The sequence below is a fragment of the Crinia signifera genome, chromosome 2 (genome assembly GCF_055691185.1).
Source record: "Crinia signifera chromosome 2, ASM5569118v1, whole genome shotgun sequence".
Lineage (NCBI taxonomy): Eukaryota > Metazoa > Chordata > Amphibia > Anura > Myobatrachidae > Crinia > Crinia signifera.
In genome coordinates, this window is record NC_139218.1 from 133,861,137 (window position 1) to 133,933,225 (window position 72,089).

General features: G+C 42.7%; 2 pseudogenes; one reads left to right on the forward strand and one right to left on the reverse strand.

The window, feature by feature from the left end:
* Positions 1–18,465: 18,465 nt before the first annotated feature.
* LOC146060797 (5S ribosomal RNA) lies at positions 18,466–18,582 on the reverse strand (annotated as a pseudogene).
* Positions 18,583–20,398: 1,816 nt separating this feature from the next.
* Positions 20,399–20,515, forward strand: LOC146060798 (5S ribosomal RNA; annotated as a pseudogene).
* Positions 20,516–72,089: the final 51,574 nt, after the last annotated feature.

Sequence of the window (72,089 nt, forward strand, 5' to 3'; positions counted from 1 at the left end):
CCTGCATTTTTCTTGATACGCATCTGAGACAACATGTCACCTCCCTTCCATCATATACACAGGATACGGCAGATGTCTTAAGAAAACTACATGACGTACGCCTAGAGGAAACAGAGATCCTAGTAAGCCTTGATGTTGAAGCCCTATATACATGCATTAGACACGATCTCGGCATTTCTGCAGTTAAATACTTCCTCCAGATGGAAGGCTTCGGTGACTTCCAGAATTTCCTTGTGGAATTAATGGATTTTGTACTCCACAAAAATTATTTTACCTTCAACAACCGCTTCTACATCCAGGGGAGAGGCACGGCGATGGGGGCGGCTTGTGCGCCCACATATGCTAACCTCTTCCTTGGGTGGTGGGAGCGGGAGTATGTCTTCCATGAGAACAATCACATGTATGAGAGCTCGATAACATTGTGGATGCGTTATATCGATGATGTCCTCATGATTTGGAATGGTACAGAAGAAAAGCTACAGAAATTCATTGATCACCTTAACAACAACAGCCTCAATCTCAGACTAACATCGGACCACAGCAACACTACCATAACCTTCCTGGATCTAAGGATATACAGAGGAGAGGAAAATATGATCAGCACTGAAATATACAGGAAGTCAACAGCAACTAACAGCCTACTGTTTAATACCAGCGCCCATTTCCCTCCCACCATCGCCAACATCCCCAAAGGGGAATTTTTAAGATTAAGGCGAAACTGTTCCAGTGAAGAAATATATAAAAACAATTGTGATGATCTTAGCCACAGACTCCAACAAAGAGGATACTCTAAAAGATCAATCAAAAAGGCACGAGAGATGGTGGCTAAGACAGACAGGTCAAAAATGCTTTTCAAAGAAAACGAACCTGCTCCAAAAAAAGAAGACTCGACCATACGATTTGTCGGCAATTTTTGCACTGAGTGGAGAGAGATAAAACGAATTATCCAAAAACATTGGCCAATCATTTTGAGTGACCCTGACTTAGCTCAAAAACTTAACCCCAAAGTCGACATGAGTTGGAGAAGAGCTCCAAGCCTAAAGGACCAACTTGTGCACAGTCACTACTCTGGCCCCAAAACCAAGAACACTTTCCCTTCCGGGAGTTATCCGTGTGGAGGGTGCAAGGCATGTGAATTCATAAAAAAGGTCACCACAATTAATGACAAATACGGACAACCCATTCCCCTCAAAGGCTATTTCAATTGTAAGAGCAAGAATATAATCTATTGTATCACGTGCGATTGCAATACACTATATGTTGGAATGACCAGCCGTATGTTGAAACAAAGAGCCCTTGAACACCTGGGGAATATACGCAATGCTCAAACGGACATCATCAAGTTAAAACAATTGACCACTGTGGCTAGACATTACCATCAAAAACATGGAGGCAAACCTGCTGGCTTTAAAATCTTTGGTCTCGAACAAGTCCATCTTGGCCTAAGAGGCGGAAACTTGAACCAAATACTTCTCCAGAAGGAGGGCAAGTGGATTTTCCGCTTAGGCTCACTAGCCCCATACGGCCTCAATGAAGATATAAAATATGGTGCTTTCCTCAAGTAAATGTCTCACTTATTTCACCCCTTACTTGAACACCTGATTTATAATATTACTGGTAGCCACCTATAAACACCTTTTCATTTTTTATCTATCAGAATTATCCCCATCACCTTTATTCGCCATCAGCACCATCACCTCACCTACCACATCCTCACAGTAACATACCACTGATATCACATTTTTCTCACCTGGCTCCATTATTTATCCAATAACCACACAATAAGGTCACTTTAAGACGAACACCCACACTTGATAGTCGATATTCAATTTAATCTCCCTTAATCCACAGTGGGTACACTCACTTAATATTCTCAATACCTTCACTTTATACACCTCTCATAAGATTCACATTTAATCACCCCAATAAACATTTTTGACACCTTTACACCCTGTTCTTAAATCAATAAACTCACTTTCAGGTATTAAATATAAACAAAATTAATTTAATTTAAAATAATACAGGTGTCGACACGCTGGTCGACATCTCAACAGGACATAGAGCCAACTTTTCAGGTCAATCTGCGTGATATCCAATATATCTGGTTGCTAAACCAACAAAAATCAGCTATAAATAATACAATGAAAATTAAAAGACAGGTATCGACATGCTGGTCGACACCTCAGTTTGGACATTGAGTCAAGTGTTCAGGATAATCTTCGTTTTGTTTTATATCATTTTCTTTGTTAAATTAACTGATCTCTACTTTTAAACACTATCAAAGTACAAAATACTGCTTACAGTAGCAAAATTACATCCAACTTAATAACTATCTAAGTTCAAACAGCTGATACGCTGTACACAATCATTTTAACATGAGGATTTAACCAGAAACAGTCAAACACCAATCATGGATGCTTTAGACTAAAGACTCCCGCTGATTGGGCAGTTGCATTGTCAATCAAACACACGAGGATGATGATTGGATCCATATTACAATAAGAGTAAGGGCACTTGCCCTCAAACAAAATGGCGCATACTGAAGAAGCCTAAAACGGCGAAAACACGTGTTCTAACGGACCCCAGCTACAGCAGCAGCAGCAATCCAGTGCCCACCAGCTCCCTGACCAGTTTTTGGAGACCCCAGCCCCTCACCACGGACCCCTGAGGTTCTCTATATCCAAACGCCAGGACCAGGCGTTCAAGGTACAGGTGTCCCCTGCCTGCACTTAGCGGCAGAGTGACACCCTTCTCTTTTCAACTAACACATCTAATCAGTGTTAAAACCTCCAGTACTTTTGCCTATTTGGTAGTTGGACATAAAATACAAGTACTGCCAGCATCTCTGGCCACAGCGCTGTGTTACAGTGACCTTTTTCGATCTGCAGTATAAGCACAATTTCAGTGCTAAAATATCCAGGACATTAAACCTATAACACCAATAACTGTTAAGCACCACTGATAATAAACGCTGGCTCATAGTGCTTGTTTCTCCTGCAGCAGCAGCTCCAAATGTAATAACTTTGTTTGCCAGGGGATAATATCGTTGAGTGGCTGACATACTCCATTACCTGAACACAGGTTAATAATATTTTTCTCACTGCCCAAATACTGGTGACCATTTAATTGTGACTATACCACCCAGATTGTGATTTAAGCCCTGTACAAAACCAAAAAATTTAACTCTTATATCCACTCTCATCTCTCCTCCTCACTCAATTCTCTTTCCCCCCCCCTTCTCCATCCCCAGCTCTTCCCCCTCCCCTTCCCCCCCCTCCTAATTCTTTCTTCTCTTTTCTCCTGAATTTTTTTGCTCTGTAATTTTACTTTTCCTTTATACACTTACCAATCCTTCCTTTTTTGTCCTTTTTTTCATTTATGACTATTTTCAAAGGTACACTCGGCTTCCAATAACGGCAAAATCTCTGTTGTCATGTACAGTTATCATTTGCCAAACACTGACCTCCGTGTGTTTTTCTGTGTAAACAATATGGTATGAATTTAGCTATAAATGCTCTAATTACAGTTAACCAGGCAATTGCTTAATGGGAATTTAGTCCTAATCATACCACCATACCTCACTGGAACTGCCCAAAAACTTCCCGAACTTGGAAGCAAAGCAGTGAAGGGCCAGTTCAGTATTTTGGTGGGAGACCCCTGAAGAATCACTGGTGTGGTATCTAAAAATTGGACAAGTATATTCCCCAGATAGATTGCACTGGATACGCCTGCTGTATGAGCAATATAAGCTACAAATACTAATAAACCCTGTTGCTGGGGCAACCGATATCCCTCCAAGGCAATTCCAGCCTTCCAATTGAGGGATACAAACCATTCAATTTCGCCTATAATCACATTGTGTATATATACCAATGATGATCAAGGAACTAATGCGCTGAATGGAGATTAATGTGTGAAAAATTTACTATCAGTATCACACTACATTTTATATAAATCTAACTATAGACTTTGTTCTAACTATTTTCTCTGTCCTTCCATTTCTTGTAACGACCCTTGTTACTTTATTTTATAAGGATCATAATAAAAGTTAAATTTTAAATTAATATCATATTTACATATAATAAGAGTGCGCCCACAAAGCTTTTTTCTTTCTTTGGTTCACTTCTATCAAGTGAATAAAAAAACCCTTCTTTCAGTTACAATACTGAATTTTGGGGCGCACCACCAATCAATGACTAGCAGAATTTACTATGGATAGTCCTTCATATTGGTTCTTTAATTAATACCTTAGCATATTTTTAAGTCTGTGCGGGTTCTACCACACCCCTCCTTATCATCATCACAATACACAGATAACTTTCTTCAAGACATTGTCAAAAACCTTCCATCTTACATCCGCGATACCACTGACATCCTTAACACACTACAACACACAACCTGGAGTGATGATTACTGGCTGGCAACCAGTGACTTCACATCACTATACACAATAATTAACCACAAACAAGGCCTCAACAGCACCAGACACTTTCTAGAAATAGCATCACAACTACCGCCAGAACACATAGACTTCATTATCAAATCCCTAGACTACATTTTATTACACAATTACTTCTGGTTTGATAACGCATTTTATCTACAGACCACGGGACCGCCATGGGATCAAAAGTGGCGCCCAGTTATGCAAACCTCTTTATGGGCAAGTGGGAGGAGGACCATATTTGGGGTGAGCATGACTGGAGCGCCAACCTGATCCTATGGCGGCGTTATATAGACGACATTATATTCATTTGGAGAGGCTCAGAAGATTCCATTAACCAATTCATACACCAACTGAACGTAAACAATAGAAATTTAAAATTCACCACGCACTTCAGCAAGACATCAGTTCAATTCCTAGATTTGGAGATATACATAGACCAGAACACAATACATACCAAAACATACAAAAAGAATGTAGATGTAAACAGTTACATTTTATACCACAGTGGACACTACAAACCCTGGCTCAGCAACATACCAAAAGGACAATTTCACAGGCTAAGACGTAACTGCTCCAAAACATCTGACTATGAAATACAATCAACAGAAATGCTACAACAATTCCTAGATAAAAACTATGACTCAGAACTAGTTACAAAAGCACAACAAGACATACTTAAAATGGAACGTAGTGAGACACTGACAGTAAAAGACAAAAACATAACCACAGACAATAATAAAATACTCTTCATCACCCAATACAACCAAGCAGCTGACCCCCTCAAAAAAATTCTAAACAGACATTGGCACATCCTGTGCCAAGACCCTGACCTCACCATGCACGTACAAAACAGACCGACAGTAGTTTTCAGAAAAGCCCCAGACCTGAAACAAAAAGTGACAAAAAATCATTTAAAACCCACATCCATCAAACAGACGACCCTGACCGACAGTAAGGGCTTCTTTTACTGTGGGAGATGCTCAGGGTGCAAGATATGCAAAGACTTGACCACCAAAAAACAGATGACCTGGCATTCCACAACAATAGACAGGACATTCGCACATAGGGAACATTTCACATGCAATACCACAGGTGTCATATACCTTTTGAGATGTCCCTGCAATCTAGAATATGTGGGGAGAACCGTCAGGTCTTTGAGTGCCAGACTATATGAGCATGTGAGGAATATAAAAAGAGGTTTTGATCAACATAGTGTGTCCTCACATTTCAAAGCCAAACATCACTGCAATCCCAAGGGATTGCAATTCACCATTATAGAAGCACCAAAGAAAAATTGGAGGGGAGGGGACTTTGCCCAACAACTTGACAGAAGGGAATTATTTTGGATTTTCCAACTACAGACATTAGCACCTAAAGGGCTTAACATAGACTTCAATCTGGGGACAGTCTCCAGATGATATATGGCATCACCCACAGGGTAATCACCATAACAGAACAGCATCCCCAAAGGGGAGAATGACCAACATAACAATATATGCACACAATGCATTGAGACTTTCGCTGCACAGAAAGAAAAAACTGACACAGAACTCCGTGCAATCAGCTGATTACACAACCACTCTGATTGACAGCCCCGAGAACCTATGGCCACCACCCACCAAGGGGGAGTGACCAACAACCCCTATAAATCAGGCTCACCAGCAACACCATGTATCCTTGAGAAAGGCCCCACAAGGGCAGAAACGCGTTGGATCGCACTACACAGCATCATCCTACAAGCCTCCAAGTCTCCTCCCATCCGGGAGTCGAGCCCACCCTGCTCCACCAACCAGCTCACACCTCCGATTACGCGATCCCCGCAGAACCCGGAAGTGCGGCTGTTTGCTGTAGAAGCGGCGTGGATCGACAGCCGGCGTCCTCCCCTGAAGCAGACGCCGGTACAGTCTCCAAGCCGTGGACAACGCCGAGGACCCTCCAGACGGGAGAAGACCAAGCGGGTATCAGGTACGTGCACGGTGCACCGCCGGAGGTGCTTGGGACGCCAGCCTTCGACGACACCCTGACACCTTCCTTGACCCAGGACTGTACTCCCCCCGTTGTGGACATCCAGCGTTTTCACTCCTGCAAATTTAGTCCGGGACTATCTGGGCACCGCCCAACCCAGTATCACCGCACTGTTCTTCCCCGACCCCCCTACTTGCCCCCACCCATCATCACCCCCCCTCCTCACCCAGACTGTGCATTTCCATACAGGTGACTGTGCCACCAGCACGCTGTGTCCTTTAGCCCTGCCCCGGCTATCAACAGCTGCTGCAACACAGATCACAACGGTGCAGTCATTTGTGTACTCCGCTCCAATAAATATTATTGCATTTTAACACTGGCTCACAGACTTGTCTGTTACAGCACGTTCACAGTACCCACATATCACACCATATCTACGTTAGTGCCTGAGCGCTGGTCACCAAGCATTAAATATTACATTTATTTTAGTAGCCTCAAGGTCTGCTACTGGATATCCCCCCTGTGAAAATCGTAAGATCATCTCGTCCATTTGTTTAGATGCTATCACGGTGTCGGATACAATCCGTCTTACCCGGAGTAATTGGGAATAAGGTAAGCTCCGTATCGTTGTTCGGGGATGACAACTACTGTATTCAAGCAAGTTATTTCTATCTGTCGGTTTGGAAAATAAACACGTAGAAATGACACCATTTTGCAATTTGATCAGTACATCTAAAAAATGTACCTCCCGATTACTATATGTGTACGTAAATTTAATCAGGCTATCACCCCCATTATGTTTCTCAATCAGAACAATCAGGTCCTCGGGAGGTCCCTCCCACAAAATAAGTAAATCGTCAATATAATGATTATAGTGAACGATTCTTCCTGCAATCGATGGTGTATCAAAAAATAAAGACTGTTCTAACTCAAACATAAACACATTGGCGTATGAGGGGGCTACCGCCGCCCCCATAGCCACACACATCAGTTGTAGGTAGAATCGCTCACCATATACAAAAAATTTTTTTGTCAGAATAAGGGACATCAATTCCAACACAAAATTAATGTCAGGTCCCTGATACAATGTATTGTCAGTCAGAAAGCGCCTCAGCGCAGCCAATCCCATGGAATGCTGGATGGATGTGTAAAGCGCACTGACATCGATGGTAAAAAGATGGATATTTTCATTAAATCTTGGCAGTCCGCCCAGTTGTTTCAGAAGTTGGGTAGTATCTAATAGATACCGTGGATGTCCACGGATACAGGGTTGTAGCAAACTGTCGACATAAATCGAAGATGGTTGCATCAGCGACCCCCTTGCAGCCACAATCGGTCTGCCCGGGGGGTCCACCAACGATTTATGTACTTTAGGTATACAATAAAATTTCGGTACCAATGGATATGCTGGAAAGAGTGCTTTACTGAGAGTTTCAGAAATAACATTACTGTTAACTGCCTGAGATAACACAATATTCAGCTCATTGGAAAATACCTTAGTAGGATCACAATTTAAATGGCAATAAGTGGACAAATCATTCAGATGTACCAATACTTGTATGTGGTATTTGTCTAGGTCCATAATCACCAGTGCTCCGCCCTTGTCGGCAGCGGCGGAACACTAGTGACCTGTCCAAAGACAAATCCTTTAACACTTTACGTTCTTGTTTACTAATATTCATATGCACCGGAAAGTCCGAGTCGACACAGGACCGCACCTCAAAGTCTGTAATGTTGGAGAACGTTAGTATACTTTCATTATGTAATTGAGGATCAAATGTAGATTTAGCCATGACTTTGCGCAGCTGGTAAGGAATCAAGTCTCTAATTGGTGTGTCAGTACTCAAAGTCTGCGACGGTGTCGATTGCGGCTTGTTAAAGAATTCCTTCAATCTTAAGGACCGGGATAGACGGTGGTGTTCAAGGGACCATTGTAGATCATTATGGCAGGTAGACGGTATAAATGAAAGTCCTTTAGACAGGGTAGAGTGTTCAGTAGTTGTCAGTACATGCGATGATAAATTCAATACTATGCTTTTATCGATTTTGGGGGTTTCTTCCCCCCTCTTCCTGAACTTCTGCCCGCCGCGGCGGGTGAACTGTCTGGATCTTCTGTGCGGGCTCTCGTATGTACCCCTAAAGGGATAGGGGCCTTACGGTTTCTGGATTTCACCTGGCTGTTATCACTGCTTGAGGAGCCAAAATCTGTAGAGCTCTGACCCTGCTCCACCACCTTCCGCCCCCCGTCGAAAAAAAGGTTGTTTGTCTTCTCTCTCTCGATATGGATTAGTCCAATAGTATACCGTATTGAGCTCATAGTCCTTGTCAACTTTTACTTTTTTATCCTTCTTAAACTTGATTAAATTACGTTTGTAGATTTGTATTTGTGCATTGAGTTTGTCCAGCCATTTAACAGATGTATCATTAACCAGGTTCGCTTTATGGATGGATTCAAATGTAACAATTTTTTCTTTGCATAACGTAACCTCTTTAGAGGAATGTTCAATATGCAAATAGAAGAAAGAAAGAAACTCTTTTTGGCTGGGGCACTGCTTTTTAATTTATAATCAAAAAAGTTTTAAAATATTTTATTTAGATCGGATAAAATTACATACACAACATATAACATGGACAAATATACAGTGTTGATCCTCTTTCGACTACTGCTTCAGAAATCTTACTGAAGCCTGTAGTGTATATTTTAAGAAAAATAACCGTGCTGGCGAATATATTTTATATTAATGGGAACAATAATTGGTAGTAATTTACCGCTTTAATAAGTAGAGATGTCCTTGCAGTAATAGGTAGTAGTTTCAGTAGGAAAAGATATAGATTTTGGGGCAGATTACCTGCTGTACTGCACCATATAAACTTACATTGGGTGCAGTATGAGTTTCATCTGCTAGCCAAAGTTCTATATAGTATGAAAATAGAATAAGAAAAAGAGAGTCTGTGCAGGACTAGCCACTTAACACTTACTAGTCCCTCTCATGTATAAATACAGAGGAGAGGGAGGTTCTGTATCTGGTCTCCGTGTCTCAGAATCCTGACAGCCCCAGTGAGTTACTGCTGTCGGCACTTTACCCTTGGATCACAGCCGATGAGTGGACTCAGAAACAATGAAAAAAATTGTGTGAGAGAGATTTAATCGATAAGAGAGTATTATAATGGTTAATATGGGCAATTGATGTCAGAATATCCTAAATTCTAGATTGGTTAGTGTGTGTATTAAGATAGCTCAATGAAATACAAAACAAAATCCCAATATATAGTCAAATGCTATAGTAAGCCATTAGAAAAACAAAAAAGATTTTGTTCACAAATTCAAGATTGGTTAGTGTGTATCAAACTGATCAACCAAGGTAGTACAATCTCCTGCTACAATGCCTATTGGTATTTAATTATTTTTCCATATCCTCCAATACCACTATAAATACACTAACAACCTGTATTGCTGATTCTATCATATTGGACCATCGGTCAATGGGCAGAAAAATGGTTATAAATAATAAATGTTATTTTAGATAGAGCATTTATTGCAATTAATTCTCAGTTTACACCTGAGTTCCTCTTATATCAGACTGGACCGTATGTCTATAGGTCCGAACGGGTGTTAAAACATACAAAGGCACTGTGCACTCAGATTTGGTGCAATCCAGAACATTTTTTTCAGATCGACAGGTGTGTATGCAGAATATAAGTTTATGCCGTATGATTTATTTTCTACACCTATAGATATAACGTTTTTTTACAGTCAATTATACGCTACACTCAGTTCCTCCTATATCAGACTGGACCGTCTGTCTATAGGTCCAACCAAGTGCAAAAACATATAATGGCAATGTGCACTCAGATCTGGTGCAATCCAAAAATCTCTAGATTGGCAGGTGTGTATGTGTTATGCAAATTTATGTCGTAAGATTTTCTTTTTTTCTTTTTTTCTTTTTATCTCACATAAGGCTCACAGGGATATACTTGTATATAGAGTATAGAAATAACAATACTGCTTTTTTATAAGTATAAAAAATCTCTTGGGTGCACTTAATAGCGCTGTGTGTTCAGATAGGTCAAATACCTAGAATCTGCAGCAGTATTGTATCACTATACAGATATATTAATTCTATCGCAAAGAAACATTATTAGATACAATTATACAATTTTTTAAAACAATGTTGCAGCAGAGAGCTTGGCATATGCTAGATAATTATTGAGCTTATAAAGCATGAAATCAGCACGTTTTTAAGAGATATTAGGTGATGGATGTGTTAGTACATTACCACTTCCCTCTAGATGCACGGGGTGGGCGGCAAGGATGTAGTGACGCCGGTTAGCTGAAGTACTTTGCCGGAGTTCAGTTCCTAGTTCTTAAAGTAATCTCCGCTATAGGTAAAATCCCCGTTTGTTAGACGTGCTGGATACGGAGTTTACAGGGAGGGAGCTCCGGTGTGCATGCTCTGTAGGAGCGCAGTAGCGGGCGGGTAGTGAGAGTCCTGAAATCCTGAGTAACGGTAGATTTTTAAAAGTCTGCAGGGATGATCATCTCCTGGGCTTGCACTGTGCGCACAGTGCTAGCCCTATTAGCCGACGATATCGTTTCGCCTGGTGGGCTTGTTCAATAATCAGCAACATCCAATCAAGGGAACATTTGTTGCCAATTGCCACCCATTTTCTGCAAAACTCTGCATCATACTTTCCAATAGTTAGGGAATTTCTTATACGTAAACCCCTAGGTATTTTTCTTTCACGGTGATACTCGCTCAGGGACAATGCATGAAAATAATAGTCAGTTTCACGTTTATGGAGTTTCATAAGGTCACGAAATACCTCCTCCAGCGGGGTAGCCTCCGCTTGTTGTGTGAGTTGTCCCTGTAGTCGAATGTTATCCGGTATAGCTGAAGGTTTCTATTACAGCCGAAGCACTTCAGGAATAGCCGGTAGTTGCTGTGTCCACACCTGGTGGGGTATCCATGTTGTAGCCTCAATCACCAATCAGTGAGCAGGTGGATCCCAATTCCTCAGACGTGAGCTAGTGCAGGACAATGGAGACGCTGATCCTTCGGAAAAACTGGGGGTGCCACCAGCAGGAATAATTACCAAACACGTTGGACAAATTCCTATATATACTTGGGAGGGCCAACTTCTGAAACAACTGGGTGGACTGCCAAGATTAAATGAAAATATCCATCTTTTTACCATCGATCGTCAGTGCGCTTTACACATCCATCCCGCATTCCATGGGATTGGCTGCGCTGAGGCGCTTTCTGACTGACAATACATTGTATCAGGGACCTGACATTAATTTTGTGTTGGAATTGATGTCCCTTTTTCTGACAAAAATTTTTTTTGTATATGGTGAGCGATTCTACCTACAACTGATGGGCGTGGCTATGGGGGCGGCGGTAGCCCCCTCATACGCCAATGTGTTTATGTTTGAGTTAGAACAGTCTTTATTTTTTGATACACCATCGATTGCGGGAAGAATCGTTCACTATAATCGTTATATCGACAATTTACTTATTTTGTGGGAGGGACCTCCCGAGGACCTGATTGCTCTGATTGAGAAACATAATGGGGGTGATAGCCCGATTAAATTACGTACACATATAGTAATGGGGAGGTACATTTTTTAGATGTACTGATCAAATTGCAAAATGGTGTCATTTCTACATGTTTATTTTCCAAACCGACAGATAGAAATAACTTGCTTGAATACAGTAGTTGTCATCCCCGAACAAAGATACGGAGCTTACCTTATTCCCAATTACTCCGGGTAAGACAGATTGTATCCGACCCCGTGATAGCATCTAAACAAATGGATGAGATGATCTTACGATTTTCACAGAGGGGATATCCAGTAGCAGACCTTGAGGCTACTAAAATAAATGTAATGGCATTGTCCCGGGATGACCTACTCAAAACTACTAGGAAGGAAGAAACGGTGGGGGAGCGGTTACCATGGGTTACTACATATAACCATCACAGCCCCATGACCACTAAAATTATTAAAAAACATTGGCCAGTAATCCAGGCAGACCCACAGTTAGGACTATCTCAAACCAGGGTATTACCTAGTTTTAAACAATCTAAAAGTATAAGGGATGTATTAGTCAAATCTGATGCATCAGGTTTCACACCATTAAGACAATCCACAAGAGTTGGATGCGTGAGATGTGTCTGTACAACATGCAGCTTCCTTATCCCTGGACCTTCCTTCAATCATCCCCATACTGGGGTCTCTATACCTATAAGACACCTACTTACCTGTAATACTCCTTTCACAGTGTTAAAGTCGAGTTACACACACTCCATTTTAGGATAGTATGGCCGCCATTTTGGTTCGCAGAGTTGCGCAAATAAAGTATACATACCCGAGTCTGTGTGACAAAGTGGACCAGAAGCGCAGCCATACTATTGCACATAAATTCATAATACCATACTTACACCAAATAAAATATAGTTAATTAAAGGTTTAGAGCACTACACATAGTTTAATCAGCATTACATACTTCTGTCTGTATAATGTTTGGTACCGTTATGTTCCGTTTTTCATGCGCAGTACTCCGGTCGTTGCGAAGTTTTCACAACTCACATGGTCCGATAATTACGGACAAAATCTATATTTCAAGGACTATTTCTGTTAAAATGTGTGTGACAAAAGAATCTAGATATAACCGGTTATTGTTGCTGTTTACGACCCCCGACGACGATGCCAACACACAAAGGACACTGAAGTACACCCCCCCCTGCACCAATCCTTATTGGGTGCAGTATTTTGCTACTTGATATTTGAACCTGTGACCAATGGAAACGGCCTTTGTTTGTAAACTATAAAGATAGCTATCCCTGAGCTGGCTGGGGCTCTCTCTTTTTTTTGGCACTACATCTCTCCCCTCATCCTGACCGGGCTAAGTTCAATTTGAACATAGCGAGCTCCGACCGGACTGCGTTGCGATATTTCTACAAGTATATGACGGTAAAATTTGTATTCCTGTTCTGTGTAATGTGGCTCGTTATAGTTGTATCTGTTTCTGTTCCTCTGTTAGTGTTTTAAAGTATACTTATTATTGTTAGATAATTGTATCACGTGTTACCCTGTATTTTCTTCTTTCTGTAATCCCCTTTTGTCCGCTAGGGACTAAATACACTATTTAAGGAGAATCTATCTCCTCACTTGTTATAACGTGGTCTCGTCTAATTATTCGCATCTAGCGATAAGGTGTATTACGGACCTTGTCCTTAAAGTGTATTCGCAGATTAGAGACTAAGTACTGCGAAGGGATCTCCTATTACTGCATTGATTCATCCGTGTACAATACACGATAAAGGTACGCTACGCTGCGCTACGTTTTGTTCGCATGTAGCTAGGAATAAAGGGTATGCAAGTTACGGAAAAAGTACGTAACCTACGCTTTTCACTTATTGTTCTTTGGTCATATAAATATCAGTATTGATAATTGGGGGCTGGCGTCCGAGCGTTTCATACTCTAGAACACTGTACCAAACGCGCGGCTTGAACCTATACCAGCAAAAGGGTGGAAGTGATTATTTAACCATTGCTGGATAGGCCAAGTCCGCGGTGGTGCAGGGTTCGAGAGGTGCTAGCGTTTGAACCCGAAGTACAATAAGTGAAATCCAAGGAAATATTAAGCGACGTGTTTTAAAGTATATTAAGTGTTTAGTAAGCTGTACTTCTGCCTGCCACAAGTAGTTTAACGGGGTATAGTGTCTTGAGTTGCTTGTTCATTACAGTATATGTGCCACGTGCGATAAGGTTCGCACACGTGAAGGCAAAGGCCTGTGTTTATTATAGTACATAGAGGCATAGGCGAATCTAGAATTATGGTAATGGGTGGTCCCAAATCCAGACACAAAAGGAGGGGACCTTTGCGCGGCGAAGCCGCGCTGCAAAAAGGGGCGTGGCCCCATGGGAAGGAGGCGTGGTATCACAAAAAGGGGTGTGTTGTTACACTTTAGACCATACACAGAAATGCCCATAACAAATTTTAGCAAACTCCGTAATACCCATTACACATAAAGCAACACGCCGTAATGCCACTTACACATAAGGCCACACACCATAATGCCCATTACACATTGTGCCACACATCATGATGCCCATTACATACTATATAACAAACCGTTATGCCCATTACATATTTGCCACATAAGTGCTGCTTACCTACGTGCTCATTGCTAGAGGGTTCTTGCTTGATGGCACCATAGTACCCATTACACATGATGCCGCACACCATAGTACCCATTACACATGATGCCGCGCACCATAGTACCCATTACACATGATGCTGCACACATAATGTCCCTTACACATGATGCTGCACACATAATGCCGCTTACACATGATGCTGCACACCGTAATGCCCCTTACATATTAAGCCACACATTATGCATAATGCCCCCACATACCGCCACTTGTAGCGTCCCTTAAGCAATGCCCCCAAAAGTGCCACTTACTGTAAATTTTTATATGAGCCTTCGCTGCTGCTGCAGGGAGAGATGGAGAGCGGTGCAGCTGCTTCTATGGGGAGAGGAGCAGAGCACAGCGCAGAGCACGCTCCCACTCCCCTCCTGGTGTCCCCTTGGTGTCCGAGTGGACATTTGAAATATTTTGCACGCTGTTGCTGTGCCTGACGTCGGGGGAGCACGCCGGGCGCCGGCACCACATGATTAAGGGGGGGGGGGGGCTGAGGTGGAAGCGGGAAGAAGAATTGCAGTGGAAGCTGCAGGGGTGACACTCATTGACAGCTGGGCAGAGAGCAGGGGGCTGCCCGGCTGTATTCAGAGCACTGCAGGTCACGGCTGTTTGAAATAATACCCCTTTCACAACAGAAAATTCAGGGATTTACCCGGGAATATGGTCCCAGGATCATGCAGGGACATTCCCAGGCTGACACCTTATACACCAGCCTAGTCCGTGCATTTTCTGGTGTGAGGGGAAGAGACAACCACTCCCCTCTCCCTACCCCCCTTTAACCAACCAGCTATATCTTCGGAACCAACTGACCCATTTACATGAGACCAGTATCATATTGAAGAACTTTTGAGTTGGCTTCGAATGATTTTGGTCCCATGAAACTGGGCTGTTTGGTTCCAGAGAAATCTGCCCTCAAAGAACATAAACAGTCATGAAATTACATTTAAGAAAAAAAAATAAAAAAAAAAACGGTTTAACCTCAATATACCTGGAACCAATTAACCCATATGGATCCAGCCTGGTATCAGATTGAAGGCCCAGCGATTTGGGTTCGACTGAGATCAACCTCGAGCTTCAGTGATGCCGAAGGGGGAACTGGCAGCCGTTGAACTGGGTGGGGGTCAGAATTAGCGGGTCCCATGTTATCCTATAGGGAAAACGTTCCAGCTTTGCCTGGTCGTATCTCCGGTTCCCAGGGGGCTAGAGACACGGGGCTGGGCTCGTTGGAAAGCCCCATCCCTCAGCTACAAAATAGGCTAATGGGTGGTCCTGTGCACCCCCGGACCACCCCCTAGATTCGCCTATGCATAGAGGATTCCTTCTGTGCAAAACTATAATCTTTTATTGTTAGTTACTGCAGGGCCAGGGACTCCGCCACGTGGCGATAAGTTCTGGGCCTTTTACAGTAACGTGAAGCGTCTATTGTGTATTACGCAAGGTGCGCACGCACGTGCTTACGTTGGGAAATTTTCGCATCTTTGTACGTAATTTACGGATTAAATGCGGGATTTATTTCGCATCTTTATACGTAACTTTCGGACTGAGTTAAGGGATTTATTCCATATTTATGCGCAATTACTGCGTGTAGCGAAACCTGATCGCGACCTTGCAAATACACTGTAGAACACGTGGGTGGCCGAGTCATCGGCGGCCTGTGAACAGGTTTAACAAACACACGTACATACGTGGCTGTTCACTGGCACTGCACATGCAGCACACATAGGAACCCAGAGGTGAATAGTATTAAATCACTAGCTTTATTTAAAAACAGTATAGTAACATACTGTGGATAAAGCGGTAATTAATAAGAGAAAATAAGTTTTTCTTTTATTGTTCATTTTTCCCAAAAACAAGCAACTCAAGCATTATTTTAATAGATTCCTATAGCCATTAAAAGGGATTTATACCTGCATAAGTATCTAGTGAGAAACTACCAACCTGGGAAGATTTTCTGTACAGAAATATTGCAAGTTTAAGCGTAAGACCAAGGTGTAAGTAGCACCCAGTGTGAAACAATCATTGGGTGAACGGGTGTGTGACGACACGACTCAGCACAGTCCAGAGTAGGACAAGGTTTAAGACATAGAGGCGCACGTGACGACGTGCCCATAGGAACTGCCCCTTCCGTGGACCTACCTATTTTGATCCACCGGAAGGGTACAAGAAGCTAAATCGGAACCCAGTGATCTGATTAGCCACTTTAGAAATATACCAGTTTTGAGGATACAGGAAAAACAAGTTTTTTTGTGTTCTGCAAAACTCGGCCACACCCCGCAAGTCGTGTAGTTATGCGTTTCTGACCGTAAGCGAGTGGTGATTGAGTAGACATAACCTCGCAGAGTGGGCTTCACGCTTAAGTGCGGAATAGTGTCACTCTGCTGGGGAGGAGTGTTTTGGGATCCACTCAAGGACAAATGACCCACCGGTTTCTGCTAGCTGTGAACTTTTATTCCTGTTACAATGGGAAATAACGGGTCACACAGGGATGCCGTGCTAGTTAGGGAAGAATCAAGCCGACCTAAAGGGTCGGCAGCATTCATAATGTGCAGGAAGCACGGTGAACGAGCAGTTGTTTACCAAGAGAAATGGAAAAAGATGACACAGGGCAGCAAGTTAGAATTTCCCAGTGTTGGTAGTTTCGATCCAGAAGTCTTATCAGCAGTTAGATATCAGATATGTATGCTCTTGGCACTCAAGGAAAGAGTTGAACAGAATGAATGTCTAAACTTGTGGCAGAAGGAAAGTAACATTCAAAGGGAACATAGTTATTTGTCAGATGCAGATATAATCAGCCACAGGAATACGAATGTTACTATCACCCCATGTGTAAAAAATAAGGGAACAATTCAAGTCCAAAGTGAAACCAACAAAAACCTGAAAATGAATAACCTTTATACTGTTTCTACCCCCTATAAGCAAGGTACAGGCCCACAGGAGGAGTTCCCGACACCAGCCATCCCTTGTGAAGCTAGCGGAAAGGAGAGAAAGGCTGAGACAGTCCAAGCTGCTGCTGCCATCCTGGCCGAGGAGATGGCTGATGCCGGGAACACACTTGGAGACACAGGTAAGTACACACAACACAGCACAGAGATGGTTATTCCTGGGATGTTATTAGAAATAACTTGGTGAGGTGTCACAGGCAATTTGTGAAAGAGAAAATTGGAAAAATCAGAATTTAGTTTTAAACCAACATGCGACCTTTTAACAAGAAAATTCTTATGGGGTACTGGGTTGGTGGTGCTCCCAAAAGATTCAGCAGGATGACTGAATTAAATTCGGTGTCATAGGAGAGACATAGGGAGAACAAAAGGTTTTTGGGGCACACTTGAAATTTTAAGATAGTGAAAAGATGGTGTACACATGGGTGACATAAAATCTAACCTTTATTGATAACACTTTAAAAAGCATACAAGCACACGTCAATTAAGTACAAAGAACATTTTCAAGAGAGAATTGATTAAAGACATATATCAATCTGCATATGAGTATATCTATGGAGTTTATTTTATAATCGTAATATACAATGCAGACAAAAAACGAAATTGTAATGCTATAACCGTCAAGTGGGCGAAAATGGTTTAGCAGGGAATTTACCAGACCGTAATTATTTGAACAAGGCAAATCAACACAAGATAATATAATAATAGCATGCACATGAATGTTGCAGAGATTTGTAATGTGTGGTGGTCTTGCTTCAGACCCTCCTGTGACAACAAATAATGGACCCAAAAGTAATGATATACGTAACAGGTTTATATTACTATTGTTGAAGCGGGATTTAATGGGTAAAAGGAAAAATAAGAATGCCCTTCGTATACATCCGCTGCTTCTGCTGTCTGAGTGTGTGATACAGCACTGGATATTCCCTGATGGTCTCCCAGGAGGTACTGATCCAGCCAGTCGCTGCTTAGCTGCTGAGTTCAGATGGGATCAGGCGGCCCAGCGATGTATGGCTGTATATAGCATCAGATGAGAGAGCCTCAAAATGAAACTAAGAGCCAGTTGTCACTTCTGCTTTTCCCCGATGTGGCTCAGGAGAATGAGAGAGTGAGCGAGTCCAGATGAGAGATAATAATAGATTAGAATGAAAGAGGAAGGATCAGAAGGGTAAGGAGAGGTATGCTCTCAGAGTAATGGTATATGTGCCCACTGCTGGATTCAATGGGTTCGTGGTCACTTGAGACAGTAATGGGGAATACTGCGCACAATGCCACATGCAGGGGTGAGTAAGGTCTTTATAAATCATAAATCATAGTATGTGCAAGATATATCAATTCATCAGCAACATACATCACAGCATGTGGTTCAAGGTATGTATCAAGACAGTATAACCCAGCGTATTGGTTGAGGACACAAAATAGATGAAACCAAACCTCAGGAGATACAGATAGTGATTGTCAATTTAATTGCCTATTACTAAACAGCAGTAGTGGAAGGTTTTAAATTGGGGCAGTTGGTAATAATTCAATGGTAACAGCAATGAAGTGGGTAGGGGAATTGAAGAGATAGTATGGGATAGTCAATAAAACAAAACAACAATAGTGTGCAGTTAGATTTTAACCTGCGGGTCACATTAATAGCCGGAGCTCAATTTCTCATATAGTGGACACCTAATTATAGCGTGCCCCATATGGTATCGCATAGAGGTCCTGCTCAGTAGCGGTATTAGGACCAAAGGTCCCGCTCAGTGGCGGTCTCAGAGTGAATGCGCATCAGACACAGAGTCTGTGCGCCAGCGGTAATCTGTGAAATAGGAAGCAGATTACCTCGTATCAATGCCGGCAGTATCAGCGCGTGGGGAGATGAGCCGTGCGGTGAGAGCCTCCACCGTCTAAATCACACCGGCCGCGCTGCTCTGAGAAGGACTGCGCAGTCCTTCTCAGAGCAGCGCGGCCGGTGTGATTTAGACGGTGGAGGCTCTCACCGCACGGCTCATCTCCCCACGCGCTGATACTGCCGGCATTGATACGAGGTAATCTGCTTCCTATTTCACAGATTACCGCTGGCGCACAGACTCTGTGTCTAATGCGCATTCACTCTGAGACCGCCACTGAGCGGGACCTTTGGTCCTAATACCGCTACTGAGCAGGACCTCTATGCGATACCATATGGGGCACGCTATAATTAGGTGTCCACTATATGAGAAATTGAGCTCCGGCTATTAATGTGACCCGCAGGTTAAAATCTAACTGCACACTATTGTTGTTTTGTTTTATTGACTATCCCATACTATCTCTTCAATTCCCCTACCCACTTCATTGCTGTTACCATTGAATTATTACCAACTGCCCCAATTTAAAACCTTCCACTACTGCTGTTTAGTAATAGGCAATTAAATTGACAATCACTATCTGTATCTCCTGAGGTTTGGTTTCATCTATTTTGTGTCCTCAACCAATACGCTGGGTTATACTGTCTTGATACATACCTTGAACCACATGCTGTGATGTATGTTGCTGATGAATTGATATATCTTGCACATACTATGATTTATGATTTATAAAGACCTTACTCACCCCTGCATGTGGCATTGTGCGCAGTATTCCCCATTACTGGCTCAAGTGACCACGAACCCATTGAATCCAGCAGTGGGCACATATACCATTACTCTGAGAGCATACCTCTCCTTACCCTTCTGATCCTTCCTCTTTCATTCTAATCTATTATTATCTCTCATCTGGACTCGCTCACTCTCTCATTCTCCTGAGCCACATCGGGGAAAAGCAGAAGTGACAACTGGCTCTTAGTTTCATTTTGAGGCTCTCTCATCTGATGCTATATACAGCCATACATCGCTGGGCCGCCTGATCCCATCTGAACTCAGCAGCTAAGCAGCGACTGGCTGGATCAGTACCTCCTGGGAGACCATCAGGGAATATCCAGTGCTGTATCACACACTCAGACAGCAGAAGCAGCGGATGTATACGAAGGGCATTCTTATTTTTCCTTTTACCCATTAAATCCTGCTTCAACAATAGTAATATAAACCTGTTACGTATATCATTACTTTTGGGTCCATTATTTGTTGTCACAGGAGGGTCTGAAGCAAGACCACCACACATTACAAATCTCTGCAACATTCATGTGCATGCTATTATTATATTATCTTGTGTTGATTTGCCTTGTTCAAATAATTACGGTCTGGTAAATTCCCTGCTAAACCATTTTCGCCCACTTGACGGTTATAGCATTACAATTTCGTTTTTTGTCTGCATTGTATATTACGATTATAAAATAAACTCCATAGATATACTCATATGCAGATTGATATATGTCTTTAATCAATTCTCTCTTGAAAATGTTCTTTGTACTTAATTGACGTGTGCTTGTATGCTTTTTAAAGTGTTATCAATAAAGGTTAGATTTTATGTCACCCATGTGTACACCATCTTTTCACTATCTTAAAATTTCAAGTGTGCCCCAAAAACCTTTTGTTCTCCCTATGTCTCTCCTATGACACCGAATTTAATTCAGTATTCCTGGGATGTTGTCCAGTGGTGCAGAGGGAATACAAGTCTACCCTCTGCACACAGTGGAACCTCCTTGGGGACGGGGAGACAGGGATGAGGTAATGCCTGTAAGGGATAGCGACATGCACAATACGTGGACACGATTGGAACGTCATTCAATCATCTCAAATTTCCCTGATCCCAGCAAAGATCTGGCAAAGTGTCAAAAAAAAATTGTAAGGGAACGAGGAAATTCAGATGAGCCCACCAATAAGGATTGGCGATACATGTTGAGAGCTTGCCTCCCTTCACACATAGATGTCCCGAAATTCATTCGGGACAGTGGTGTGGAGGGCGATAAGATTTTAAATGAACAGGGCAACCAGGAAAATATACGCCTAATAAATATACAATTGGGTGTATATTTCCCTGCGACGGTTGAAAATATCCTGACGTTCACTATCAAACAAAAAGATGGTGAGTCTGCAAGCGGATATTTCAACCGTGCTTTGCAGGCGTTGCCAACACACTCTGGTATCCTCAACCCTAAGGACAACATACATCTTAAGGGAGTGATTGTCTCTGTGCTGATACAAGGTCTTTGGGAAAATTTGAGAACCAGCATAGAAACCATTTTCCCCAACTGCAGACAGATGACAATACATACTTTAAAGAAATCTGCTGTTGAACTAGACAAACGATTTATGACAGAAATGCAGACAAACGGCATGCGGAAACTGATAACAGCCGATAGTCACACTTGTAGTAAGGATCCAATCAAAAACATACAACACCAAAGGCCAGACACGGTAAGACGGAAACAAACCGTATGTTTCAACTGTGAAAACAAAGGACACCTAGCCAGACATTGCAGGGTAGGTAACCATAGGAAACATAACACATATGTAAGTGACTGGGAGACACAATGGGAGGAGACAGGTAGGTCTCAACACATAGCCATAGCCCCACCTAGTAGCCAACGCCGCCCTAAGCATGACACATATATGCAAACAGGGAGTAGGACATACATACACCCCACAACCAGGTAACATGACACAATATCTGAAGGAGGAGCCTCAGATATGGGTAAGTGTAATGGTTTAAACGCTAAAGTTTTTCTTTTAATTAAACCCGTTAACAACATTCCCTCCTGATCTAGGTTGTGCCAAGCAAATGGCAGTTACAATTGGGGTAACAGGAAAGGTGCAGCATTACCCATTGGTAAAGCAAATAGAGATCATAATCGGGCCCTTGCATATCAAATACTCTGTCTTATTGAGTGCAGCGGCTGCGATTGACCTTCTAATTACAGAACTACCTTGAAAAATAAGTTATGTCTGCTTCTGGGCTCCAGAGGCTTCATAACTTACGAGACAACAGGACCAGTATGCACGAACTAGATGCAAAATCGTTAGATATACCCCCATGACTAATGCTGCACTGTACTGTTATAGATATATATTTTTTTTAACACATCTAAGGTAGCTAAAAACTACAGCACAAATACCGAGTTCCCTTTGAACTAAAGATGGGCAGGACACAGGATTAATGGCAATGATAGCTTCAATAGAAACCCATTTAAAAACAGAGAACATAGCGCCCCAAAGTACAGCTTCACCATTTTGAAACATGAAGTCGAGCTGGAAAAGTACCCAGTGAAATAACAAGGTTCCCAAAAGAGAACCTTTTAGCTAATACCCCTAGACACGGCCCATAGTCACAACCCCACTGGGTAAGAGAAAGGAAGGAGGGCTTACAGATCAGAACAGGAGTTGAAAAGGGTGAGAACCAAACAGTTGAGAGCCAATTCCCCCATAGTGCCAAATCCTGGTGTCATCCAAATAAAAGAGAAATTTCTGTTGCAATAAATGTACAAATTGCTGTCATTAATTTTTCTACCCTTTTGATTTTTTTTTCTTTTTCCATTTTTCCTCCTACCCTTCTGTTCCAGAAACTTTAGAGAGCCACAAAGCCTCTCCCCCAGGTCTTGCAGGATTGCACACTGTCCTTACAGCCCACAAATGGTTTGATACCGATACAATGGGTCAATGATTGTTATGTCCTTACTTATCCACAACCCCAGCAGATGGCGATAGACAACTTCTGGTGTATCCTCCTGAAGCAGGACATAAGGTATCGCAGGACAGATTGCAGTTGTGCCTGAACGGGGGGGGGGGGGGGGAAGGGGGGAATCTGGGACACGTTAGTAACCACAACCCCACAAATGATAGAAAAGCAGTTTGAAAAATCTGTCGCACACCCAGCAGAGAAATACCTATTATGAATATGCAGTACCCCATAAAACAGCACGAGTGGACAAGAGAGTAGTCACACTATCTTTCAGTAAATTTTGAACAAAGTCCCAGTAACCTTAAGCATTGCTCCTTACGTTACCCAGGGCAACCACAGCCACCATCTTGTGAAAAGCAGTCCAAGAAGTGCACAAAGCATTCCCCTTCAACAGAGAATGAAAAGGGTTGTAAAACGCATTTACATATGAATAGGTGCAATCACAAAACCCATGTCCTCACAGACAGATGTGGATAGTAAAGAATGAGAAACAGGCCTGATTACAGCCTTTGCCCTGGGTATGACTGACACAAGAGACCATGTGATTTGGAATACTAGACATCTGCTGAGTGTGCGACAGATATAGTGACTTAAGAAACCTGGTGATGCCAGCCTGACCAATGTCGTACTGCAGTGTACAATTAAACCCAGTTACTCGAGCACTTCCTACTTGTCTACACAGTGTAGTTGCCATAGCACTACCGGTAAACAAGACTGAGGATGTGGTGTTGGGGTGTGTTTTAACTGGTTATGCTCCTCATATAGTCTGGACACTCCTAAAATTCTGCCTAAACGTAAGAAAAATATTCACCAGCCAAGTTCACTAAATGGGAACTTGCATTGATGAATATTATAAATGTTACCAGTAACATGGGTAATATTGTAAACCCAGCAACACTCTTACCAGGTGTGCCCTTCAAGGCACAAAGGGTGGGGGGTTGATGCTGAGGTTGCTGGAATGGTGGAAGTTAGTGGGAGCCTAGATGAATATGATTGCATGACATGTTTGAATCAGACCTTTGCAGCATGCCCCCAAAGGGTGGTAACAACCCATTGGAAGAGGTAATTCATTTTTTTCCCTCTCTCTCTTTCCACAACACTGAGATGGGAAAATTGTACACTGGCTATACCGTAATAGATGGAGAAGGCATAGTAGAGGCTGGACCCCTTGGACGTCTCACTCAGCAACAGCAGCCTCATTAGTAGTGCTGCGGGCTGAGAGAAAAACAGCCAATATTTATGCCGACTCCAAGTATGTTTGTTGGGGTAATGCAGAAGATTTTGGGCCCTATGGCGCCTCAGAGATGTTTGTTTCAGTAGCTGGCACTCCAGTGGCGCAAGCGTTGTAAGTTCAAAAGATTCCTGACAGCCACACAGCTGCCGGACAGAGTGGCTGTTATCAAGTGTAAAGCCCACACCTTCGATAAGGATTCAGTGTCACTTGATAATGAACATGCTGGCAAGGCAGCTGGGTGAGCCATTCGCTCTGCGGATAATGTTTGTGTTCCCCCTGTAAATGTCAGTGTATTCACATAGAAATGCAAGATTTGTGTCCCCTGCAGGAGAAAGCAGTCTGGAAGCCGAAGGGATGTGGACAGGAATAGAAAGATGGACAAGGAAAACCAGTGACTCTGAGAACATGCCAAACTGTAATGGCAGAGATAGCCCATGGCCTGACTTGTCTTGACAGGGAAGGTATGTGGAAATTGGTCCAACTTACTGGTGTGCCCACAGACAGGTAAGATGACAAGGTCATGCCTTACTTGTCTGGGGAAAGACACTGGAACGGCTGTTCCCACAGAGCCATCTCCACATCCCTCCTCCAGCAGGAACCTCTGCAGGTAATACAAATTGACTTTGTACAGTCCACTCTAAAAGCGTTTAGATATATTTTTTTTATGTGTTGATGTTTTGTGTGTATAGATATGGTAGCCCAGAAACACCCGTAAAAGTTTAAGACAAGTGTAAACTCCTAGGGACTGATGGTACACCCCACATTCTCTGCCAACCCCAACTAACCACTAAGGTGGAGAAGGTGAAGGGTACTATCAAGAACAAACTGGGTAAAGTTATAGCTGAAAGAGAATTGCTATGGCCAGGGGCACTGCCCATTGTGCTGCATAGTAGTAGAATCACTCTCAGGACTCCACCTCATTTGTCCCCATCGAAACATTGCCTGGCTGGCAGCCATACGTTATGGAAATCCCACAAAAAGATCCTAGACCCAACCACGAACTGACCCGTGTGTCAAATATAATACAAATGATGTGTCCACACCTTGAAAACTACAGCAAAAGGACTTTGTTGACACCTGTTGCGAACTATCATAACCATGAACCAGGAGATGTTGTTGTTTCCCATGCTTTTCCATATACAGGTTGCTTGATAGACCTTTGAAAAGAACCACCCCAAGTCTTGTTGACCAGCACTACCTCAATAACAAAGTCGCAGAGAGAGAGATTCGGGTACGTTCGTCCTACTGCCAAAAGACCAGAAACCCAGAAGGCCCTTACATTCAAGAGCGAAAGAAAGAAATCGCTAGAGGCATCATTTCGGGAGGACTGGAGAGCAGCTAAGGTCAAGCAACCTGCACAAGCTACAAAAAAGACTGTGACACACCCCACTGGTAACAGGTTGGAGGGATCACTAACAAGTTTTTTTCCCCGTTTTTCTCCATTATTTTGGGTCCTATTTTTGTCTCTCCCCCCCACTATCCGTTCTTATCCACAAAGTGAAGCATACTGCTTTCGCACTGCCCCCAGGTATTGGGCAGATGATACAGAGTTCTGAGAGTGTGTTACCCGTCCCAGTTTAGGTCAAGATAGAATCTCTAAGCTTGACACGTTACCCAGGACCGGATGTTTTTTTTTTTTTTTTTTAATTCATCTTTATTCAAAAATTTATATACGTACAAACAATCAATCAACGTACAACATTTAAACACGACATGTACATATTTTCATTACAATAAATACATAGGAAAATTTCCTTGTTACTGCGTCAACCCATTATGCATAGTTATCTCGAATTCTTTTCTTTGCAACCCTATCTTCCCTCTCCCTTTCTCCCCCTTTTCGGTTCCTTGGTAGTCTACTTTGAATAAGAAAAGGACATTCAGAGGAATAAGTAAATTAATAAGTAAAAAAAAAAAAAAATAACTAACCTTCCCATTTAGTGCTATCTTTGAAAATCTTACTTAAACTATTTTATTAATATATTATATATATATATATATATATATATATATTTATACATTGTTTAGTGAAAGGTTGTTTTAACCTAGACATTTCTGCCCTTAACATTATAAGTGCATATTAGTGTATAAAGTATAAAAGTGATTAGAGGAGTATTTTTTCTTATTTCTTATATCCCCTTTTTTTTTTTTCTTTTTTTTTATTATCAATGTACTATATAGGTACAGTATTTAGTGAAGGAGTGTTTCGACCACAACATTGTGGTTAATTCAATGTTTATATGTGCTACTAGTAAAAATATATCCTTAATTATCCGTGAGAACCCCATATAGACCAATATATACCTCTCAAGTTAAAAGTGTTTGTTGATAATAATATTTTGAATAGTACCATTTCCCCCATATATCATAAAATTTATTAATTGACCCTCTTGACAGGTACATGTACTTTTCGTGCTCCATATTGTGGTTTACCTGACCTATCCATTCATGAATACGTGGCCCACTTGTCCCCATCCACGAACGGGCAATCACCACTTTAGCGATAGCACACAAATTTATCGCAAGCTGTCTAACCTCTACTGGCATAGAATTCGTAGGCCATACTCCGAGAATGAACCCCAAGGGTGCTAAACATTGACTTGGAACCCCTACTGCCGTCAAAATTTTTCCCACTCCCTTCCAGAATGCTTGTAGTCTTCTGCATTCCCATAGGAGATGCCAGAAGTTGCACCCCAGCTCTTTACATTTTGGACAACTGTTACGATTATTTTGAGAGAATTTGCTGATCCTCTCCGGAGTTAGGTAGGTTCTATGCAAAATATTCAATTGTATCTGCTGGATTCTAAGTGAATTAGTAGCCAAAACAGGGACCTGTAACGCCGTTCTCCAATTTTCTGTGTTTACGCCCGGGATATCAATCGTCCACTTTTCAGCTAATCCACCCAATTCATCACTGTAAGTGTTTTCTAACAGGTATCTATAACATTTTGATAAACGCTTGTTACTACTCAATTTTTTAATAAATTTTTTAATTGGGGGCTCAATAAGATTAATGACTGTATCCCTATTATGCTGAAAGAGAGCGCTCCTCAGCTGCAAGTACCTATAAAACATACTTTTAGGGAGTGAAAATTCATTTTGTAGTTGGGAAAAAGATTTCAGATCATTATTTACATATACCTGCCCAATAGAACTAATTCCATATTGCCCCCATATCCTTCCACCCTGTTGTGTATTTAATATTTTTAGAGGGTCAATTGAGAAGAGATATGTATCAGGATCTACTCCCTCGTACTCAGTTGTTTTGCATATCCATTTCCATATACTTCTAGCTTGTTTGAGTATCGGGGGGTATCTTTGGTGCCCCTCCTTCAACAGTATTGCCTGTAGTGGCGTATGCCCAGGAACCGTGCTGTGGATAAGCCTCGCGACTTCCCCTGAGTATTCATCTTCCTTCACCCAGGCTATTAAGTGGACCAATTGGGCCGCATAGTAGTACAGTTTAAAATTGGGCATAGCAAAACCCCCACCGGATCTCTCTCTAGTCATAGTAGACATTTTAATTCTGGGTGTTTTATTTCTCCATACAAATGATGATATTATATAGTTAATTTTTCTGAAAACCTCCGCCTTTAAAAGAATAGGGGACTGTGAGAATATATAAAGTAGCTTTGGCAGGATCACCATTTTCACCAGGTTTACCCGTCCTATTATGGTTAACGGGAGTCTCTGCCAGCTTTTACACCTAGTTTTAATTACCTCTATAACGGGGTCAAGATTTTCCTTAGAATAATCCCTTGAATTTTTGGAAATAATTATCCCCAGATATTTAAATCTCTCAACCCTGGGAAGACCTATGTTGCTATCTATTACGCCGCCCTCTTCCAGATTTGTTATCAGCAGATGTGATTTGTTGTAATTTATTGTTAGGCCAGAATATTGCCCAAATTCTTGCATACTCTCTATTACCATTGGTAGCTGGTTTAGATGGTCGGACAATCCTACCAAAAGGTCATCCGCATATAGGGAAATAATATTCTGATTCCAACACTCTCTCCTTCCCTCGTTGCCCAACATTGCTCTCAATTTACAGGACCCAGGACCGGATGTTTGATAGTAATAATACCAGCATACTCAAAAGTATACCAAAAAGAGAGACAACCAAGAATTCAAGGGTCTGTTGTCACAAACAATGCCTACCAAAGGATGCCATATCTGAAAAACAATTGTATATAGTGTAACCTCCCCTGTTTTTATTTTTATCCCAAAAATTGTACATTATCCTTCGTCACCCTGAGTAGATTGTTCGATAAATGTGGCCCCTCATTTATCCATGATCCTGGATTGGCCAAAGAGCAGATGGTTTACTCCCCTCATATGTTTAATTCAAAGATCCCAAAATTATTGTTAGGATTATGAATTTCTGTGTTTTAGGAAATATTTTTGTACTGTGACAGTTTTGTATTTACTGTCAAAGGGTGGACTGTTAAAGTCGAGTTACACACACTCCATTTTAGGATAGTATGGCCGCCATTTTGGTTCGCAGAGTTGCGCAAATAAAGTATACATACCCGAGTCTGTGTGACAAAGTGGACCAGAAGCGCAGCCATACTATTACACATAAATTCATAATACCATACTTACACCAAATAAAATATAGTTAATTAAAGGTTTAGAGCGCTACACATAGTTTAATCAGCATTACATACTTCTGGCTGTATAATGTTTGGTACCGTTACGTTCCGTTTTTCATGCGCAGTACTCCGGTCGTTGCGAAGTTTTCGCAACTCACATGGTCCGATAATTACGGACAAAAAGCTATATTTCAAGGACTATTTCTGTTAAAATGTTTCTGACAAAAGAATCTAGATATAACCGGTTATTGTTGCTGTTTACGACCCCCGACAACGATGCCAACACACAAAGGACACTGAAGTACCCCCCCCCCCCCCCCTGCACCAATCCTTATTGGGTGCAGTATTTTGCTACTTGATATTTGAACCTGTGATCAATGGAAACGGCCTTTGTTTGTAAACTATAAAGATAGCTATCCCTGAGCTGGCTGGGGCTCTCTCTTTTTTTTGGCACTACATCTCTCCCCTCATCCTGACCGGGCTAAGTTCAATTTGAACATAGCGAGCTCCGACCGGACTGCGCTGCGATATTTCTACAAGTATATGATGGTAAAATTTGTATTCCTGTTCTGTGTAATGTGGCTGGTTATAGTTGTATCTGTTTCTGTTCCTCTGTTAGTGTTTTAAAGTATACTTATTATTGTTAGATAATTGTATCACGTGTTACCCTGTATTTTCTTTTTTCTGTAATCCCCTTTTGTCCGCTAGGGACTAAATACACTATTTAAGGAGAATCTATCTCCTCACTTGTTATAACGTGGTCTCGTCTAATTATTCGCATCTAGCGATAAGGTGTATTACGGACCTTGTCCTTAAAGTGTATTCGCAGATTAGAGACTAAGTACTGCGAAGGGATCTCCTATTACTGCATTGATTCATCCGTGTACAATACACGATAAAGGTACGCTACGCTGCGCTACGTTTTGTTCGCATGTAGCTAGGAATAAAGGGTATGCAAGTTACGGAAAAAGTACGTAACCTACGCTTTTCACTTATTGTTCTTTGGTCATATAAATATCAGTATTGATACACAGTATATCAGATCATCTGTCCTTGCGGTTTATCCTACATAGGAAAAACGGAACGTCCCTTTAAAGAGCGCATGACTGCCCATAGGTCGTCCATCCGCAAGGCACTGGAGAAGGGTAGCAGTGACCAACCGGTCTCTAGGCATTTTTTAATGGCTAAACATAGCTTAGCATCCTTGAAATATAGGATGATTGACCACGTACCTGCCTCTATTCGAGGGGGAAATCGTGGTCTACAACTGTTAAAATGCGAGGCGAGATGGATCGCTAGGTTGGGCACAGTAGCCCCCAAAGGGCTTAATGAATACTCTGGCATTAATGTGTTGTTGTAATGAACCATTAGAGGGGTGTGCAATATTATGAGAAATAATTATTGATAGCCTTTATTGCTGTGTATGTCCTTGTTGTAATTATATATTTGCACTATCTTTTTATTTATATATATTTTTTACACTTTTTGTCTGTCTATTTTCTCATGATTATTTTTATGACAAATCTTTTTTATAAATATATTTATGATATATCATGTAACTTATTACAGTTTTTTGATGTATTGCCTTATATACACATATGTTGATTTAAGGTGCATGATGATGGGAGGACACGCTGGGTGTCGGCATACGTGGATGTGTGCAGCCACTCAGTGTGGACTTACTTGATTCACACAGCTGGGTCTAGAGGCGGTGCATATCGCCGTCCACATGACGCAATATCCACTAGGGGGTATATAAGAATGTTGGTGTCTTTGTATTATTGAGCCTGATGATAATACTGTCGTATTGAAACGTTGCTGAGATGCTTCAATAAACCTTTACTGCACGTTGAAAACTGTCTGGAGTGCTGTGTTATTGCAAGAACGTCTACATACCCTTTGGACGAGGTCACCCAACGAGTAGCAGACATTCGGTGGTTGTGCCCGGCCCTCCCAAGTATATATATATATATATATATATATATATATACGGTACTTGTGTAGTTTCACGGCGCCCGATATATCGGATGCGATATCGGCCGCTATATCGGATGCAATATCGGCCAATATATCGATGTGAGCCGATGCAAGTTTTTACCTGTTCATAACCCCACTATCAACTACGCATGGAGTTGATGTTATATAGTGTGGCGAGCGCAGCGAGCCACCGAGCCCGAAGCATGGCGAGCGGACGCGGATTACTGCGATCGCCACACTATATAAAATCAACTCCATGCGTACCATATATACACATATATATATATATATATATATATATATATATATATATATATATATCTAGAAAGACAGTGTGGGCGCTCCAATAGTGCAAATTACCAATTTTTATGGAAAAACAGTTTATTAAAAGCACGGTACAAGGCAGAAGATGGGATCATGTACCATAAGCGGCGGCTCACAAATTGCCGCAGGTTGACAGCATAGGAATAGTATTTTTCAATACAGCAGGGTAATCCTTCCCCGTCGGCTCACAATCACAGTCACGTTGACGCTAGGCCACGTCCCTACGCGTTTCGTCACGATGGACTGGCTGGCCTAGCGTCAGAGGGCTGGCCTAGCGTCAGGTGTGCTCCTCTTAAATATACAGCATACAGGTCCACACATCTATGTCTATCATTGCACCTGTGCTTGATTTCAAACTTTACAAACTGGCCATTTCTACAGCGCTTGTGGTTGCCACTAACAACACATAATAAAAAACATTTTATTTTATGACATCACTATGTCTAAAACGATGCACCTATATGTGTATCATAAAAATGATAAATTTTTTTTACTTTTCTCATAAAAAACATATACGCATAAAAAGTATATAAAACAAATATAGAACAAATATACATGTATATCAGCGAGATATAAGGCATAACAATCAGCAAAAATGGGGAATACTGATAGTAATGTGAATGTGTCGACTGGTGTATGTTGACACATATCCAATCTAACAACCAAACAGACCAACTTATCTTTATAATTGGACTCAGCTAACTACAAGATGGTATCATAAGATCTTGTACATCTATAAACTTCAAAACATTCTTTATCATGAAACAATGATTAAATGATTAAGAATGGGTCTATGTATGACAAAGAGACAGTTCTTTTGTCAGTACTTTCAAACAGGTTTATTGCGAGACTCTATTTTAAAAAAGGAGTGATTTCTATCCCTTCATTAAGTCCCACGGGACTTAGTGTGTCTAACATATAAATCCAGTACGATTCTTTCTGCATAAGTAGCTTGCCTCGATTTCCACCTCTGATATCAAGGAGGACGTGTTCAAGACCCATGAACTTCATTCCCGATGGGTCACCTGCCTGACATTTCTTAAAGTGACGGGGGACACTGTGTGACATAATACCATTTTTTATATTCCGGTAATGCTCTAAAATTCTTATCTTTAGCATTCTTTTAGTTTGCCCTACATACCTCTTACCACAGGGGCATGTAAGGAGATACACTATGGGCCTTATTTTGGTTCATTCTTTCTGACAAAATCCTTCTTAGATGGACAAAACCATGTGCACTGCAGGGGGGGGCAGATGTAACATGTGCAGAGAGAATTAGATTTGGGTGAGTAATTTTAATTCTGTGCAGGGAAAATACTGACTGCTTTATTTTTACACTGCAATATAGATCTCACTTTGAAGTAAAACTCCACCCAAATCTAATTCTCTCTGCAAAAGTAACACCTGCCCCACCTGCAGTGCACATGGTTTTGCCCATCTAAGAAGGATTTTGTCAGAAAGAATGAACCAAAATAAGGCCCTATATGTGTAGTCATATAGTTCATGAATCCTTTAATGCTTAATTCTTTTTTATTTTTGGATTCGATTTTCTTTATTCCCTTTAAACTGTGGGCGCACTTTACACTTCCCACAAAATCCTTGTGGTGATGGCAGTTGTTGTATAATTTTTATAGACTCTTTTTGTAAAAGACTCGGAGCTAGGCGGCTTTTTAACGTACTGGCACGTCTGAAAATCACTTCAGGTCTGTTAGAGATTTTTTCTTGTAAGTAGGTGTCCATTTTAATTACTGGCCAATGGCGTGATAGGACTCTCCTAATTTCTTCATGCTTTGTATTAAATTTAGTGATGAATGGGCAAAATAATACCTTTTTGTTCTTTTTGTCAGATTTATATTGTAGCAGCTCTTTCCTTTCTAGTTCTCTACATTTGGTTATCGCTGCTTGAATCAGGTTCTCCGGGTAGCCTTTTTCCCTAAACCTGCTGCAATAAGTGTCTACTTGGCTGTCAAAAAGTTCAAGGCTGCTACAATTACGACGCATATATATATATATATATATATATATATATATTGTATATATACACAAGTAATGGATGGTTGGCACTCTGGATATTGCAGTTTTCAGAGAAATGCTGCGGTGCCTTCCCCGAGGGTAATACAGCAAGATGTTTTCACTCCCTAAGGCCGGTGAGGGCTCCTTGAAGCAAAAGAATAGGCGGCACTCCACGGACTTGTCAAAAAAATCAACTTATACAGTATTTAAAGCATGAAATAGGTGGGACAATGTTTCAAAACCCGGAGGTTTTTTCTTCAGGTCCACTTTTTTAGCATAAGTATAGCAAGAAACATCATGTTTTGTCAACCTTCTTGCTATACTTATGCCAGGAGGCTGGGCGATGAGGCATGATAGGGGTATGTGGGCGACACAGCGTCAGTGGCTCCCCAGTGGTGGAAGTTACGGTTCAGGAGAGCAGGAAGCTGGGTAGTGATAGGGGTGTGTGGGCATACGGGGGACTAAAGAGGAGCGTGGTGGACATTGTGCAGCTTCTGCCAGTGGGTGAGGGTCCAGCAAGGCAGCACAGGAGTACAGGATGGTGCTCCTGAGTCAGTGTCTCCTCCTTCTGGGTGGGAGTTAGGGTGCATGAGAGCAGGAGTCTGGGTGGTAAAGCATGATAGGGGAATGTGGGCAACACAGGGTGAGCGGGTGCCCACTGGCGGAAGTTACGGGGCAGGAGAACAGGAGGCAGGGCAGTGATAGAGGTGTGTGGGCATGAGGGGTAGTAAAGGTTTTTGGCTGTTGTAGAGTAGGGATGGGAATTGGTGCAGATGCCATCAATGGTTAGCATTGATGGCGATTTTGCACCCTGCCATCGATAGTAGTAACATATTATTTGGATAACCATCGATTGCTGTAGCTATCGATGGTCATCCATTATATCTGACTGAATAGGCCGTGGGTCAATCATAACTCGGTGGCGGGACTTCCGGGTGTGGGAGGCGGAGCTATGCTCCATGTCCCGGCCCCTTAAAAAATTGGAAACTTGATCGGTTCTTCTTTACCATTGATGTAGGAAAACCATCTGGTCCTCCCACATCGATGGCAAAAGTATTCAACATCGGCCATAAACCATCGATGATTTGAAATCATTGATGCTCGATGGGCATCTCTAGAACTGGAAGAGTGTGGGGGACAGTATGCAGCTCCCGGCAGTGGGTGAGCGTCTCCTCCCACTGGAGGGAGTGAGGGTGCATGAGAGCAGGAGGCTGTATAATAGTGGTATGTGGGCAAGACATTGATAAAAGTTGTGGTGCTGGTGCAAAGGACCTTGGGGACACTTCTGGCAGTGGGGGAACCTGCAACACGGCAGCTAGGGCCGGATTTCCCACCTAGGGGCGGCACTTGCTTGTGGCGGTACAGGATCCCCCATTCTCACGGGGGTATGTGAAATGCGGGAGCGGGGTCGCGGGGGTATGCTGAGGAAGGTAATGGCCGGAAGGGGGTCAGAGGGGTCTGCAAATTGCGGGAGGGGGGTGCGGGGATCTGCGATTAGCCGGAGGGGGTGGGGGTCCGCAAATCGCGGGAGGGGGCGCGGGGGGGGGGCTTGAATCGCGGGAAGGGGGGTCCGCAAATTGCGGGAGGGGGGTTGTGGGGGTCAGTGAATTGCGGGAGGGGGGTTGTGGGGGTCCGTGAATCGTGGGAGGGGAGCGGGGGGTGCCGTGAATCAAGGGAGGGGGGCGCACATGGGGGTGCGGGGGTCCACGAATCGCAGGAGGGGGGCTCAGGGGGTCATGAATCACTGGAGGGGGGGTCATGGGGGGGGCGCAAATCGCGGGAGTGGGGGTGCAGGGGGTCCCGCGAATCGTGGGAGGGGGGGACCGGGGGGTTCCGCGAATCGCGAGAGTGGGGGGAGTTGCGGGGGGCCCGCAAATCACGGGAGGTCACGGGGGGCCCTCTGCCACCCGCTCCACTACACTGATGCCCACCAGCCCTTTTCCAGCAACTAATGGCATGCTACAGGTGGCATGCAACATTGAAAAGCACCTACAATGAGATCGGATGCGTTGTCACATTGTATTGCGATGTGACATCGCATCTGATCGCACAAGTGTATTGGCACCATAACTGGGCACTGCAGATCCCATGTTGCGCTATTCAAGTAATTTGATAACAATAATATTAATAATAATAATAACAATAAAATAACATGAAATTTGGATTTACATGAGAGTAAATGAGAAATATTCCTGATTTCTATAATGCTTAATATTGCTTTACTAGGTGATTCATCGGAGGTTGTAAATCGCGGGAGTGGGGGTGCGGGGGGTCCCACGAATCACGGGAGGGGCGCGGGGGTTGCCGCAAATTGTGAGAGGGGGGGAGTTGCGGGGGGCCCGCGAATCGCGGGAGGTCACGGGGGGCCCGCAAATTGCGGGAGGTCACGGGGGCCCGCGAATCATGGGAGGGGGGGTCGCGGGTGTCGGGGGGGGGGTGCTGGCAGGGGGGGGGTGCGGGAGTAATGGTGAATGGTGGCTGTGGAGAAATGGTGGATGGTGGGCATGTACTGTAGCCCTGGCTGGGCGGGGGAGGTGATGTCAAGGGGGTGGGGTGAGTAGAACACTGGTCTTTTCCTTAGGGGGGGCAGGTTTGTGTATAACGCTGGGCAGGAACGTTATACATATAGAACACTGGTCTTTTCCCTAGGGGGCGGATTTGTGTATCCCGCTGGGTGGGAATGTTATATACACAGGGGATAAGTGACAGATCTGGCTAAATATATAAGAGATTTGGACTGAGTAACAGGTACAATTTGCTATTGTGCATAGAAAGAAATGATACAAAATCTCTCTATATTCTTAGATGAAAAAAGACTTCTGGTTACTTACATTGGCACACAGGCGGGATACCATCCCACACTCCATCAGCTGTACATTTTCTTTGCGAGTTCCCAATTAAATTATATCTATAGAAAAAGAAATACTTATTACTGTACCTCCAGAATACAAGAGAAGTACTGAAATACAAAATATGCAGTATATAATAACTCATGGGGGGTAAATTGGGGGCAGCCACATCTTAGAGCATGTGCTTATGTATTACCGAGAGGGCATTCCTAGTACTAAATCAAGTAAACAGTGCAAATAAAACCCGGTAATGATCCAACCTGTGGCTGTTTATAAGGGATACTCAGCCCTTAATGACAAAGAAAACTATTTTTATAATTTAAACAGCGCTTTTGGACCAACTGAAATGAATTTTATAGATTTCACTCCTTTTTCTTAAATCAAAAAAACATTTATTCACATAATTACACAAAAGAAAAAAGTTTCCACCGGCCGGTAGAGATATTAAAATAAAGATTTACAATAAAACTGCATTACTATGCATATACTTAATATGATCTATACTATTGACCATTTCACATATTTCATTAGGCTAGCATCTTATGCATAAGAAATAGGTTTTATGCTAATATTTGTTAGTACATAAGCAAAGTATAGATTGAGTTAGGTGCAAAGAGCTTCCTTGTAAAAAAAATTCCATTTTTAACTGGGCGGTTAAGAAATTGTTGTTACAGTGTATAAATAATGTAATTGCTTAGTAGCAATGCCTTTCCCTAGAACTCCAGACTCATTAAAAATCTGTTCAATTACATTTGACTTTGTGTAGCTGTCCCCTGCATCACCGAAAATCACCCTATAGTTGAATGCTTTTAAATAAATAAATAAAAAAACTGTCCAGGGGAATTCCTCACGCTATGCATGGCATGTTATGAATTTAACCACCTAGTTGGTCCTACAGCTCAGTAAAAGAGAGAACAAAAGGTCCATTAACCAAGATAAAATGATTTTGGTTTCCAGGTGTGGATTCCACTCATCTCATAAGAATGAGATGCGTTCACATATCTTTTTGCTTTTCGTCAATGGATTTCAATCTGAATAGTGATTGTAATCCATTGCTAAAAAGCAAAAATATAACTTTTTGGGGAAACATCTCATTTATTTGAGGTGAGTGGAACGTGGAGTCCACATCTTTAATCTAAAATAAATGTATATTGGTTAATGGACTCTGTTCTCTCCCCGAGATTGAATTGTGTGTTTAAGAAGCTATCCCTGAAAGTGGGAGGAGTATTGGTTAGAGTTGTGTGGGACTTTGAGTAGACAACAGTCTTATGAATATTTCAGAGTTCAATCAGTAATCATTTTATACATGATCTTATTTACTTACTGTTCATAAAGAACTCACCCATTATTACAGCTGTAGGCAGCTATTGAACCAAAATCATTTCCTGTTATTTGTACTTCTCCATTTCGAATCTGCTCAGGAGCTCCGCAGGTCACTTCTAAATCAGAGAAGCAGAGATGTGACTTTCTCAAGTCAGTAGTTACAAGTCAAATAGGTTGAACTCGATGGACTAATGTCTTTTTCAACCTTAATTACTATGTTACTATGTTTCTAAGACCGACACTCTATACCACACACTGTAACCTGCACGGTATCCAGCCCACAGTGTAACCCACAGAGTATGTGATTCACACCGACCTGCACTGTAACCCATACTGTATCAGTCCTTCACCTATCCAATGCCCACTGTATCTAACCCATACTGTATCCATCGAACCCATCATTGTATCTGACCCGCACTATAACCTGCATTGCAGAAAACTCGCGCTGTATCTGACCTGCACTGTGTATCCCACACTGTAATTCGCTCTATATACAACTGTGTCCCAAATTATTCTGCACTGTAACCCACAGGTACGGAATGCTGTTTTTCTGGTTGGGGAGATTTTGGGGAGCTGCTCAACAAATGCTGATTGGTTGGGGCTTTACATGTGCCAGTCATCAGTGGTCCAAGTAGGGAGATACAGATTGGGCACTGATTATAAGCAGGGGCGAATTTAGGGGTCAGGCCGCCCCTAGGCACAACATTTGTGTCCCCCCGCCCCTCCTAGTTTAATGTACTCATATATGTATATACAATGTTATTTATATATTTCATTAAAATTTAACTGTAGCCCACCTCAATATTTTTTTAAGCACTCTGGACTGCTCACTGTACGGAGGACTCGGATGGAGGGAGGCACTTATTAGTACAGTGTTTTACAGCACAGTGTGTCTCACTCTCCATCAGTCTCTCTCACACTGTGACTGACTGAGCGCAGGGAGGATCTGCACACCACTCAGCTCAGCTGCTGGATACACAGCAGCCAATAGACTGTGTGTGTGTAGAGTAGCCAGTGGGCGGGTGCCGGCAGCAGTGAGTCTGAGACATTTCCGGACGCGCAGGGGGACCGTCGGACCCAGCCACTAAGCGGTGATATAATGTGCATGACACAGCGGGTGGGCAGTGGCGGGTGACGAGCGGCGCTGCCGCCTACACATGATAATTCATGTCTGCGGCGGCGGCGCTCGTCACTCGCTGCTGCCCACCCGCTGTGCCATGCTGCTATTTAACAGAATGTCAGCCTGCCTGCCGCCCTTAATTGGTGCCGCCCTGAGGCCGGTGCCTCACGTGCCTAGGCACAAATCCGGCCCTGATTATAAGCATGTGCTGGGGGCATGTTCACTTGTGTAGGGGGAATCAACTGTTATTTTATACATGATTTTGTTTTGTTTTTTTCATTTGCTGTATGCTAACTACTACTTGTTTTGAGCAGTGATATTCCAAACAGGATTCTTAGTAAATGTATTTGTTAGGTTGTGTTCTATTAAAAGGTTTGATTGGTTATTGTTAATACATTACTAATTTGCAAAACATTTTTCAACAGAAATAACTACCATGTGATTGTGCCTATATTGGTAAACAATATAGTGAGCTATGAAGTGGCCAAAACAACAATCAACACACGTTTCCAACATCAGAACATAGCGGTTGGTGCACATCTCTAAAAGTGAGGGTGAAAAGCAGTTGTAGTTTTTAGGTTTTTTGCAAAACTATAACTGAAGTTAAATGAGGCCCTAAATTTGATAGTGCGAAGCAGTTTGGATGCAGGGGGCCAGTGTGCTAAGGATAGGCAATATAGGCAGGTCAACCTACAGACATTCTGGGTAACCATACTGTATGATTACTTTACTGCATCCACTGGTGCTGCTAAAGCAACTTTGGACTCAGATTAACCCCTTCAGTGGTGTTTTTTTTAAAGGAGCGCTCCCCACTGGGTGAGTTTTTTTATGGGGAGCGCTCCCTAAAAAAAAAAAAACACACTCTCCCTTGGCTCGGGTAGCGGCGCTGAACTGTGAATCAGCCGCTGCCCGGCCCTGCTCCCCGCTGCCCCTTCCCTGCTCCTGGCAGCCGGCTTGTCATAAGCCGATGCCGGGCAGGACAATACAAAAGCCGGAGGGGGCGGAGGAGGCGCCGCAGAGGGGAGGGAGCTGAGCAGCACCGAAGCTGCCTGAGATCAGTGAGTGAACTCAGCAGCGCTGCCCGGCTCTAAACAGTGGCAATCCCGCAAATTTTCCGGGCTTGCCAGACTGGGCACTGAAGCACAGCCCGGAAAATTCTCGGGATTGCCACTGAAGGGGTTAAGGGCCAGATGCACTAAGCTTCAAAAGTGATAAAATGCACAGTGAAAAACAGCCAGCCAATCAGCTCCTACCTGCCATGTCACAGTCTGTTTGAAACATGTCAGGCAGGAGCTGATTGGTTGGTTGTTTATCACTCTCCATTTTAACACATTTGAAGCTTAGTGCATCCGGCCCTCAAGATGTAGCCAGTGGGTGTCTACAATACATATACAGCAGCTGCAGCATAAATTTTGCAGTTGCACTGCAGAAAAATATACAGTTGCAGCTGCATTAGGGTCACCCTTTGAATTATGTGCTTTGTCCTGAATATTTTATATTCGTATTATTATTATTTTTATTGCATTTGGATTATAGTTCTTACACTTACTTATACAGAATTGAGTGAGGTCTGACCAATCAAAACTTTCTTGGCAGATAATGTTTGGAGGTAGAAAAGGGTCATATCTGTATCCTGTGGCACACTTGTAGTTTATATATGATCCTACTGGAAAATACTTTATATAAGGTAGCTCAATAATCTCGGCATAAACAGGAACCAGAGGGTATGGGCAGCTTCCTGTTAGAAACAATAAATATATTAGAATTAATAAATATACATGCATAATTGCCTACTCTCCTGCAGGAGACTCCCTGAAATAGCAAAAATCTCCCTCTCACCCTCATAAGTCTAGCAATCTCCCTAATTTCACCCTAATTTTCACATTACACTGTTACATTTCTGGGGAAAAATAAATGAAAAAAAAAAAAAAGGAATGAGAGCTAGATACATTTACATTGAATCATCAGCAAGATGTCCCAGCACTTTCCCAATTAAAGGGCGGGATGTATTAAAATACATCGCGCCCTTCATGCCCCCCCCCCCCCCCGTGATGCCGACGCATATGTACTAACATATGCGGATGGCATCGCGATGCGGTGACGGAGGCCCCCCGTGATACCTGGAATTTGGTGTGCGGGGGGTCTCCGTCACCTCCCAGCCGGCTCCTGCATCCCTCAGGCCGGGGACAGCTAAGCAAGCTGTCCCCGGCGCCTCCTCCTCCCCCCTGCAGCTGGAAGGACGTCCGGCTGCATCACTAGGGGGAGGAGGAGTTTACCTTCCAGGGTCCAGGAGGACCCTTCAGGAAGGTAAGCGAGAGGGGGGAGGGTCGGCGAGGCGGCGGGTTTGCGTCGGCGAAAAGAAGCCCATTGGCTTCTATAGGGTATCGCCACCCAAAGGTGGCAATACCCTACACTGCGGTATCATTTTTGATACATTGGAAAATGCGGTAAAACCAGGGTTTTACTGCATTTTCCATTTGATACATCTCGCCCATAGTATCTCTTACTAACTGCTCTCGGGCTCATCTACATTTGGATATAAGTAATTTTACAAGATTCCTCTCAGATGTAGCAGTACACACCCACGCTTCTAGGTGCCATGTTCACAATCTCTCCTTATGTGGAACTAGACACGCCCTTTGGGTGGAGCATGTCCTCAATGGGGCGCTGTGCAAAACTTGACTGGCAACTATAATCTGCCTGAAACTAGTTTTCAAAAGTAGGCAAGTATGAAACATGGTGAACAGATACTGTAAGATTACAGCTAGCCACTAAGTTAATTCAATATGAAAGTAAAACTGGGCGAACAAGTCCATTAAGAGTATCAGGAGAGTTAGTAGGCTTTATGGGACAGGTGACCTTTCAGTGTATGTTTGAAACAATGCAAGCTGGTAAACAATAACATAGGGACAAGTGGAATAGCCTTCTATTAGAGGTTGTAGAGGCGGAGACAGTAGAGCAATGTAAACATGCATGGGATAGACATAAGTATAGCCATACAAAGAAATAAGGATCAAATAGAGTTTGAGGTAACAGTATGGTTAAAAAAGAGGCAAACTAGATGGGCTAAATGCCATCACATTCTATGTTTCTATGAGTTTCAGAGATTAAGGTAGCATGGGAGATGATTTGGACAAGCAACAGTACTGGGTACTGTATATTTAAGAATATCCTTCGAGTAGCACCCCACCCACCTTTGGACCCTGGTATCCACAGACTGCAAACAAGAGGGACAATGAAGGTAAAACCTAAAAATGTAAACAATTTGCTAGCCTTAGGGATGGATTTAGGTCACGGCTCACCTTGGGTTGGTGTGGTTGTGTTGCCTTTGGGTGGCACACCTTAACATTTATTTAGCAGTATTTATTTTCCACTACTATTATACTTTCTAGCACTTTCAGTTTTGTAACTCTTTTTAACCCCTAGCTTCTGCTTCCTTCTTATTAACACTTCCTGCTTTGCCTCATTACCAAGGTGATGTATTAACATCTTGTCCACTGAAGTGGGGGGGTGTAAACTCCTCCCTTCCGCGATGTCCCCTTGAGCAAACAGCACATCAGTGGCCACTGATACTGGCTGGCTCTTCTATGGGAGCTGCAGAAGGTGGAATGGTCAGCACTGACCTCCAAATTGGCCTGTTGTCTTTTACTGTAGATATCAGCGCCAATATAAACAAGGGCGCCCATGTCATGTACCGAACAGCGGTGCCTTCTTTCTCATATTGCTGGTTTATACATCTGCCCCAATGAGTGATACACCTTGTTGTGTATGATAATTGGTGCTTCAGCCATTCAGCTCCCAAATGCAATTTTCTTTTAAATACATGATACATACGGATGACGACTGTCATGATGCCAGCGGTCAGAATACTGACTCCAGCATCCGGATTGAGGGAATCCTGACAAGGGTCAGGTAAGTATACTTACCATCACCCTGTCCCCCAAGCTCTAACCTTCCCTTTCAGCAGCCTAAAGCTGGCCATGCACCTAAAGATTTATTTAATGACTGTTTTTGCTAGTTTTCCACCATTTCGAAGCAAATGGTAAACTGTCATTTGCTACAAAAAGTTACCAGATTTTTGTTCCAACCAGTCAGATTGAACAATAAATCTTTAGGTGTATGGCCAGTTTAGCTCTAACCCTTCCCCTGCAGCCTGACCCTATCTTCTCCCACCCTGCAGCCTGATAGGGCATACACACGATTAGATATACTGTAGACTATTTTTCTATTCAATTTTACTATTATAAGCAAAATGGAAATCAAATGCTTTCGATTCCATCACGACGCATGGCACCACGGCATCGAAATTGAAAAGAAAAATAGACTATATAGTCTAAATTGAATGTGTACATGGTATGCATGACGAACTCTGGGTGACATTCTATGGAATGCGATTTTGTTTTTTTTTTGCGAATTTTTCTCCAAAAAACGGCTAATTCGCATTTTTCCTTGAATTCGCATATTTAATATGATGCGAAAATGTCCCTAAATCGCATATTTTTTGCGATAAGTCATGCGTACTGAAAGTGAGGTAAAAATTTGCACTTTTATCGCATCCAGATGTTTCCCAATAGAAAAGTATACAATTTGCTTATTTAATGGAATGGGATTTCGCAAATCGCACTTTTAAGGTGTCTAAGAATCGCCATTTTTTCAGACCAGGTACTGATATGCGAGTTGGCCAGAAACATGCACAGATCATTGAGATCTGTGCAGGGTTCTGCGGTAAAAAAATGTGTGTTTTTTTTTTAAAAAATTGCGTGGGGTCCCCCCTCCTGAGCATAACCAGCCCCGGGCTCATTGAGACGGACCTGGTTCCAAAGATACGGGGGACAAAAAGTGTAGGGGTCCCCCGTATTTCTGAAACCAGCCCCGGACTCTTGGATCGGTCCTGGTTCCAAAAATACGGGGGACAAAAAATCTGGGGGTCCCCCATATTTTGAAACCAGCACCGGGTTTCAACAGCCCGCAGTGTCATGCCACAGCTGGGGGACACTTTTTACATAAGGTCCCCCGGCCGTACCATGAGCACCGTGGCTGGTCAGCCTTGGACGGGGTACCTGGAGGAGTGGGGACCCCCCCAATAAAGGGGTCCCCACCCAAGGCTTCACCCGTCCAGGGCTGAAGCCCGGGGCTGTCACCGGCGTCCCTGGCCAGAGGACGCCGGCCTGATGGTGTAAAACCAGTGGCTGTGGACTGCCAAAACCAGTGGCTGTGTCTTTACTTGACCTGGCGGCGTGATTTCACTGGACATCCTGACTAACCTGAGGGCTAATCAGATGGCCAATGTTTACACAGGTGAACTTATGCTAGGTCTTCAGATGCAGCATCGAATCACAGAAGTCATCAGTGGTTTTTTTTTCACTTACTGTAATACGCCTCCTGGTTTTTATTTATATATTTGAACTTCTTCTGCAGAAGACGCATTCTCTGTAGTAAGCCTTATTCAATGCCCTGATGGCAAGCTATTGGCACATAGAAGTGCCGATAGCTATCCATCAGGGTATTCAACGAATCTGGTTCACTCACTGCTGAGACAAGGTGGAAATGGTGAGTGTGGCCATTAAAATTGCGAGGCTCGCTGCATTTGCGGCGAACCTCGGATTTGGCCCTTACATTGAATACGGTGCGGGGGTTTGATGGTGAGGATGGCTTATTTTTGGCAAGGAAAAGCCATCCTCTACCTGCAAACCCCCTCACCGGTGGCATTGAATACTGCTCAGTATGTAGTTATCTAATATTGCACTCTTAAGGGGCATGCACACGGAGTGATTTTGTGCTATTTTCTAAGCAATCTGACTAGATTGTTTAGAAAGTAAGAACAGATCTCTCCATGTGTATGCCCCAAGTGATTAAATATCTCCTGCTAAGTCAGTGCATGCAGTCAAAATCTAGTCACATTGCTTAGCAAGTGACTGCAAATCTCTCTGTGTGTACAGAATGAGAGATACTGATCGCAATCTCTCATTCTGAACCATTGCCCGGCCTTTTTTTGCTTAAGCAAAATTGCTTAGCACAATCTCTGCATGTGTATGTGCTCTTCATGGGCGATCTGGACACCAGGAAATTACCCACCCTAAATAGCTTTGCAACATTTCTTAGCACACATCTCTACATGTGTATGCCACTTAAGACAATCATATACTACATTAATACAGATGCAGTGACTATCCTTAGTTTGAAGTAATTATCCAATAAATATGGGCAAATTTGGTTTTGGGGTCTGTCGCACAAGACTGTATAGAGTAGAGATAATTGTAATGAGCGCCCCCCCTGCTTGGTAAAGATAGCAGATAGTTATATTAATAACAATGTAGGTGTGTGCTGCCATGGACAAAAGCTGGTAGCATTGAAGTAGGACAGGATCTAGGACATTAGTGTCTTTAGAAAGAGTAATTGAGTCGACACATGGGAGACGTCTGCATGGCTGGTGGAGCCGGCGTATGCTTCACAGATCTTCCTCAGACACTGAGGAAGATCTGCGAAGCGCAAGCTTGCTCCACCAGCTGTGTGGATATCTCCTATGTGTCATCTCATTTACTCTATGGCCCTTATTCAGATCTGATCGCAGTACAAGTTTGTTCTGAAAATGGGCAAAACCATGTGCACTGCAGGTGGGGCAGATGTAACATGTATAGATAGAGTTAGATTTGTGTGACTTATTTTGTTTCTGTGCAGGGTAAATACTGACTGCATTATTTTTAAACTGCAATTTAGATTTTAGTTTCAACACACCCCACCCAACTCTAACTCTCTCTGCATATGTTACATCTGCCCCACCTGCAGTGCACATGGTTTTGCCCCAGATGGAGTAAACCAGAATAACCCCCTGTGTCTGCTCAACCATTGACATGGCTCACTCTTACTACCCACAATATAGATTCTGCATATATGACCAGTTAGGTTGGAAAGCCACCATTCAGTGGTGCAACTACTGAGTGTGCTGGGGATGCAATTGCTATGGGGCCTGGCGGTTTGGGGCGCCCAGCAGGAAATCTCCTGCATTCTTTTATAAAAATGTATACACGGATATGTGGACAGTGGTTGCACCGCTGTCCTGTGCCCATGATCTTCAGCGACGCAATTGTTCCTGCCCTGCAGTGGTGTTAACACCCGGCACCAGTAAGAGGCAGCCCTTCACTGCTGCACCAGTGAGCAGAAGACAATCCGGAGCAGGTAAATTGAACCAAGAGATGCCCCACCACCGCTACAAAGAGCAGGAAGCCACAACACAGCTACAGTGAGCCCTGGCACAGCTACACACAGCAGGGAACCCTGGCATCGCTACACACGGCCAGTAGTTCCCAGTGAGCCCTGGCATGGCAGCAGTGCTACAGTGAGCAGGGAGCCCTGGCGCATCAGTGCCACTACAGTGAGCAAGGGAACCCCGGCAGCCCTACACCAGGCCAGGAGTTCCGCCGCCTGATGAGCAGAAGGAGACCCCACTGCTGGAGGTACAAGCACCGCTTGCACGGGGAGGGGATTCAAACCCCTGCTCTCCCTCTCATCCTCCACCCCTGCTCCTTCTTTACACCTGCCTAACTCCTCCTCTGCCGCACCTCACATCCTCACCTCCCTTACCCCCCTCACCTCCTCTACCCCTGCCCCTCTCCTCCTCTGCCTCCCCTCAAGTCCTCTACCTCCCCTCACCTATAATCAGCTGATGTGTGAATTTGCAGCTGTGCGGTCAGGTCTGAATCAGGCCCTATGTACTGCCCCTACTGTATAACAAGGTGTCAGGAGATTTTTTTCTTAGATTATGTGTGCCCAGTTTTTAACATCATGGTTGCCCAAGATAACACGAATTTATATAAAAAGATAATTTGTTTCTCTTACTGCTCCAATATTAATAATCAAAACAAAATTGATAAGATGTGACATAATAAGTCACTAGTTATACAGATCATGTTTACAGGAAGTTTTACATATATTAGCATTACTTCGTTTGTTTGGTGGGGTAAAGGCAATGCCTTTGGGATTTTACCATACCTCCCAGTACCTGGGCCCCTTGTAGTCCAAGGCGGCCCTGGGTACTATTGCCAAATGTCCTATTATATTAGTTGTAAGTAAAGCTTTAATTTATGCAGAGTATAATGAACTATGCATCTTACTCTCACAAGCTGGGATACTGCCACTCCAGCGTCCATCTTCCATGCACTCTCTGTATCTATTTCCCACCAACATATACCTACAATGAAAAACAGCGGTAAAAATTATGTACATTGATAGTGAAGCTAAATAGCTTATTTCCCGATCCATCCTCTAGTAAATGGGTCCCCCAGTATTTCTGGAAGATGACAGCTTGGACATTACTTTCTTTTCTGTGTGATTTCACTTCAACTAATATATGACAAGGTTATTTTTAACTATTACCATACACTGCTCTAAGAGCACTAATGAACTTTAGATTTGCAGTTTTCTAAAAATTCTACTGACTATATAGTCAAAATCTATTGTCAAATGTCACCGTGTGTACATAGAACCACTCGCATCTGTCCTGGACTCTGCTGTCTCATTGTCACCAAAAATGTTTAACTTTCCCCTTCTTAACACTGGCATTATACTCTGTGCTGCTTTGTCTTGCTCTGCAGAGCACTTCTAGAGTTAGTTATACTTTCTTGCTGACTTTCTTCACTTTCAATTATTCTTCTCTTCTAAACCTTTGCTCTTTCTCTTGCTAAACAGTTCTTCAAGTCTCTCATTCCCTGGTAATACTCCAACCAACAACACCTTTTTGCTACCCCTTCCCTACTTCAGTTTTTTCACTCTACCTCCATTATTGATTAAATCCACTGTGACATTTACTCCATGTTTTTCCATATCCCACTACCCATCTCCTTATTAGCACAAACAAACTTGTCTTCCTTCACCCCTTTTTTAGGAATTTAAATCCATGTTTTCCTCTCTTGCTCCCCTTCCACCTTCCCCTTTCCCCTATGTCCACTAACTTCTAGTCCCTCCGATCTGATCTCCCACATCCCCCACATACTCCACCTATCCCTCCTCTCTGGTTCCTTCTACGTTTCCTTCATGCATGCATTGGTCTACTAAATCCTTAGGATACCACTTATTTGACCCACCTTATTTAACTATATGCCCCATCTCCCTTACTCCCTATGACTTAAAACTCCTATAGTGGGTTGTTTAGAATTGATTCCTCACCTAACTCTCCATGTACTGCCTAATTGTCTCACTTCAGTCCAGCTATTTGACCTAGAGATTCTACAAAACTTGCCAACGCCATGGTCTCTAGTGACTTAGAGATCAACAAACTCAAAGGCTTCATATTCATGGTGTCAAATATTTTAACACAATTGACCCCCCCCCCCCCAACACACACCTACAGTACATATGCTCCATATTACCCTAATGGTTCTCTTCTGCTTTCTGTCAGTACTTGGCCCCTTTCTCTTTTCCCTTTAGAACTTGAATGCTCTTCAAAGTTCTATCATTTCTCCAGCCTCCTAGTATTCATGTCCCTTTAAAACATATATCTTCTATAAAGCTACAATCCTTTACTTAAATCCTCAGCCCTTTCCTTCTCTGTGTCCCTCACCCATAGCTCCTATAACATGTAACTGTTCTCTTTTTGTGACCTCTATGTAATTATGTAGTTTTCATGTTGTCCTTATATAAAGTCATGAACTTGTCTTCTACTGTCCAGCTTGATTACCCTTGTATTTTGTAATTTTGCTCCATGTCTTATCTTATGCATGGCACTGTGCATAAAATATACTAATAACGATAGATAGATAAATAAATATATCTAGCAAAGATGCTTTTTTCTTATTTTGTCAAACACTGTATTGCCGAGACTGCTTTAATAATATTTGTCTATCATCGGTACTTGTTTCCTATCTGGGCGCCCACTAAGTTAATTGAGCACCATGCTATTCTCCGTAGTGAAATCTGATCGCATCGCATCGTACACATACACGATATTGAACGATGCGATGCGATGCGATGCGATCCGATTCGATTTCCCATAGGAAACAATGTTAAATGGCTCAATTTAGCCAAATTATCATAGGAACAATAGTAAATGGGCCAAAAACACCCCTGAACATTGAAATGTCCCCCCAAAAGTAGTTGACGCCACCCCGCCATCAACGTGAACCCGAAGCGTGGCGAGCGCAGCGAGCCCGCGAGGGGCGGCGGTACGCGTCCTCCGACCTTTTCATGCCCTACTATCCACTAGGGCGTGGAGTGAGAATAGAATAGTGTGGCGAGCGCAGCGAGCCACCGAGCCCGAAGCGTGGCGAGCGCAGCGAGCCCCGCGAGGGGACGCGGATACCTTCACAGGTAAACGCGTCCCTTTGCGGGCTTCCCAGGTGTCCGCGTCGCCATGGACACCTGGGAAGCCCGCGAGGGGACGCGTATAACTGTGAAGGTATCCGCGTCCCCTTGCGGGGCTCGCTGCGCTCGCCACGCTTCGGGCTCGGTGGCTCGCTGCGCTCGCCACACTATTCTATTCTCACTCCACGCCCTAGTGGATAGTAGGGCATGAAAAGGTCGGAGGACGCGTACCGCCGCCCCTCGCGGGCTCGCTGCGCTCGCCACGCTTCGGGTTCACGTTGATGGCGGGGTGGCGTCAACCACTTTTGGGGGGACATTTCAATGTTCAGGGGTTTTTTTGGCCCATTTACTATTGTTCCTATGATAATTTGGCTAAATTGAGCCATTTCACATTGTTTCCTATGGGAAATCGGATCGCATCGCATCGCATCGCATCGTTCAATATCGTGTATGTGTACGATGCGATGCGATCCGATTTCAGTACGGTGCCGTACGTAGAAAACCTGGGCGCCCAGATAGGAAACAAGTACCCTATCTTCTTCTATAGTTCCCAAAACAGTGATGTACAGATTATTGTAAGTATACATTTAAATTTAAGCTTTCTACCAATGCAATATTATTGTAACTGACAACAACCATTTTACTTAAGTTATTAATATAACAGGTTTGTAGCATTTGACTTTTACCCCCAAAGGTGTTCAATTACAGCCATTTTTAAGCCATTTTTGTTGCATGGTAGATCAATGGCTAATGCTGTGATAAGATCAGAAAGCTCGAATTACAACAGAACTCTGTGGCTCCAACAAAAATTCATATTGCAGTATGCAGACGCGAGCTGCAATTGAATAGCCCCAGATCCTGCTTTGAGGCTAATCGAAGAAACACGCCTAATTGAATATGGTTCTTTACTACTTTCAATATATAAAAAATTGTATTATACAAATAGAAATTAGATATAATGAGATGAGGTATTTATTAAAGCTTGGAGAGAGATACAATTGTGAGAGATAAAGTATCATCCAACCAGCATCTGCCTTACATTTTACTTTTATTTAAAAAAAAAAGTTAGGAGATGATTGATTGGTATCTCTCACAATGTTATACTTCTCCAAGCTTTGCTAAGACCTAATTTACATTTACAGGCTATTTAAGAATTACTAGAGGAAAACCAATGTTAAGATTTTATTCTGTCCAATAGACTCACCCATCTTGACAGGTAAAGGTTGCTTTGGATTGAAACTTGTCATCCACCATTGTGACGTTTCCATTTGGCATCACACCTGGTGTCCCACAGGACAGTCCTGTAGAAGGAAAGTATTCTATTGGGTTGTCTTATAACATGTGAGGAAATGTTTGTGATCTAAAAAACCAACATGTCTAACACACATCATTTTGTAGAGTTTTTTTTTACTTATGTATTTTTTATTGTTTTCAAGAATTGTGATGTACGTGTTATGCGTATTTACAACATTTGTACATTTCCATACATAAACACAAAAAAGAAATCAATTAATAAAAAGAAAACGAAAGAGAAAAAGAAAAAAACAAATTACTACTTAATAATGAAAGCTTTTATGTCATTATTATTTACATATTAAATAATAAAACACAATTATCAATCAGCTTATTGTCTTAATTTATCATATCTCATTTACATTTGCACTTTGGTATATCCTTAGATTGATTTGATATATTTTAGTTCAGTTCCAATATTCAGACTAGGTTCTCAGATCTCCATCTATTATTAATGTTTTTCCACCTATCCCATTTCTTGTAAATTGTTGATATTGACCCTCTAATACTCTACCCAGCTATTTTTAGGGTTTTCCACCTATCCCATTTCTTGTAAAATGTTGATATTGACCCTCTACTACTCTACCCATCTATTATTAGTTTTTTCCACCTATCCCATTTCTTGTAAAATGTTGATATTGACCCTCTACTACTCTACCCATCTATTATTAGTGTTTTCCACCTATCTAATTTCTTGTAAAATGTTGATATTGACCCTCTACTACTCTACCCATCTATTATTAGTGTTTTCCACCTATCCCATTTCTTGTAAGATGTTGATATTGATTCTATACTTTGAAATGTAAATTTCTCATGTCCGTAGAGGTCTGATTGACTAATAGTAGGTACCTCGAGAGTGAGCCATTTCCTTGCAACTAGAACCTTTCCAAGTGTAGTGAGACATAAAACCTATTGGTAAATTATTGCAGAATGTGTTTCTCCAAGATCTAATCCAAACAGACATATATGTGATGACATTTCTGGAAGAGTAGGCTCGGTATCTAAAATGTCTTTCCACACTTCTTTCCAAAAATCAAATATCTGTGGACAGGTCCATATTAGATGCCAAAAAACAGCGCCCCCGCTCCCACATTTAGGACATATTGTGTATTAGATTGTAGGTGGGCCCTGTGCAATGAAACTGGGGTATGTTATACCCTATGAATAATATAAAGGTATATTTGCTGTTATCTAATGCATGGAGTAGTAAACCTGACTGAGCCTAATATTTTGTGACCACTGTTCTTCACATATATCTCCCAAATTCTGCTCCCATTTATTTTTAAGAGGACCAAACACATGGGAATTAATATGACTATTTAGAGTAGCATATACTGTAGATACCTATTTTCTAGATCCTAGCTTACAGAGTAGTGTCTTGGTCAGATATCTTAAAAAATATCTAAGGATAATTTCCCCAATTGTGTTTGTATCATGTGTCTGAGCTCTAGATATCTAAAGAACAATGCATTTGAAATAGTAAAGTTTGTTTTAATTTGTTCAAATGTTTTAAATATATCTTCCTCATATAACTGTTTTATTGAACTAACGCCTGCCCTTATCCATATATTATCTTGGGATAGGGGAATTAGTTCCTTAAATGACAAATTAAACCATAATGACTGATCTTCATCATTATCTTGACACTCAAATATGTTATGTGACAAACACCAAACAAGCTTAGCCTGTAGCTGAGCAGAGGAGAAATGGCCATGATGAAACCTACACTGACTCTGATGAACGCCAAAGGGAGATGGCTGAATCCTGCAAATACTAGGCTTCACCTTTAGTCGCCACGTTTGAAGGTGCAAGTTAGGCCCTCTCCAGCTCCGGTGCAACCAGGTGTTAGGGAGTGACTAGGAATCAGCGATCCTCTAAGGGTACGTCAAAAGGAAATCTAACTACTGGGCCTGACTGGGGAAAGATAGGAGTCACTGTTGGAAGGAAGTCCTTATGGGCGTATGACCCGGCTGAACCACGCGTCCGTGGCAGACACTGCGCTGATGCTCCGTCTATGCTGGTACCCGGAAGTTGCCGGAAGTTCAAACGGCGGGTCACTCGGGCAGTGGGGGCAGCGTTCTGATGTTTGGTGGATGCTGGTAATGGTAATGAAACTGCAAAAGGCCAGGAAAAGTTGCACTGGGCTAGAACAGGGAGAAACAGACTAGCAGACGGCTGGTGAGCTCTTAACAGAGCAGTAACCTGACAGGTGACCAACAGGAAATTGCAGCTACCTGCAAAATAGTCACAGACTCACCACCGGAGGCCACCAGAGAGTCCAATACCAGAAACAGACTGGAAAGACCACAAAACTGACATGAAAGTCATCAGTTATAATTATGGCTCCTGACAGATACTATATTCAACATAGGCAGACAGAATCAATATCAATGTGATGAATTTGGTCTGTGCTCCACCCATGCCTCAACTTCACTCAGGCTAGCAAATAAATGAGTAGTGTTTTCATACACAACACGCAGGCAAGCTTCAAAAAGCATGGAATATTGAATATGTCTAAAAGTTTCTTTTTAACTTGCATAAATTGTGACATTGATTTTTGAATAATTGTTGCAAAATCAAGAAATACTGCCACATTGTCACCTTCATTATCAGAGGTCCTTGTACCCATGCAAAGCGTAAGACTGCATCTCAGTCTTTATAATGTAAAAAGTGGGCAATAAGGTATGAGCCGGCGCTGCAGGAGGTAAAGCTTTAGTAGGTAATCGATGGGCTCGTTCCACCGCAATTTGAGCACTAAATTTATCTTTGCCAAAGATCTTCGAAAGCCACTCTTCTACAAATCTTTCCAGATGTGTCCCCTCTGCTTTCTCAGGCATTCCTACAAAGCATACATTGTTTCTTCTTAGCCTGCCTTCCATATCTGATAGTTTAGCTTTAACTGCTACCATCTGGGAAGGTAAGTCAGAAACAGTAAGTTGTAACGACTTAGTAATGTCCTGTAAGTCAGACACTTGCTGCTCCACTGCTCCAACCCATCCCAGAGTTTTTGCATATCATGTCTAATCAATGAAATCTCTGCTTGTGCTTGGCCAATCTTCTCAGCAACTCCTAGCTCAGCTGTACCATTGGCCTGTAGTATTTGTTGAGTGGATTGTGCCACATCATTACTACGTTTCTCCCTTGATATAGCTTGGGGCGATGCCAGTGGTAATTCTTGCGACGGAGGGGGTGCAGGAGACTGGGCATTCCTTGCATATCTCTCTATCCGCTGTGCTGCAGCTGATGTATTTCCAGTCTTCCCCATTTTTTTTTAAAGAAGCACCAATATATATATGTCTGATGATAATGACAGGTCCGACTTCTTATGTATATGTTTGTGTTGTACAAAGCAGAGATAACACTATTACTTATTTCTCTCCCCTCAGGACAGCAAGTGAGTTCTGTTGATTATGTTTCAAAAGGGTAAATAAGCCCCCTTTACAGGCTTGTCTATCGTCCCCAGCAGAAAGGTATGAATAAACTGCAGGCACAGGCTTCCATTAATGCTCCACCAGGAGCTGGCTCACCAAGTCCAATATGGCGTTGCCTGTCCAGGGCCTCCGCTCCTCCACCTCCTCTCCACCCAAGTAAAAGCATCCCAGGCTCTGCTCTCTGCCACCCATCAAACCCTGGCCACAGCGGGGATCAGCAGCATGGCCTTGGGCAGCATGGCCCCGGGCACTGGCACAATGGGCCTTATTCTAGTTCACTCTTTCTGACAAAATCCTTCTTAGATGGACAAAATCATGTGCACTGCAGGTGGGGCAGATGTTACTTGTGCAGAGAGAATTAGATTTGGGTGGGGTTTTTCTTCAAAGTGAGATCTATATTACAGTGTAAAAATAAAGCAGTCAGTATTTACCCTGCACAGAAACAAAATAACTCACCCAAATCTAATTCTCTCTGCACATTTTATATCTGCCCCCCCCTGCAGTGCGCATGGTTTTGTCCTTCTAAGAAGGATTTTGTCAGAAAGAGTGAACTAGAATAAGGCCCAATGTCACATGCCCGGTGTTCAGACAGTGAGCCCTCTCCATCACTCATCAGCAGGAGCGACAAGACGCACTCAGAGCTCCAACACAAAACAAGCTGAACTAGCTGCTACCAGAGCGGATCACTGCTTCCACCGTCCACCACAACCCGGCAGCAAGATCTCGCGAGTCCCACCAAGGTAGCAGGGTTATTAGGCAGTTATGCACCCATCCAGGGTGTAATGGTATCCGCACTTAGGTGAAACAGGATGGGATGCCGGATTAGTGGTGGGAGCTGTGCAGGCTTGCTGTCTACGCCATACTAAGCCAGGCCACCAAGCAACAAGAAAAAATGGGTGAGGGGTTGTTATTCAAAGCACAGTCACTGCAGCAGCTGTCTCCTGGGATTTACTCAGTCCCAGAAAGACAAAAACAGAAGAAAGCTAATGACAAAGTAGAGACAGTGCTATAAGTGCTGCATGCAATATACTAATATGAACCAACACAGATTTTCTAGAGAATAATTCCTATTTAATCCATATTAAGCAAAAATTTATAAAACAACATAGATAAAATGAAATATAAAATATAAAAAAAATACAAAAATAATAATTAAACATAGCTACTGACCGTCCGGTAAGCTGCACATAAAAAATGATTAAATGTTAAAAAAGGTATTTAGCATATACCTATCACATTCAAACATCAGTGGACATAAAAATTATGGTAATAATCCTACTAATGCACTGATCCAGATAGAATAACTTTTTTCCAGGCTATTTGTCTAACTGGTGAAGCTTTCAATTATCAAAAACGTCCGTGGTGGATCAGCCCAGTAAAGCAGTATTGATAAGCTTAAAAGTTCCCCGTGGGGTTAATCTTAGTTGGTTAGTGGGAGTAAGGTAGCAGGTTTATAGAAACCTGAACGATGTTAGTTCATTTTTGTTAATACAACACAACTGCGTATATTTACCACTCCCGGGAGTGATTTTAGTTCACTCCTCCGTGTATTAGATACGGGCTGTGATGCTTTTAGTAGATCCAGAGCACTAAATCCCCCCCTCCCCACACACACACTTGCCGTCAGGGTATTAACCCTAATAGACCCTTTGGGTTTAGCTAGTCATCAATCTCCCGTGGGGTGGGGGGTCGGATAAGCTGGCAACGGTTTTCTCAAAGATCAAGTGGGGGACTTTGTCATTATACATACATACTTACCTATAGGGTTCTCTGTAGGCTGGTACTCTCTAGTGAAATAATCCCAAATGGTGCTGTTAAAAATAATATACTCACCTCCAGTAGATCGGTCGCCTTGTCCAGTAGGCATTCATAGGTAAAAAAAAAAATGTGTCCCTTCAAACACGTAGCTCCTCCCCTATCCCAGTGAGGGAAATCCCAGTGATTGGCATCAATGGGACTCCCCCCAACTCCAGCAGAGCTCTGTGCCTGATTGGGTGTTGTCATCTCCATAGACTCATGTTATGAACATAACATGGGAGTATATGTGCGGTTCTCACCATAAATTACCATGTTTTGAGAATAACATCGGCTCCTGTGATGGGAAATGGCTAATACCCCTGACAGCAAAGTCAACCGCAGTGCCGACTAGCCATCTGGCCCTTCTGGCAATGGGCCAATTTTGTGCATCCATTTTTTTCAGTGCTTACAGCACTGGCACCGCCTCCTGTGCTGAGCGCTGGTCAGCCACATCATTTGCATAATGATATCATGATGCAGCATCATAACGTGACTGCCACACATCTACACCGCCCCCTTCCTCTGAGTGATGCGGGGGGGGGGGGGGGGAGCTGCGACGTGACCACAGCTTTAATTTCCCACTTTTGGGAGAAGGTGCAACGGAGGGCGCAGGGCCAGTCATCGTTATCACGTGGGGTGGATCCGTCCTCCTGGGCTGCCTGCTGCAAGAGTGCTGTTGCCAGTCGTGAGCGTCCTGCGCAGTGATCTTGTCCTGAGTGAGTCCGACTGCAGGGGCTTCTGTCGGGGTCTCTGCTCCCAGAACACTGATGATGAGGGTCCCTCCCTGGATGTGTTACAGAAGCTTCCCCATAATGCTGCTTTCACATTGCCTAAACGTTTAAGACCTGGTATTTCAAAACGGTATTTAAAATGGGTCTGAGCCACTAAACCCATTTCACATTGCAGATGCAAACTGTTTTAAATAGCATGTAATACTATTCACACATTCAACCCATTTATCCCCCAAGGAACACGTTTCAAGCCATAGAAATACAGTAGAGCCGTTTTCACTGCCCAAAAAAATGGCCCTGAAACGGGTAACCATTTAACAAATACCGGTATTTGTTAAACTGGTTAAAGCACCCCTGGAGCTTTCACACTGCAACTCTACCCTGGGCGGTTCCCTCCGTTTGTCCTCCTCCACATGCTGCTGCGGCTAGCGCGTGTGTGCAACACCCATCACTGCAGGGTCCGGGTCACGCGGCGGCAAGAATTGATAGACTTTGTCCCGTCCTGAGACTCCGTCCTGACTCCGGGAACTGCCTTGCCCTGCCTGTGCCCAGTTCCCTGCCCAGTGCCCTGCCCTGGCCTTAAAAAAACTCAAATAACGCAGTAATCTGTCCCTCCCTCCTGGCCCTGGATTTTTTTTACTTACTGTATACTGTATGTTTCCACAACGTGAATTGCACTCATGTGGGTGGGGAGGTATGGGGATGGGTGGATGAGTTGAGATAATGTTGGGAGGGAGGGGGTGTGTGACTTGGTCCTATGAGGACACGTCCCTTTTTTTGCCCGCGCGCAAATCCAATAGTCTGGGACCACCCATTAGCATATTTCTAGATTCGCCTATGTGAAAGGGGTATTAGTCTCTAACTCACCCCTGCACGTTTTGAATGCAGAGAAGCCTCCCTCCCTCTCAAAGGCATAATGTTTAATGGGCATGCATTGCTTTACGTTGTGTGCTACCATATGTAGTGGGCATAACGAATTGTGTAGCCTTACATTTAATGGGCATTACTGTGTGTGTATGTCATAATGTGTAATGGGCATAACAGATGACAATTATTCTGTAATGGCCATTATTACGGTGTGTTCCATAAGGTGTAATGGGCATTACAGTGTGTTCCATAATGTGTAATGGGTGTTACGGTGTTCCATGTGTAATGGGCGTTATGGTGTGTTCCACAATGTGCAATGGGCATTACGGTGTGTTCCATAATGTGCAATGGGCATTACGGTGTGTTCCATAATGTGTAATGAGCATTACAGTATGTTCCATACGGTATGGAACACATTACATTGTGTTCCATAATGTGCAATGGGCGTTACGGTGTGTTCCATAATGTGTAATGGGCATTACGGTATGTTCCATAATGTGCAATGGGCGTTACGGTGTGTTCCATAATGTGTAATGGGTGAAGCGTGGCGAGCGCAGGGAGCCCCACGAGGGGACGCGGAATACATGTAAAGTAATACACGTTCCCTCGTGGGGCTCGCTGCGCCCGCCACGCTTTGGGCTCGGTGGCTCGCTGCGCTCGCCACACTATATAAAACCACGCCGATGTGGATACTGGAGGTTGGAAAAGGCCAGAGGACGCGTACCGCCGCCCGCTTCGGGTTGGCGTTCATAGTGGGGGTGGCGTAGGGGTGCATTTAACATTGTAAGCACCCAATTAGGGTGCTTATACAATAAAAAAATCGTATACGGGGGGCCATTTAACATTGAAAATACCCATTGGGGTGCTTATACAATTTAAAATCACATTGCATCACATGCGGCTACATGGCATGCGATGGGATACAATGCATAAGATGCCATACGATTGAAAATCGTGGGCGCCGTGCTAGGAAACAAGTACCATGGATTATGTAATATTCTGTAATGGGCATTACAGTGTGTTCCATAATGTGTAAAGGGTAATGCCTCTTTTTTGTGGTGCCATGCCTCCGTTCCATGAGGCCCCACCCCCTTTTCGCAGTGCGACTTCGCTGTGCAAAGTTCTCGCCTGCTGCAGTAGTTAGATCTGGAACCACCCTTTACCATATTTCGACATTCGCCAGTTCCCACATTGCCCCATCAGCGTGCCACAATATTATGAATGAACGTCACAAGCAAGTGGGCCTCTGTGGTCACACCAGGTGGGCCTGTGTGCTCAAAATGCCAGGGCCGATTTTTGGTCCCAGTCCGGCCATGATTGGGGTCAACTACAAAGGTGACCCCAATGACTAAGGCTATAAAGAGTATAATGTACAAAGGTATTTAATCACCTCTGAAGGTTACACTCCAAAGAGATGATCAATGAGAGCATCTAGTGTTGCTGCAAGTACCAGTACAAGATTTACAGTAGTTGCAAATTAACACTAAATTCACATGTGTAATAAATAGGAGCCTGTGGTTTGAACTAATGCAAAATTAAAACAGTTATTTTGCATTCAAATTCAACAAGAACCTCAGATGCCCCAATACATGATAAATTATGGATAAGAATCTTCGGTACTTGTTTAGTTTCACGGCGGCAGCGTGCGCACACTCTTGATATGAATCTTGGCAGCTTGCCAAACTTCTCTCAGCTACGTTATCAGCGCAGCGCATATTTGAATTCTGGCAGCTCGCCAGCTCCCTTACATCTGTATTCTACGTTATCAGCAGTGCGCGCGTCAGACCAGCGTAGCGCTGACAGGTCATTGTGGGACTTGTAGTTCCATAGTGAAATAGACAGCGCGTCACACCGCTAACAAAGGAGGTGTCCAAAAGGTAGACGCTAAATTTAGATGCTTAAGCGTCCAAATTTAGACTCCATGTAAACTGCTAAGAAGGGTGCACCTAAATTTAGACGCTAAAGCATCTAAATTTAGTTGGGTATAGGGGTGCAGTGTGCAAAACACTATTAAACCTGTTCACAGTAACAGGCAGAGTGAATCTAATTAAAATGGTTGTACAACCAAAAATTTTATATGTGGTCCAGCATTCTCCAATGTATATTCCTACTAGTTTTTTCCGTAAACTGAATGGCTTGATCTCCTCTTTAATTTGGGCAAACAAACGTCCAAGAATTAGGCTTGATAATCTAACTAGAACAAAAGTAGAGGGGGGGCTAGCTTTACCACACTTTAAATTTTATTACTTCGCTTCGCAAATTACACATATTCGACAATGGTTACAGGATGAATCACCTGATCCTTTATCTTTGGCATTTATACAGCATACTGCTTCTGGTAGAACCCCGCTTCAATTACTCTTGAGTAGTGAAACCTCTATTAGAGGATCCCCTATTCTTACACAGGCCCTTAAAATTTGGCGAGACATTCAAGTCTTGTTTAAATATTATGATTATGACCCTGACACTCCTCTCTGGCACTCCCGTCGGTTACCAAAATTAAGGAAAATTTCTGGTGTCAAGGTCTGGACTCCTTGGGGAATTGAGACATTAGGTCAATTATATAATTCTGGTATTTTGAAAACATTCCAACAACTACAGGCGGAATTTAATTTATCAAGTACACTTTTTTGTCATTATCTACAACTGAGAAATGCCCTACAAGCTCAATTTGAAGATTCTCCCCCTAATATTGCTACATCGCCTTTGAAAAAGTTTATTTTAAATTTGAGAGAGAAAAGGAGTATTTCTGTGGCCTATTCCTTCCTAATATCTGAATATCATACAGATACCATGCAGGTTCAACGTCAAAGATGGGAGACAGATCTGGGTATCCTTAATGATATGGAATGGGATGCTGCTAGGGAATTTCCATCCCTTGCCACTTCTTCAATTAGGACTCAACAGATTCAATTATTTATATTATATAAAACATATTTGACTCCAAAGTGCTTGGTCAAATTTGGTGGTAGAGATTCAGCTGAATGTCCGAAATGTAGAGGGGCGGATTGTGGCTTTTGGCACCTTATATGGGTATGCCCTGTAGTTCAGAAATTTTGGAAACAAATTAAGACTGCTTTGATAGTCACAGGAATCCCGTCGGAGTATCTTACCCCCAGGGTATGTTTGTTAGGTGCAGGGGATGCTGAATTACTTTATAGGGATGATACTATGTATGTCATTAACCTGACTGCCCTAGCAAAGGTTTGTATAGCTCGCACTTGGATGGCACAGTCAGGTCCATTATTTAAAGAATGGAAGATGTTGGTCAATTCTACTTTACAGCATGAAAAATATATATATATGTTAAGGGGCAAATTGTCTAAATATGATAAAGTATGGCATCGATGGATTAACTCAATTTATGCCGATACATTCTGAATGGCTCTAATGTCCAACTGTCTATTTAAATTTGCAGCCACTGATGCCAAATAGTCGTTACAAAACTATATGACTTCACTAGGAAAATATTCTTTCTTGATGATATTTCTCATTTTAAGGAACAGGGTTGGATGGGACAGTATATATTATATTTATTTATGTATTTAATACATTATTATTATTTTTTTTTTTTTGTGTTGGGTGTATTTATATATATATTTTTTTTTTTTTTACAGTAACATTGTTCATTGTTATGATAACATTGAATTATCCATAAGATAACTATTCTTGATGTTTTTGTTTATTATTCCTTTTTGAAATGTAAATGCCTTTCTTTAAAATAATAAAATTACTCTATTGAAAAAAAACCTGTTCACAATGACACTAGTTGACGTAACAACTGTCAACCTTGTTTATTCCACCATCCACCCTTCCCCAAGCATGGCGAGCGGACGCAGTATGCGTCCTCCCAACCTTTTCATACCCCCAATATCCACGTCGGCACCTCCTAATGACCGGCAGTACCCCCCCCCCCCCCTGCACGATTGAAGCACCTCCTAGTGGCCGCTGGTCCTGTATGCCTTCCCAGGAAGGTAATATTTGTGTTAGCCTGGCTGGGATCTAATTTCCCTAGAATCCAGGATGAGACACTTATCAGAAATAAGGACCAGGCCTGGATTGTGTTTACTGACACCAGGGTTCCCTCTTACACCAACCAGATCCCCTCAACTAGCTATAAGTCAGTGTTTTGTTTTGTTTAAAGCTAATTGCTCACCCTCAAAGGAATTAACCAGCCCCTGCAGGTATGACTAGGAGACCCCATGCGTCAGTTGGGATTCCTGAGGTGGGGAATGTGAGTGAGTGCAGTTTCAGATCTTAAATCCGTAACTCACAGAGGAAAAATTGTTCATTATCGTGGAGTGGGACAGGGCTAGAACCTGTCTCTGTGATGTTCCAATAACCTGGAGAGATTCCACTCCATCCCACTCTCTCCTGCTATGCATAATTGGATCAGTGGGTTTTTATTTCCTATTTTATTTCCTTTGAAATTGTTTTTACCTGTGACTTTAATTTGTATCAATATACTTTGTAACCTTTTTCTTGTCATAAGCATTGTAGTGTTTTAGCTTAAATTAAAAAATCATAATTTAGTTTTGGTGTCTGTTGCTATCCGGCTCAAGCCTCTGAAGGAAAAGTAACTAGCCAGCCCCTGCAGGTAAGACTAGGAGACCCCATGCGATAGTTGGGATTCCTGAGGTGGTTATCGGGATGATGAGTGCAATGCCTTCAGCCAGTATTGTGCAGAGTTTTGTACCTGGGGTCCCTATGCAACACCTGGGATACTGCTGAGAGAACTGGAGGACTGTTTCCAATTAGCACAGCAAGAGGTCTATAATTGGCGAAAGCTTGATACCCCATTTTGGAAAGATCAGTGCCCCCGGGTAGATGCAGGGTGGCATTGCCTGGAACAGTTTCTGTTACCAGCTCTGGAAGTAAAGTCCCAGTTTAAACTTCTGGGAGAAGCTGAGAATGCAGGCAATATGCCCCACAAGGAAAAGGTACCCCTGTCCTGGAACCTGCTCATGGGACATCACATCACAAGGCCCAGTTTAAATTGCTGGTAGAAGCTGATGATGGCAGGCAAGTCTATTTCTGCTTCAATCTGGAAGATCGAAGACCGTGCCATACTGCGCTATGCAGCATCCCCTCCCTCCCCCTGCATGCCATCCTCCCACTGCCCTCCCTTACTCCTGTTCGATTCAAATTGGTATCACTGGCCACTGGGGTCAAACGTGTGTACATGCCATCAAAGGCACTATTGGAGGACTTGATCGAACCTTAGCGGTTTGTGAAGAACATGTAATTAAGAGAAGGGTTGCTGTGGCATCTCAAATGAAGAATGGCCGGTCAGAAGGAGAAGCTTCAACATCAGTTGCTGTTTTAGATAACTTTAAATCCCCCTAACGGTCATGTATGGTGAGAGAGATGGGGTAGAAACACAGAGAGAAAGATGGGGAAGAGAAACGTAAGAGGAAAAGGAAACCCCAGCAAAATACACTAGCACAATAGCTAGTGAAATGCAAAATACCTGGTCCAAAATACTAGTTTGTAATTATTTGGATTCTGTACTCACTATCACAGAACTCTTTTATTTCCGACCAGCTGTAATCACTTTTGCATTTGATAGATGATGGCCTCAATAATTGTTTCTCATATCCAGGAAGACATATGTACGAAATAGAAAACGACACTGGGAAATAATTGTTTTTATCAACTGTAGTATTAATTGTAGCAAATTTTAACTGTGGAGGGTCAGGGCAGGTTCCTGAAATAAAAAAAAAGTATATATATTTTTGCTCATATCTACTTTCCATCCTGCAGAAAAGTTTATGTTGCTCTATTGGAAAGATTAGTAAAGTGGATTTTTTATGCATAACAAGATAAATATGTATATCTTATATCTTAAGTCAGTTATAAATTACTGCTTCTACTACTACTACTACTACTACTACTACTACTACTACTACTACTACTACTACTAATAATAATAATAATAATAACTCAAGAAAGAAGTTACTAACGGTTACAAGAGGGAACTGTTCCATTCCATTTGCCATCAGCTGAACAATATCTGTTGACATTGCCAAACAGTATATATCTGTAGGACACAGAGGTTAATAACAGGTTACTACCAAATTTACTGTTGCTAGAAGATTATATTTTACAAGACTCACCCATCATGACATTTGTATGTTGCAGTGGATTCAAACTGTACATCAATAAATTGAACCTCTCCATTGTCAACAATATCTGGAATGCCGCAGGAAACCTCTGATACAAAGAATAATGATTAACTGACACATCTCGAGTGATGGATGTTTCAGTAAAGGTTGAAGATTTTTTTCCCATTACCTTACAGTATATTGCACAACTGATATTTAATAAGTGTTTACAAGTCTTTAAATAAGTTTATATTGGGAGCTGACATATGATCATGTATTATCTCACCTTCATTGTGTGTTGTTGGCTCTCTTTAATAAATTTAAGGAAATTTCCAGATGTTGCATGTTTTCTGTATAGATTTAAAGCTCTAGGGACCCATACACCAGCAATACAGTGTGGCAGTCCTCTGTTCTGGAGATGATTGCCACAATAAATCATTGATGTATGGGCTACTCCTATGTACGGGATTGCCAAATCAGATTTTTAAACAAGTTTAAAAATCTGATTTATTGGGGTTTTGTTTGGCTGTTGCATGGTGAGGATCGGCCGATAGGGCAACCACTTTACCGCTACACTGGATGGGGCTTATGGTGGGGAGACGCAGCAGTGGTAGGATGGTGGTGTGAGTGGGTGCCAGTGACAGCATTAATGTTTAGCAGAACCATAGCATTCCACTCCTGAATCCCAGAGTGGGATGTACTAAGCATCCCGCCACTTACCACCTACATAATAATACATATGTGTTTATATATGCGATAAGTAATGCAAAAGATAGCACTCCTGATGAGACCTGTTCTTTTCGATCATTGAACTTCCAGGTATCACCCCACCAGGAGACCATCATGTTCAGGGAGATATTTGGGTGCAGGTTTCCTGGGTGGGATCCGAGTGTAGCTGAACCTCCCCGAGTGGCCCCGATCCCCCAGAGCAGCGTCAGGGAGGATGGGTGACAGGTGTGGTGACAGGAAGGATGGGGAATGGGGTGGGGGGTAGATTCATTGACAGGGGGGATGGTGGTTCACCATTGGATGCACCACTGGCACACCCTTTCTTTACAGTGGCATGCCTGGATACCAGGATAATGACAATTATTTACCAAGCATGCCATGCATCCAGATACTCATTGCATGCACCGTGGCATTTATTAATGACGTATGCTTAAAAAAAAAATCACTGGGGGAAGGCCAACCTCCGGACCGCAGTGTCCGCAGGTTGGACGGGTAGGCACCGCAGTGTAAACGGTGCAAATCCCAGATCCAACCTGGCTTGGATCCGTGTTCCAAGTGCCAGGTTGGATCAGGGATTTGGGTGTAAAAGGGGTATTAAATAAATATACATTCTCCCAAATGATTGTTTTGCATTTTATATAACAGTTATGCAACACCTGGAAGCTCTCATTTCATTGACCATAACATACTTACCAATACAGAAGTCATCCTTAGATATTGACCATGTATCGTTTTTCTGACATACAGTGACATTATTTATGGATGGGACATTAAGGTACCCTGGTATACAAGAGTATGTGAAATGAGTCCCCTCTACATAAGAGTCCAAAACAACAGGTTCCTTGAGCACAGCATGCGTAAGATTCTGAGGCTTTGTACAATCACCTGTGCAATGAAATAATCAAAACAATTTGTAGTGATCTAAACAACTTACTATGAGAAAAGATAACACACGTATTTCTTTTTTGCTTATAATAATTTTGGATATCCAATAATCACTTGTATAAAACAACAACTTTGTTGGAAGACATTTTTTTATGACCAAAGAATAGACACAAAGAATAGAGGTGATTCTTGGATTAGAAAAATGAAAATATGGGATAGTTTCATTTACATAAAGCGCATACACATTGGAGGTCATTCTGATTTGATCGCTCCCCAGTGTGAACGCACAGGGGAGTGATGTTTAGCGACTGCACATGCAGCCGCTTGGTGCGAGTGGGCATGGCAAATTGCTTTTTTTCTTCCCCAGTCACACCTTGCAGTGCGGGCGGGGGCGACGGGCTGCGCCCATGGGAACACTCAGCGTTTCATGGGTTCCCATGAAAATGCTGGGCATTCCCATGGTAATTTGGCGATGACGCGGGTGCGGGGGGCAGGCAGCTGATTTCACTGGATGTCAGCTGCCTGCCGTCTTCCCGTACAAGGTAGCCGCAAATCTAAGACACCAAAGAGTGTCTTAGATTCGTGTACGAAGGGATGTTAAAGCTAAACATCCATTCGTACGTGTGTGGGGGAACTCGGTATGGAGAGGAGGTGGTGTTTGTGCGGGTGGCAGGCGGCGTTTAAAGCACACTCTAAGCCACGAATATCGCAGCTTTGCGTGTGAACCAGAAACACCCCCATTGTGTGATCAGCATCTCAACAAAATATAGACTGTGCAGGCAAGCCAATTTTGAGTATATTGTATACAGTCTAGTGTTCTAGAATAGTTAAAATCGTCAGGGCATACACACGATGAGATTTGTGCTTTGTGCTAAGTGATTTAGGGTAGGCAATTTTTTTTTAACTTCCCAGTGTCTAGATCACCCATACACACGATGTGTGCTAAGCAGTCTAGTTTATTTTAAATAGTAGATCGCGATGGCTGTTTCTGTACACACGTATAGATTTGAACTCACTTGCTAAGTGATCTAACTAGATTTTGACTGCATGCACACAAGATATCAGCTGGTGATAGTCATGCGTGGGACCGCACATCACCAATGCTATGGCATACACAATGTGATTTGTGCACAGCGATCTAGCCTGATTACAAGGATTTGTATTGGAAGTGTATAATGGGACAACCATTTAATCTTTACGGCTACTTGGCAAATCTAATAAGAAACCAAAATAAAATAATAAGCTTTTGCACTTATGAGATTGCATAGTTTTCCATAGCAAAAAGTTCGGACTTCTTTCTCACCAACTTACACATACTTTACTTTGACATTCAAAATGTTAGTACATAATCTAAAAGTGCATGGAAGTTTATTTTCAAGTTGAATATGATATTGTCCAGTCGATTTCTGATGCTTCACATCACTCAGCATGTCATTTCTGCTGTTATCGCTGCCATTTTTTGAAGAAGCTCACTTACATTTGTCTGGCTAATGGCAGAAAATAATTCAGGAACGGCCTCTACACAGACAACTGAGCAATCTGACAGCTGAGGTCTACAAACATCGACCAAGAACCTTTCATGAACCAAAGGCTGCTATACACCAAGAAACAACAATAACAACAATATCATACTCTCATCTAATTGAAAGTAAACTATTACATGCACTTTTAGTTTATGTACTAAAGCCTTGAATAGCATTTACCATGCCTTTTTTGTTAACCTTTCTAATGGGTGTGGTATATGGTCCAGACAGTCGGGATCCCGACAGTCATTAGCCCGACATTGGGATCCCGACTGGCCGGACTCAGACAGCGGGGCGAGCTCAATAAAGCCCCTTGCGGAATCGCCACGCTGCGGGCACGGTGGCTCGCTGCACTCGCTACCTATTCTATTCTCCCTCTATGGGGGTCGTGGACCCCCACGAGGGAGAATAGATGGTGGCCGTCAGGACCCAGAGTGTCGGGGTTTTGACTGTCGGGATCCCGACGTCGGGGTAATGACTGTCGGGAAACTGTCCGGCACCCTTTGCAATCTGGGAGGTGTTTTTGCCTCACCCTGTATTATGTAAATGCAAGTGCTTTTCACATTTTGTGTAACTATAAAATACTTAAATGGCTTGTAAAAAACCTTGGCACAGTCAGAGTAGTCCACCTCATGTAACCTTAACATATACAGTGTATAGAACAAACATAACATTTACAGTTTTGCATCAGTTTATTCTGTTTATTTAAGGAGTTTAATCCTTTGAGTGCCAAGAGAATTTGTCAAAATGGGTATGAAAATTGCCAAGTTTTTTATTAACCCCTTGAGTGCCAAAGTTGCTGCGAGAGATCCTCAAAATTTCCATTAAAAAATGCAATTTATTTATACTAACAGAACAGTCGCTGTGAGCGATGCTGGCATTTTTAGTGGATATTTTGAGGACCGCTCACAGCAACGTTAGCACTCAAAGGGTTAATAATTTGGTTTAGGCTGTGGATTTGATGTTTGCATTGGAAAAGCTTCTAAGCTCACTGTATTAACTTTGATTTCTTGCAACTTAATTCAATACTAAATAATGCTGCTGCTGCTATATTAATTACTTAGAAAACACATTCATATTATTGTAATTACTATTAACTTCAGACTTACTGTAAACAGTAGTAACCAGAGCTGAGAATAACATGATTCTGAAGTTCCACGAACCAGCAGGTGAATAAGACATGATGGCTTGCTGTTTGGGAAATGTACCTTTTTCTAAGCCTAGGTAAGATAAGAAAAGTAAAGGGCATGTATATCAGTCAAATTTTTGTATACTATTTGTAAAGTTATGTAATATGTGTCATAACTCTTTTAAAACTTTTTTAAAGAATATTTGTAACTTTTTGGATTATATAACCCCTTTCACACCGTACAAATAACCCGGGTCTGACCAGGGTTTTTGCCGGGTCGACCCAGGTCTCTTTGTGGCGTGAAAGCACCATTTTCAAAAACCTGGGTCCAGCAACCTGGCATTCAGATCCGGATTAATAGGAGGGTTTTACCCAGGTCAGAGCCGGGTTGCTGAGCAATCTGAACGGGCAACCTGGGTCAAGCAACCCGGGTCCTGTTCATTGCTATCAAGGAGGCATATTTCCATATTGAGCGATTTTCCAATGACTGCACATGCATATCGTATTATGTATTGTGCATAAATGTGAGAGGAAATAGCAACAGAAATTGCATTAAACACAAAGCGGCTGGAGGGTTACTGACAGGAAGCCAGCTTTTGGGGGTGGAAACCTGCAGTTTGCTGAGCCAGAAAAAATGCAGATGTGACGAACATTTAAGGGAGCATCTGTGACATCAGCGTCAGCCTTGATTAGCTTGTCTTATGCGCAGAGTTGTGTTGGAGTCAGACTTACTGCACACACACTTGCACAGACTGGAAAAATCATTAGATGGTTTGTGAATTGCATATGGATTTGAGGGTAGAACGCAAATAGTGTTCCATTCGCAATTCACCCCCAAATTTACGCAGGGAGGGTTTTGTTTCTCTATGGGTGGCGATTCTCTACTCACAGTCCTCTACAGCTTTGCAGATCAGCATTCAGGTCTGAATCGGGCCCAAAGTAGTATATTTCACTATGACAACTTGTAATACACAAATAAAATAAGAAAAACGTTAAACCACTAAACTCTGTAAAGTGCTGCGGAATATGTGTGCGCTATATAAATAACTGGTAATAAATAAATAATGACTTTAACAAAAACAATGTCAGCTATAGTTTATTTAACTGAGACAGAGGGGGATATTCAATCCTCCTGCAGCCCTTCCCGTCAGGGGAGATGGCTGCAGAGCCCTATTCAATGCTGTCTTCCCCGATAGCATTGAACAGGGGATCGCAGCAGAACGAGCCCAACTTCACAAGCAGTTGGGCTTGTTCTGCCGAGAATGGCTAGGAATTGATGCACTCCCGTCTGCAGCTCACGATTCTCGGCCACAGCTCATAGATTTACGCCCCCTTCTCATCCCGCGGCAGGCGGGACATTGAATCCCGCCTGCAAATTTTTGGTAGAGGGGGAGAAACACCGACTGCCAGTGAGTCAGTTTGGAATGGCAGTTGGTGGCAGTTGCTGTGCCTCCCCTATTTGAATTTTGAACTGCGATGCAGTCCCACCTCTGCAGTCCCCCCTGGTTAGTAGGCACAGTCAATTAAACCATATAATAATCTCTTATACATTGAAACAATTTTACTTTACATATTAGCAAATCAACAAAGTTATAATTCACTGTGTTATATAATTAATCTAGTTAATCAAACTGTGACATTTTTTTTTAGCTCACATGAGTTCTCAACTTTGGTCCTTAAGTATCCCCAACAGTTCACAATTTCTTGGTCACCAAGCAGGTGCACAGGTGCACAGGTGCACACATTACTGACATATTTTAAAAGATCCACAGGTGGAGCTAATTATTTCACTTGTGATTCTATGTGGAGACATGGAAAACATGCACTGTTGGGGTACTTGAGGACTGAGGTTGAGAACCACTGCTTTACATGAAAAAAAATAACATACCTTCCAATTTAGCGCTCTTGGAGCTGTTGGCCATGCCCCCATCCTTATATTTATTTATTTCTTAACAGTCTCTTCCGCAGCGCTTTACAGAGTATAGTTGAACAGTCACATCAGTCCCTGCCCCAGTGGAGCTTACAATCTATATTCCCTACCACATGTACACACACACACAGACATTCTAGGGTTAATTTGTTTGGAGCCAATCAGCCTACCAGTATATTTTTGGATTGTGGGAGGAATCCTTTCTGTCTCTTTAAAATAGCAGAGCAGTGAAAGACAAAGAGACTCCCAATTGCCCCCCACCCACCACCGGAAACAGCTGCACGTTGTTGTGGCAGTGGGACAGTCCAACAATATGGGACTGTCCAGCAGAAAATCGGTGGGTAGGATACAATAGTATATAAACCATATAAATCTTGGGGCCTGTGTACTAGAACAGGACATTTCAATAATTCGGAGCTCTGTTCTCCTTGTGGACTGTGTGGCTCACCGGCTGCTGCTCTGAATATGAGGAATCTACAGGGCCGCGTATGCTGGGAGCAAAACAGCTGCATCATTTCCTCTGGATTAACTGTAAAATGGCTCACCCACAGTCCACACCATCACTGCCACTTGCCATTGCTATTTCTAGGGAACCTCACAGCCACCCAACAGGTTTCCCGACGTTTGCTATTAACCTCCCCCAACGCTGGATCCCATGTACACAGCGATTACCTGCAGCACAGCTCTCACCTCTCTGAGTGGCCGCCTCAGCGCACAGCAATGGGTTGTTGTTGAGCCTCCCACTCATGTGACTCTCAGTGAGTCAGCAGTGTCCCTGTGCCGGTTGCTACATGGGATATATCTCTCACCCTTTACCTGTTTTTAAATTACAAAGTGTCACCCAGGCTGTATGTTGAAGGGGTGGGGAAAAGGCACAAAAGTACATAACATATCCGTTGCTTCTTTGATGGGGGAAACATTTGTACTACACATTTAAGTGAAGACAGAAAGCCCCTAGAAGTATCAATAGCTGTGTTCCAAATAGAAGCTGGTGCATTAGAAGATATAATACCTGGTATATAATTACAGGCTCAGTACCTGACATTTGCTTTTCTGGAGGTGGATTTAGCAACATCATTTTCCTGCATTCATATGATAGAAGATTTAAGGTGCACATTCCAATCTCTTACCCAATTTCCTTTGAAATTCAGAATTCATCCTGGCCAAACAATATCATGCGCACACACACACACACACACACACACACACACACACATACATACACACATAACGATTGAGTAAATGATCAGAGGATCAGGTGGGCTATTTAATGACTGCAAATCATATTCACATCATTACCACATCATTCTGCATGCCTACACATGGAGCGATGTGTGCTGAATCGTGCAAGACAGGTCATTCAGCTTTTTGCATGTTGAAGGGATCAGTGAGCAAGATGACCAACCGTCGGATATACGCATTGGATCGTTATCTGCCCATATATGGAATTGGTCAGTCCAATTGGTCAAAATATACTTTGGGGCGTTCTGTTTCCTGCTAATACTATCCACTTGGCCAATGAGCCATCTACCAATGTGGTGAGGATTGTCTACCAGTCAGTACACTCTGGTGGGCAGAGTGGATGTCAGTGGTATTATCCTGGTGGAGATGGCACAGCAGAGTAGGAACTGAGCTTTTTTCTGGCAAAGCTGATAGGATTCCAAGGTTTATCCAATGTTAAGAATTGGATAAAATGCATGTTCCCTATGTTACAGTACCTAATCCTTTCAATTGGTGCAGTTGTAACACCACAATGTAACCTCAAACATTTATTTGTAATATCCCTGGGCTTTCAGCTGCTCCAGGCTCTCTGCACTCAAAAAATGCACCCTGACAAAAATGTGAATGTAAATAAAGCATTGACGTGTTGGTAAAGACAATTCCCTACTTCAGCTTTTCTTAAGCTGCAGGTATTGATCCCAAAGTGGGTCGGCGCCGACTCAGCATGGGGTTTCTAGTTGATGTTACTGACTGTCAGGCTGATGTCCTCTGTGATTCAAGGAGTTTGAAAAATCATTTGAATTGTCTGTTACTTCAGACTGCTTGCATCACTGGCTATGAGATCTGAGGAGTCATCAGGCAGCTTTGCCCCCATCCGTCTTCCTTCTCTCCTGGCCTGCCCAGCAGCAGCTACTTCTGCAACTGCCACAAGCAGGGTACACTCCTGGCTCACTCATCTACATGCAGATATCCATTGGAATCACATAATTGGCAGCAAGAGGCACTCCCATGTCCTGAGGCTTCTCTCCCACTGCCACCATCTGCCTCTCACTGCCATTTACTGCCTTTCCTTGTCATTCACTGCACCATCCATAGAAATTAAATAGGTAATCAGGCATATAAAGTGCAAAACTGACAAAAAGTGCAAAAAAGCAAGAGGAGGCCCATGACTAAGGAGTGAATAGTACCGAAACAGTTGTTGTGCCATGACCACTACAGAGGAGGACTGTGATGTGCTGATTTATATTCCAAAGGCCTGTTAAGTACCTTGTTTTTTTTCTTTTCCATCAGTCTCCTCTAAGTCTTACTTTTTGCACTTTTTTCGGTTTTGCCTGATTACCTATAAATAATTTTCTATGTTGCTGGCTGTTGTTTTTGGTTTTATATATATATATATATATATATATATATATATATATATATATATATATATATATATATATCATCCAATACAAACAGGCAGCGGCACTCCACAATTTTAAAGGTGCAAAAAGTTTAATACCGACGTTTCGGGGTATGTGCTCCCCGTTTTTAAGGTTAACAGGTTGCACTGTTAACCTTGAAAACTTGCTACCAGAA